The 72,089-nt window shown below is 47.6% G+C and overlaps 2 protein-coding genes, 2 long non-coding RNA genes and 1 pseudogene across 5 annotated transcripts in view; 4 read left to right on the plus strand and 1 right to left on the minus strand.

Moving 5' to 3' along the window:
* Window positions 1–828, minus strand: part of LOC120666545 (acyl transferase 5-like) — a 3,578-nt gene extending 2,750 nt beyond the window's left edge. The window contains exon 1 of the mRNA XM_039946417.1: window positions 143–828. Within this exon, the coding sequence (XP_039802351.1) occupies window positions 143–616 (474 nt within the window). The 5' untranslated portion in view covers window positions 617–828. The remainder of the gene's footprint in view (window positions 1–142) is intronic.
* Window positions 829–16,661: 15,833 nt separating this feature from the next.
* LOC120666546 (scarecrow-like protein 34) lies at window positions 16,662–19,232 on the plus strand. Its single transcript, XM_039946418.1, has one exon. The coding sequence runs from the start codon at window positions 16,720–16,722 to the stop codon at window positions 18,835–18,837; it is 2,118 nt and encodes a 705-aa protein (XP_039802352.1). The 5' UTR covers window positions 16,662–16,719; the 3' UTR covers window positions 18,838–19,232.
* Window positions 19,233–20,872: 1,640 nt separating this feature from the next.
* On the plus strand, window positions 20,873–23,722 carry LOC120666549. Of its 2 annotated transcripts, XR_005671784.1 has the most exons (4): window positions 20,873–21,217; window positions 21,532–21,642; window positions 21,799–21,897; window positions 23,526–23,722. It is a non-coding gene; the product is annotated as an uncharacterized LOC120666549 (long non-coding RNA). The 2 variants fall into 2 exon arrangements; XR_005671783.1 differs by lacking the exon at window positions 21,532–21,642 and having other exon boundaries at window positions 20,878–21,217; window positions 23,526–23,716.
* Window positions 23,723–29,600: 5,878 nt separating this feature from the next.
* On the plus strand, window positions 29,601–32,184 carry LOC120666547 (annotated as a pseudogene).
* Window positions 32,185–37,867: 5,683 nt separating this feature from the next.
* LOC120666548 lies at window positions 37,868–40,746 on the plus strand. The gene is made up of 2 exons (XR_005671782.1): window positions 37,868–38,789; window positions 40,418–40,746. It is a non-coding gene; the product is annotated as an uncharacterized LOC120666548 (long non-coding RNA).
* The last annotated feature ends 31,343 nt before the right edge of the window (window positions 40,747–72,089 follow it).

A 72,089-nucleotide genomic window follows, 5' to 3' on the forward strand; every position in this document is an offset into this window, starting at 1 on the left:
CTTGTAGTGTTTAAAACATTGTCCACTTATTAGGAAAATGGTACAATATGTAGCCACTAAAAAGATTATTTTTAAAAAATAAAAAACGGTGGTCAACAAGTAGCTAGCCTGGAATGCATGCGAAGATTGGAAGACGAAGTACCTGCATCATGACCGGAATACTTGTAGGGTCAACGCCTTCCTCTGGAGCGGGCAGCAGCTCTTCCTCGGAGACCATGAGCGGGTAGTCGAGGCCATTCACGTCCTCGAGGCTGCAGTCGGCGACGGCCTCCACGAACCACGCGCCGTCGTCGGTGCACTCGACGCAGGCCTCCCCGGCGGCGACCGAGCCGACGAAGCGGCCGGCGAACGGGCGGTAATCCACCAGCGCGCGGGACAGCGCCGCGCGGATCACCTCCCCCGGCCTGGCAGCATCGTCGTCGTCGTCGCCGCAGCCGGTGGTGGAGGACTGCTTCTTGTTGTGGAACACGTGCAGGGACCGCACCGTGTGGCGAAGGCCCGGCACGCGGTCGATCGCCGACAGCTCGAGCGTCGTCGTCTCGGCCGACGGCGGCGCCGGCTCGGATGCCGGCACGACGAAGGACTGGGATTTCCTTGTTACGGTGATTTTCACCATGGTGGCTTTGGCGCAGCTACACGCAGCTCTTGCTAGCTTGTGCTTGTGCTTGTGCTTAATGTGTGCTGTGGAGGGTGGTGCGGCACATTGAGGTTGTACAAGATGAGTACTTATAGACAGGGGAGGACGTTCAAAATTCTTTTCTGTGAGGTGTTTATTTATCCATGATGTGGCTTTGTGACGGTGATTAGTACGTATTCATTCTAATGTTCACCATGGTGAGGGTACTTGTCTCTATGACTTTAGAATGAACAATGGAGACTAAAATAATGGACAGACAATGGGTAGGTGATTCGTACCCAGGAATTCTCTAGCGAAATGGAAGATGCATGTATTGATAGAGAAAGCTATGACCTGATACGGAAACGATAAAGAGGATTTTTACGGTGCTGAGAGAAAATAACAGCCATTCATAAGTCCCTATCCAATGGTTAAAAGTCAAAAGGAACCAGTTGCGAAATCAAGGATTTATAATTAAAGCATCTTCCAGGATTGCCCTATATCATGCATGTTGGATCTCTATATTATATCATCTCACAAATGGTCCGTTTATGTACGTTTTGTATAAAGAGAACGTATTTAGTGCAAACCACATCCTATATGCTTAACATGCTTAACAGCTTAAGGATGGGCTTGTGTCTCTCTTCATTCTCCTACGTTTTCCGTTTTAGAGGAGTCAATTGTAGGGAGCCGTCGCGTCCTATAAATGCTTGTGGTGGATCCTCCACGGAACCTGCTTGATTAGGTTGTTCATGGTGGAATCTATCTACTCGAATTAGCATGTTTGCTCGTGTTTTTCAACATTTATTCTTAGAAGGAGAATCAACTTTTTTTCGTGCCAACTTTTTAGAGCTGCTCATAGAGGTAAACTAATGAGATGATGTGTAGGCTAGAGTGTTTGTTTACACGTCGTAGTTCTAGAGTTCTGATTAGTAACAAGTGCTCATATATCATATTAGTAGAGATCGACAAGCTACCAAACGAAGCATCTTATATCGCTTTCCGTTGTTCATTAGGAGAACTACATGCAGGGCCGGCCTTGACTTTTTGGTGGTCCGGTGCGGAACAAAAAAGTGAAGGCCCCCGTTCACCATATACAAATATAAGAAATTAAATTGGCAATCGTGCATGACAAGCAGGCGGCAAATCGGTGATCTGCAGACTGTGGCGGCATCTCATGAGGAAGTCTAGGCATTGAGGCGTGCAGCTGGGCAGACGATGCAAGAGTTATCGATTGGTCTCTTCCTCTCTATTAGGTCTACTCTCTCTATGTAAACCTGCAACTGGGCTTTGTTGGCACTTGCGACTTTTTCTTATCCTAGCGCAGCTCGTTGCTTTATTCATCCAACTGGGCGGAGATGTCACACCCAACAATATTATGGGTTACAAAGTCTGGGAGGGATCATGCCGAATACTTGGATGATTCGGTCCATTTCAACACCTGAATAAGCTAACTTATAAACATAAGTGTTACTTGTGACTTGACAGGTCTCTTAGCATAGTAATTTTTGGAGGCCCCGCAAATTTTTGGAGGCCTTTGAACTTGGTTCTTCTCCTTCTACTTAAATGACAAAGCGGAGCTTCCGCAAATTTATTCAAAAAAAATTTGGAGGCCTGGTGCAGTCGCACCGCTCGCACTCCAGAGCTGGCCCTGGCTACATGCCACTTGTAGGCTTTGCACACGTAGTCTTTCTAGTTTTACGCTTACGCCTCTCTGACGTGAAGAAAGGTCCCGCTACAAATCAGAACCGGTGAAACTAACCTGCATATTACAACAAAATTTGGTTTGGTAGTTCATTTGCTCGCTGGTCGTATGTGCATTTGTATATATATCCACCAAAGAGAAGTCAGATATAGGTCGACGACGTTTAGCTGTGTGAAGGATAAGATCGATTTGGCACTAATAAAGCTACCATCATTGGTGCAACCACCGTGCGTTTAAAGTACATCCAATCCAAAATATATGTAAGCAGCTATGGTTTACCTGTCGAACCTAGCTATTCAACCAGTTTTTATCAACTCTGATTGGCAACATGATGGTTTGACGCCAGCAGCTAGCTATAGTCTGAGATTTCCAACTCTACTATTCGTGGTTCCATATGCATAAGTTCTCCCTCCGTTCTAAATTATAATTTATTTGATTTTTTTATGCCAGATTTAACCACTCGTCTTATTCAAAAATTTTATGCAAAATATCACTTCTTTTGTCGTTGCTTGCTTTATTAATAAAAATTCTTCAAGAATAATTTAAATTTGACTATGGTTGTACAAATTTTTTAAATAACATGAATGATCAAACTTGGAATAAAAAAAGTTAAATGGATTATAATTTAGAACAGAGGGATCGGAGTACTTATTATATACAAAAAATTTAGGCGTACGTGAAATGTTTTGGCAACTGTGGGGTGTGTGTTCATAGTCAGAAAACTACTACTTTGTGGCTATGCGAGTGATCCCGACACACAGATGAGCTATTTTTGTTTGGAGGAGGCACAGACAACATTTCAGCATCTTGGGACCCAGCAGGATGCTTATGGCTTACCGAACCTTGCCTCGAAAAGTCATGTGATTTATAAGAGTTCAAGCCTTTATTTGCCAGGCAAACTTGCGCACACAAGAAAGAAATAGCTTTCCATTAGTTCTCTCGATTGGGTAAGGCTTCGCAGCTCAACTTTTATGATACCATGATCCATCAAATTGAACTAGGCATAGTTAGTCTTCCTGAATGACCGGAATAGGCAACCTGGGAATGAATGAGAGCCTTCAAAAATTCCCTCTGACCCGAGAATAAGACCTATATGTTTCAAATTTAAATTGACACGCATCTTTTCTAACGCTCTAGGTGACACAAGCCAACTAGTAATGAGCTCACCCAAGGAACGGTTAGGAAAAACTCGACGCAAAGTGGAAACAAATGTAAAAGGATTCAATCAAACAAAGCTATCGTCAAAATTTCACTTAACCAAGCATTTGGTGATCCAACAGATTAGCAAAGCTCGAAGCCAAGCGGAAGCAAAACTTAACCAAAAAGCCGATCGAGAGTCTAAATTAAAAAAGTATGACTAACACTCCTGGAAACAAAACTTAACTAAGCGTGCAAGAACAAATAAGAATTAGCGACACAAATAAGCATGCAAATAATCACGATGCACTAGTGGCAACGCAACAAGCACTAATTAACTAGCTAAAAATAGGTTAGCACACAGTAAGCAACTTTTTTTAAAATGTAATATTTGAAACAAAGCTCACCGGACCGTGCTGTGCTGGCTTTTGTGCAGCTGCCAGGCCTGCTCCAACTGCCGCTCGGGCTGCGCGCGCGGGGCAGGCCACTGGCCAGGCCGCTGCCTTCCTCGAGTTTTTTTTATATTATTTTTTTTCGATTTATCAAAAATAAATGTCATTACATTTTTTTTTGCAAATATGTCACCCTGCCGCCGATTCGTTTGGCGGTAATTAGATACCGCCGGATGAATCGGCGGTAGGTCGCGCCTGACAGCATTTCGCCGGATCAACCGGCGGTAGGAGGCTGGCCGGTGGGCCTTGGTGGGCCGGGCGCTTACTGCCGGATGAAACGGCGGTATCTCGCACTTAACGCCGGCTCATCCGGCGGTAAGTACCTACCGCCGTTTGGTCCAGCGGTAAGACCCCCCGTTAAATGCCCCTGGGTTCCCCCCGTGCCGCCGCCCGCCCGCCCTCCCCGCGCCGCCGCCGCCTGCTCGAGCTGTCCCACGCCGCCGCTCGCGCCGCTCGCACCCCCGCGCCGCTGCCCTTCCGCCGCGGCCCGTCCGCGCCGCCCCCCCCGGCCGCAGCGCGGCGCCTGCGCCTGGCCCCCGCGCACCGGGCTTTGGCCGGCCGGCGCTGCCCCGGCCGTGCGCTCGCCACCTCGCGTCGCGCGACTACTCGTGTCTGGTATATTTTAAAATTTAGTTTTATTAATAATAATTGGTAGGTTAGTATTAGAAATATTAGTGATGTAGATATAGTTTTAGGTGTAGAAATAGTTTTAATAAATATTAGTGATTTACATATAATTGTTTTTAATATAAAATCATAGTACATGAAATTGAAAATATTAGTTTACATACGAATATAATTGAAAATATTAATGAGTTCAAACAGACATATTAGTCTCATAAAAATATTATTAATTGATATTATATTTCATAGAAAACGTACGAATATATGTCAGTAATAGAAATTGTAGAGAAATAATTAAGATAGATGTAAAAATAGCAGAAATATTTTTTAGCGTTGATTAAATTCTAAGGACGAGTAATTATTGTCGTAAATATTGGCAGGCATGTCAGATGATTTGTATTTTCAAGTGTTTTATGGGTCAGGAGAAGTTAGATATGGTCCTGAAGGGGTAGATTTGTCAGAGTTTAGCTCGATAAAAAAATACCCCGAGCTAGAGAGAGGACTTGGATTTCAATATCCAATTGGCTATTTAAAGCTTTCGGTCTTAGTCGAGATGAACATGAGATCTCTGTCATGGCAGTGGTTAGTCGAAGGGAACCAATATTTTGGGAGTTATTGCCGCTTGAAGGGACGCAAAATTGGAGGAACTATGTCAATATAAGTAGTAGCCGAGGCTTACCGCTTGTGTTGTTTGTGCAAGTATTCGAGAAGATTAGTTCGGGAACTGAAGAGGGTGGAGATCATGAAGGGCAGGGAGATATAGTATCGGAAGAAACCGAAACGATGCATGAACCTCATGAAGAAGGTGGTGAACTCGAGATTTTAGAAGATGATAGACATGCTACACACGAATCTCGTCAAGCAACTGGTCAGGCTGATGAAGGGGAAAACATTCCTGAGATAGTTGAAGAGTTTCAGAGGGAGGGTGAACAACAGCACAATGCAATGAATGATGACTCCTCGGATGATGACGATGATTATCATGTCCCACACAACTGGTCCGGGTATAATTTTTCAAAATTAAGTGTAAATGAATGTGAAGCGGTCCCTTGGGAGTACAGGCAAAATGAGGTATGCATCGGTTCGGTGTATGCCAACAGTGACAATATGAAGGAAGCTATAAAACGTTGGTCGACTCTCTCTTTGCAAAGACAGTTCAAAGTTGTCAAGAGCAGTCCGAGAACATATGATGTGCATTGTGTGAGAAGCGAATGTCCTTTCAGGGTGTATGCTTCTATGGGCAAGTGGCAGGATTTCTGGGAGGTCAAAAAAATTGTGGAGCACACATGCCTGCTTGAGCAATTAGAACCACAGCACCGCAACCTCAGTGTAGGTTTTATAGCTAACTACATGTACCCTTTGATCGTGGACAATCCTAGTTATGAACCTAAGTCAATCATTTGTGCTATTGAGGAGGAGTTTAAATATAAAATTAGCTACAACAAAGCTTACAGAGCGAAACAGAAAGCGCTGCAGATGAGGTGGGGGACGTATGAAGCTTCGTATCACAATATGCCGGCATTGCTGCACATTATATGTCTTAGAAATCCTGGTAGCTACTACGACTTGAAAACATATCCATGTGCCCAGAAGCCTGGAAAGCAGGTACTCCAACAGTCGTTCTTGGCCTTGGGCGCTTGCATTGAGGCGTTTCCGCACTGCCGGCTAGTCATTTGTATAGATGGGACATTTTTGACAGGAAGGTATAAAGGCACAATCCTCACAGCTATTGCAGCTGATGGTAACAGACAATTGTTGCCTTTGGCAATTGCCTTTGTGGAGAAAGAATCAGGGGATACTTGGTATTGGTTTTTGTAGAGGGTGAAGCCGATGATTGTCAAAGATGTAGAGAACGTGTGTTTGATTCATGATCGGCACAAGGGTATATTACAAGCAATCGATGACATACAGAATGGTTCTACTGAGCGTAGTAGGACTGCACTTTGGCCGGACCTAAAGAGTAGGTGGTGCATGAGGCATCTGGGTGAAAACTTTCATAGCCAGTTCAAGAACAAAACCCTTATGAAGCTGTTCAAGCGGTTATGCAGCCAGAATCAGGAAAGGAAATTCAACTTCCTATGGAAAAAATTGGATGAGCTAACAAAAAAGCAAACGGCGGAGCTAGCGAAGAGATCTGTCAATACAGAGGAGGACGACCAGGTCTCACTTGAAGACGTGGGCTTGGACGGTCCGAATGTCAGGCGCAAAAGGAGAAGGGCAATTAAGACATTCTCGGAGTGGATTGAGCACGAACCAAAAGAGAAATGAGCTTTACTGTTTGATGAAGGAGTTGCTAGGTACGGTTTAATGACTACGAACCTAGCCGAGGTATACAATTGGGTGCTGCGTGGTGTAAGATCATTGCCACTTCTTGGGATCGTGGAGTTCTTCTTGTATCGCACTTGCGAGTACTTTAGGAACCGTTACGCTGTGGCACAGAAAGATATGGTCGATAATCGCAAAGTTTACGGATACAAGGTTACGGAGTATATGGAGGCAGCTTTCAAAAAGGCCCGTTTACATCAGGTGACTCTAGTTGGCTCTATGGAACGTCGGTACGAGGTGATGTGTAGGGACAAAGGCCGAATGGGGGGCTGGCGTGAGAAGCATGTGTAGGAGTGTGTTCTCCGTGCTGATGCTTGTATTTGCTCATGTCATAAGCCAAAACTGCTGCACATGCCGTGCACACATGTCATTGCTGCCTATTTTGAAGCTGGTGGACTACAGCCTCGTATGTATGTCTCAAATTACTTCATGAAGGAAACTATTTGGATGACTTGGAGGCACGAGATTTATGGGTTCCGCATCCTGGGAGATTTCATAACTGATCCTGAACACAATGCAACTTACATTCCGGATCCAGATCCAGAAATGTTTCAAGGGGTGGGCCGACGCAAGAAGAAACGCATTAGAAATAACATGGATCGATCGGAAGCTGGTCGAGACGTCCGCCTCTGCTCGAAGTGCCATGAGACGGGTCATACGTACAAGGATTGTACGGCATTGAGTTATGGTGGCCACACAGATGGAGCGGGCCCATCAGAAGCAGCTCCAAATCCGGCAACGCAGGCAACGGGTCGTCGTGGCTGCCGTCCGAACAACGAAGGCCTTATGTGATCGATGACAATTGTAAACTGTGTCATTCGATATCGAATCATGTTCGATGTTAAATTATGTAATATTAAGAAATAATATGTCGTAAACTGTTTTCGTCTTGCCGTACGAATATTTGTTGTAATGTGTGGAGCAAACGTATGTTCAACTTTGTTGCTGTAATTGGAAATTGAAGTTATATGATATGTAATTTGTTGTGCATCATTTATTAGTTTATTACGTTATGTTTTATTTAGTATTTTATTACGTATTTGTTGTATTACTTAATGTTATTATGCTTAATATTGTTATTTATGTTCTGAAATTTTTTCTAATAAATCTTATTATACATGTATGGCGCACGAGGAAGGAGCCACCCCTGAGTTGCTCGATGCTCTCGTCGACAAGCGCCACCGGTCGTACATGTCTGCGGTCCGTGGCATAAGCTTAGGGACATTTCGGGCACGTGTGCCCATGTCGACGATGTCGATACACCGTCGTTGTGTTCCTAGGTACGGGTTACATTTGTCACATATTTTAATTGTTTCCGTAACCGTTTGTTCTAACTTGATGTTTCATTTTCGTGATGCAGGCTACGCGCTTCAAGTCTTCTCCCGATTGCGCGACTTGTGGAGGGAGATATGGCCGACCCTGCACGTCGACCGAGACGTACCCCGTAGTTCGAGACCAGAACTTCGCCATAGCAGTACGTTTCTCTGATTGATTTTGCAGTATACAAAACTGGTTGCATATGATGTTACTACTTTCTCGGTACAGTACGATGCCATACGAGCGATTGAGTCCGAGGCTTCGTCGAGTATGGGCCAGTACCATGACATGACGCCCGCCCAGCACCAGAGCACGCTGCAGAAGATCGTCGATATGTGCAAGCGATTCCGACGAGCCGTGACCTGTCGTGAGGACGACACCTTCCTCTCACCTCGCAGTTCGGGGCCGGTGCCTGTACCCGGTCCATCGTCACGATGGTCTGCACCCGCGGCATAGTCAGGTCCACCGCCACCGCCACCTGACACGATGGCGACACCTTCGGGTTCTGCAGTTCGGCCCACGTACGTGTCGCGACCGGCACATTTATACTCGGCAGGTAAATCGTACTCTAACCTCGTGTCACTTACAATACCGTATCATGTAAAACTTTATTCATTAACTTGTACTTCTTATTCGTGTAGCGCCCGGCTCATCGTTGTTTCCGTCGATAGATCCCTACGGCGCCGGATCTTCGTCTCTTCGTCGTTCAATACACGATTTAGGTACGTCTAAGACGAGTTGTTAATTTGCGATAACAAGTACATTTTTAATTGAATATTGATGGATGGAAGTTTGTGAATCAGAGTACCGGCAGGTGGGAGGGACAGACGACGATGAGGAGATTCAGGAGGTGGACGACCTCCCGCAGATGGAGTGGGTGAACACGTTCTTCTCTTCTGCACCGATACAGGAGGTCGTCGGCACTTCACAGCTGGGGGGTGCCCCACTCGCGACGCAGGACTACAGTCAGGTGGAGCAGACGCCTGTTCCTGAGCAGGGTCGTCGGTCCACTCGCCAGACCATCCCGTCGGAGCCACTGATACCAGCAATGCTGCCGCTTCACAAGATGAACCATGCACTATTCCTTACTGCAACTGCCCTTGTCACAAGAAGAAGGACCCTGCCCCTCCGGCACCACCGCCTGCACCACCTGCAATGGGTGGATACTGCGGAGAAGGCTCAACGCAGTTTGCTACGTGGGGGTACGGCTATTAAGACTACCCAGTGCTAGTGACGCATTGTTGTATTTGTTGGGTTTTTTTAAATTACCTAAGGCATGTTAGTTTAGATCAGAATCTGTTTACCGTAGTTGCAACGGGTTCTGCCATGCCACTGTATTTCTGCTGTGTGTTTCATTAACGTTGTATTATGATGTAATTTCTATGGTTTACATTGTGACGATTACGCCGGTACCGTGTAGTGTTCCGGGCGATGGGATGTGTCAGGGCAGTGCAATAATCACGAGTAGGTCGATGCAGTGACAGTACGATGAGTTTAAAGTGGTCGATGCGATGAGTAGGTCGATGCAATAATCCGTGTTTAAAGTGGTAGCAGTGAGCGCTGTGGAGCGTGCGAGTACTGATGGTACGTGCAGAACCGTGGACGACTGTGGAGCAGTGAGAGGTAATATCTGTGTTCAAAGTGCTTGGACGATGCAGGCAGCCCTGCGTGTATAAAAGAGCACATTGTGGTTGCCGAGAGCACAGACTTGCAATTCGGGTTCCACTTTTTTTAATTAGCCCAAACAAACAGCTATGAGCTCCTCATTCTCCCGGGCAGCTTTTCGTCGGGAAATGGAGGCTAATTTAGAACCCTCTCCTAACGATCCCAATAGATGAATTACATATTGCAAGGTATGGCCGAAAGGTGTAGAGCCACCCGATTGCTATTGCCAAATGCGTTGTGTTCCGAACATATCTCGTGATTACGAGACTTTTGGCCAGAGGTATTGGTGTTGCAAAAATATCGAGAAAGTTCAAAAAAGAGGTGCAACATCACAGGTATAGTTTAATTTGTAAATATGCTTTTGTTATTTTTATTAATTTTGAATCGTTTCTTGTTTGCAAAAGTACGCTGGTGATGACACGCATACTCATTGGTGTCATTTCCATGAGTGGATTGACACGTGGATCACTCATCGTGATCAGCAATATATGGAGTGGTTGAAGAAGGTGAATGAAGATTTACGCAAAGGCGAGCGTATAAAAGCAGACATCGCGGGACGTGATAAGGGTACTGCCCGTGAATGATTGATGTTGTACTGCTACGTCTGAATAAATAATGTAACATTTGTTCGAATTACCTAAGGCATGTTAGGTTTAGTCTTGGACCTCGTTACCGTAGCTTGCAACAGGTCCTGACATGCCATGTCATGTGTTCTGTGCGTTGAATTGTGTGGACCACTATTTAATTTGTGTTCAATGTATGAACGGTGATTGTTTTGATTGTTTTTATTGTGTGTACTGGCCGATATATGCCCATGGAGTTGTCATCGCGTCGGTCTGAAAAGTTTATTTGTAGGGTAATGCTTCTGAAAAATCTATTTGTAGCTAGTACAAATTACACAATGCATATTAATTTGACATTGAAATTACAATAACAATTGCACTGGCATGTACATGGAACACGCTAACGTCGTGTTCTATCTAGACCTAACATGCCTTAGGGAATATGAAATTTGAACATTACATGACAGTCATCTACTGAGTGCACCGAGAATACTTCCCCTTCCTAATAGCCTCGGGTCCCGCCTCCTTCGCACGGCGGGCCCTCTCTCGCTTCCTCTCCCTATCAGCTTCACGCTCCTCCGTCTGCCGACGTTCCATATCTGCGAACCTCTTCTGGATCTCTTCTTTATCTTTCTTGCGCTTCTCCTCCATTTTTTCGTCTTGCAGCATTCGCTGCCACCTTTCCGCAGCCCAACTTGCTTCGCGCTCAACGTGTTCCTTAGCTTCGGTCGATTGCTCCATGTCCAGCCACTGTATGAAATCACAAAGAGGTGGTGGACTCTATTTCCAAGCCGAGTTAGAATTAACTTACTGAACTCCGAAGGCGCAAACTAGATAGTGTGAGGTGATACCTTCGCTTTGTCCTTGCCGTAGCGCTTTGGCGGATCGTACTCGTAGTTCTCACACATGAAGAACCTCCTGCCGAAGTCATCGCCCAAAACTTTGGACTCTATCAGCTTGCACAACGAACCGCAGAAGCACATTGGAACCTGCACTCCTTGAGGCACAGGTTTTCTAATCTTGTTCCACGGAATATAGGTAGAACCAGAGAAAGACATGGTGGTCGTGCGGGAATGGCTAGTGACTTCGTATGAGATGGCTATTGACTTCATATGAGATGAGACGATGTTCTATTTATAGATGGAGCTATTTGGTCTATAGGCGACGTTTCAAACGGCGGTAGGTCCTTCCACATTTTTAATTATAGTGGGGGTGCAGAAGAATCTGATGTAATGTGACAGGACATCGAAAATCGTAATTGAAACTCATGAATATCTCATTAAAATATATTTTCACAGACTATTAGAGTTAAATCTAATTTGTATAAATTTTTGAAAAAATATTTCCCTAACCTCCGCTATCTCTATTATTTTCTGAAATATATCTAAATGTAAAGAAAATAATTACAGTTCAGACAGCCTATAAAATAATTATACAATTAATTACAGCAGTGAGAGCATATAAAATAATTAAAAAAAATTGTGGGAATACATACCGCCGTTTCAAACGACGGTAGGACACTGGCCGTCTACAAGACGGCTACAGCCGGCTATAGTCGCGCTGCAGCCCGGCGGTAGCACTTACCGCCGGTTCGTTTGGCGGTAAGGAGCTACCGCCGGATGAAACGGCGGTAAGTTCCATGGGCCGTGGGCCAAGAATCTTACCGCCGGTTTATCCGGCGGTAACTCCTTACCGTCAAACGAACCGGCGGCAGGGTGATATTTTTGCAAAAAAAAATATAACTCCATATATTTTTGATAAATCGAATAAAAAATAATATAAAAATAAAAAAATCGCCTTCCTCGTTCCCCTCGTGGGCTTCCTGCCCCTGCTGCCGGCCTGCCGGCCTGCTTGCCTTGGTCCACGCGGGCTTGCTCCCCGGCGTGGCCTGCTTCCCCCGCTGGCGGCAGGCCTGCCTTGCTTCTTGGGCCGCAAGTCCCGCGGGCCGGCCCCACCGAGCGCGGCCGCGCGGACCGCGAGAGCATCCCGCCCGCTGTCCCCGCACGCGCTGGTTGCGCTCGGCCCGCCGCCGCCGGCTGGCAGCGTGGGCCTTCGCGCCGGCCTGCCGTCAGCGGCGAGCACGTGCTCGCCGCACGAGCCGAGGCCGCCTACAGAAAGAAGAACAAGAGCAAACCCCTAGACTTTGACTCTAAATTACTCCTTCAAAACGCAACAAAATTCGAATAAGAATTTAACCACACAAGCACGGCCACAAGATCTAATAAGGATATGATAGCTATGCATATGACCTTGATTGGCGTATGGCATATCAAAGGATTCCAAAAAGGTGTTCAAGTAAGGAAGGAGGTCTAAGGCTAATTCAGCTCGAGTCGCCAAACTGGAGGCCCAAACAAATTCAAGTTCCAGCCCACATCGGCACCAAAAACGACGCCCGAGTCGCATACGATCGAAGTTCAAATTTGAACTTCTGCATATGTATGGAAAGCTAAGGAGATAAGATTTCCAATGTCACCGGTCCCACCTTTTTATCATATTCGAGTCAACGGAAATTGTCAAAACAAGGGACCTTCCAGAATCTATCAGAGTGTTGTGTCACCGTCTTTTGGGCCGTTGGCCCTTGGAACAATCAAAATATTTTTTGAGTAGTATGAGATACTAGTATGTGGAGTCGATGAGTTTACGGAGAGTATACATCGAACCCTATGTATAATATTTTGAATCTTCTATAATGACAAAAAATTATTTAAAATATGATGTCATGCTAATTTACAGAAAATTTGAACCTTTTTTTAGATATTAGCATCTCCAAGAGTTTCTTATATTTTCTTCCCTAAAATTGTTGTTTTTCAACTCCCTAAATAAGTATGAGGAGGTAAAAAAAAGTTCATCTCCAATAATTCCCTGTTTTTACTCCAATTTTCATGAGCCCACATTAATTCACCGTGATTGATCGAATTTGTGTGCCCTTTAATCCGATCAAACTTCGTAAGACCACTAATGCAGGCAAGCAGGACTAAGTCAAACCAAAGCAGTAAACATCTTGATTCCCAGAACCGAACAGCTTGATTCCCAGACTGCATGGCGGCAGGATCAGCGCGGGCAGAGTAGGCCGACCGAACAACTTGAGGGCTTGTCTAGATCATTTTGCATTTTTATATTTTTGAAAGAGAATCTTTAACATTTAAAGTATTAAATGTAGACTAATTATAAAAATAATTACAGATCTCGTCTGTAAACTACGAGACGAATTTAATGAGCCTAATACCGATGGGGAGGCACGGAACCGCGTATATTTACGCACAACCATCAGCAATATACCAATTGTTAGGAGATGGAAAAGTAGGATAGGAGATTATTGGAGAAGATTTTTTATTTTCTCCAAAAAATTAAGATGGGGAAGAAGAATAGAGAACTCTTGGAGATGTACTATTGATGATTTCTTTCTTTTTCTTTTTCCTAAAAACTCGTTTAAATCGCAGAATATAGCAAAACGCGTAAAGAATACGAAACTTCCACACTATGATTATGGCAAACTATAAGTTAAAAAAATATATAAGCATATTTCAGTGATCACCGGCCAACAGGCTAATGCAATTTTGCTTGCCACAGCAAGCACTCCCGAATGCTGAGAAAGCTTTGCATGCATGCATGCAGCATGCCTGGACAGCACAGCTAGGCTGCAGCTTGCCAGCACATAGCGACATGCACATGCATCCAAACTGACATGCAAGATGGGCTGCACATAGTGGTACGGTTCAGGTGACGGGCTGCTATTTTGTAATGCTGCGCGCGACGTATATAGTCGCAGCTCGCAGCGTCCCCGCGCCCGCAGGTGATCGGCGAATGATTTGTTCGTAATTGTGATTGAATTTGTGAATAATTAATTTCTCACTGTAATAAATTTTGTAATTGCAATTCTGAAGAAATCTTTAGAATCAGAGAAGCTGGCATTTGGAAACGGAGAAGCTGGCGCCACACGTGCTCACGAAAGCCGGCGAGCTGATTTTTTTTTGTTTATGAAAAATAACATTAGTCCCGTACTCCCGTTTGGATAGATACCAGGGCAACATCAGTCCTGGATGGGTGGTCCTGTTTGGGAAACCAGTACTAAAGTTGGTTTCCAACCGAAATTATTGTAGGATTCCGTACTAGTAGAGACTAGAGAGAGGTCGCGTGCAGTATTGACAAAAGATATTAGAAAGAAACTCATGAGATGACCAGGAAAAAAAAAGCCATGAAAGCTAGTGGTATTGAAAAAGGATCATGGAGCCGGCGAGATGACGAGGGAAAAATGGTAGACATCCGAATGATGTGACTGTACATATGTAGAGATATAAGTAGATATCCAAAGCCTGATTTTGAGAGGAGCTAATGACCTAAAGGAATCAAAGCTTACATAACACGAGGCGTGAAAAACAATCGAATTACTAACAACAACCTGTGTGTACACACAAAAAAACTCGATCGGGGTATGACGGTCCCGATGTATTTCATTAAAAAGGAAGCGACTCGGCTTCTCGGCCAAGAAACCTCTTGAACCCTGGCTTCTCTAATTAATGAGGGGAATTTTTTAATTTTAGTATAAATTCGCTCCCACCAGAAGCTGAATCCAGGACTTGAGGAGTGCTACCAATAACAACCAAATCAGTTAGAGACCCTTTCGCACAAACACAGGTACACACTCGATTAAACAGTTGTGGATGGTCGTTGCGTACGTACACTGCGCCAGCATTCAAATCTCAGCGTACACTCAGGTTGTCTGCTTTCGACTTATTTCGACTTATTTCTACTTATTTCGGTTTATTCTTTCTCATAAAATACTATTGAATCAACTGAAATCATCTAACTTTTTATCAGAGAATGACCGAGACTAATTAAAAATAAATAAATTTATCAGTGCTAATATGTACCAACAAAAAATATCCATAAACTTATAAAGAAAGGATAAGGAAAGGAATAGATATAAGAAAAAGAATAGTGAGAAAAATAAATCTAAGAGGTGAAGACAAATGAAAGATAGATACGTTATGCAAGAGGATTATCCACGATTACATTAGAAATAAAGTAAAGAAGGAAGAAAGAAATGGAAAAGAAGAATAAAAATAGAGAAGAAAACAAAAAGGAAAGAAAGAGAAAAAAACTACTACTAAATCTTTGCATGCATGCAGCATGCGTGGACGGCGCAGCTAGGCTGCAGCTTTGCCAGCACATAGCTAGTGCATGCACATGCATCCAAGCTGACCTACGAACTGGGTTGTCTGCACGCTACAGGTGACGCATATAGGTGGCCAACTGGGCCGAGCCCGTTGGGCCGGCACGGGCACGGCCCGAGAAAAGCACGGCCCAAACACGGCCCGGCTCGTGGCCTCGCGGGCTCGTGCCGTGCCCGTGCCAGGCGCCGGGCCGTGCTTGGGCCGCAATCCCGGCCCGTGGCACTAGCACGGGCCCGGCCCGGCTAAGGCATCAGCACGGGGCGGCCCGTCGCTCCCCCCTCCCATCCTTCTCGCGACAACCGACAGGCGACTCGCCGCTCATGTCGCTCCTCTCCCCTCCCCCACCCCGCCGCCGCCGCGCCGCTCCCCCTCCGGCCGCGGCCGCAGCGCCGCTCCCCCTCGGCCGCCGCAGCGCCGCTCCCCCCTCCGGCCGGATCCGCAGCGCCGCTCCCTTCCTCCCGTCCGCGAGCTCGGACCTCGCCTCCGGTGTGCTCGGATCTCGCCTCCGTCCGCGACCTCGGACCTCGCCCCCGGACGCCGCCGTCGCCCCCTCCGCAGCCTCGCCTTCGCGCTGCTGCTCTGCTCGGCTCCTCGCCTTGGCTGCGGCGGCCGCCACGAGGGCCGAGGCGCAGCCGGCGTGCGACCTCGGTGGCGGCGTCCCCTGCCTCTGCCGCGTCGCGTCGCCGGCCAGCCGCAGCTCGTCCTCGCCCACCTCGCCGCCGCCGCCAAGGGCCGCCGCCGCCCCCACCCGTCGCCTGTGCGGCTGCGCCGGTCTTCCCCGCCATGGTCCGCCCCGGCCGCCGCCGCTCGGGCCTGCCGTGCTGCCGTGCCTAGGAGCACGGCCCGGCACGCCGGCGCCCTCGTAGGGCTGTGCCCGGGCCGGGATGTCGGCACGGCGGCACTACGCGGCACGGCACGGCGGCGCCGCCGTGCTCCGGCGTGCCGTGCCTCCCCGTGCCCGTGCCGGCCGTGCTCGGGTCGTGCTCGTGCCGTGCGGCCCGGTTGGCCACCTATAGTGACGCACTGCGATTTTGTGACGTCGTATTGTCGCAGCGCCCCGTCCCTCCCCTCCCATACAAAGCCAGCCGCTAAACCCCCACGCCTCCTCATCCAGCCACCCACTCCGTCCTCCTCCGCCGCCATGTGCTCCTCCTACGACCGCTCCCCGTCCCGCGGCGCCGTCGCCGACGACCTCTCGTTCTACCTCGACCTGCCTCCCACCCCGCTGCAGTGCCACCAGCCCAACTGCCGGGCCGCGGAGTCGCCGGAGGACATGGTGCTCCCCTTCATCTCCCGCATGCTCATGGAGGAGGACATCGACGACAAGTTCTTCTACGAGTACCCCGACCACCCGGCGCTGCTGCAGGCGCAGCAGCCCTTCCTCGACATCCTCTCCGACGACGCCTCCTCGTCCCCGTCCGCGGCCGGCAGCGGCGCCAGCGTCACCCACCCCTCCACCTCCTCCCCCAACGCCGCCGACGCGCCCCTCCACCCCGCCGCCGCCGTCGACTGCGACGCCCAGTTCAACGGCTTCGACCTCGACCCGGCCGCCTTCTTCAGCGGCGGGGCCAACTCCGACCTCATGAGCTCCGCCTTCCTCAAGGGGATGGAGGAGGCCAACAGGTTCCTCCCCAGCCAGGACAAGCTCGTCATCGACCCCGACCCGCCCGACGACGCCAAGAGGTTCAGGTTCCTCCGCCCCGCGGAGAACAAGCAGCTCGCGGCATCCGGGTTCGACGCCGCCGCTCCCGCTGCCGCGGTGGCCGTGGAGGTGGAGGAGGCTGTCGTGGCGGCGCCTGGAGGCGGCGTCGGGGGCCGCGGTCGGAAGAACAGGTTCGACGACGACGAGGACGACCTGGAGATGCACCGCCGGAGCAGCAAGCAGAGCGCGCTGCAGGGGGACGGCGACGTCTTCGACAAGCAGCACATGATCACCTCCCAGCAGATGTGCGTCCTCGTCGAGCAGATGGAGAAGCTGCGGATCCCCACGCAGGAGGAGGCCGCCGCCAAGAAGGCGGCGGCCGCGGGCGGCAAGGCCAAGGCCAAGGGAGGAGGAGGCCGCCGCGTCGGGAGGGAGGTGGTGGACCTGCGCACGCTGCTCCTCCACTGCGCCCAGGCAGTCGCCACCGACGACCGCCGCGGCGCCACCGAGCTGCTCAAGCAGATCGAGCGGCACGCCAGCGCTCACGGGGACGCCATGCAGCGACTCGCCCGCTGCTTCGCCGAGGGCCTGCAGGCGCGGCTCGCCGGCACGGGCAGCAGCACCAGCACGCCGCCGCTGATGCCCAAGCAGCGCACGCCCGTGGTCGACATGCTCCAGGCGTACCAGCTGTACATGGCCGCCATCTGCTTCAAGAAGGCCTTCTACCTCTTCTCCAACCAGACCATCCACGCCGCGTCCCTGGGCAAGAAGAAGATCCACATCGTCGACTACGGGATCCACTACGGCCTCCAGTGGCCGTGCTTCCTGCGGCGGATGGCGTGCCGGGAGGGCGGGCCGCCGGAGGTGAGGATCACCGGCATCGACCTTCCCCAGCCAGGGTTCCGCCCCGCCCAGCGCGTCGAGGAGACAGGGCGCCGGCTCAGCAGCTACGCCCAGGAGTTCGGCGTGCCGTTCAGGTACCAGGTGCTCGCGGCGTCGAGGATGGAGACCATCCGCGCCGAGGATCTCAACCTGGACCCGGAGGAGGTGCTCATCGTGAACTGCATCTTCCAGTTCGAGAACCTGATGGACGAGAGCGTCTCCATGGAAAGCCCGAGCCCGAGGGATGTTGCGCTCAAGAGCATCGGGAGGATGCGGCCTCACGCGTTCATCCATGGCGTCGTGAACGGCTCCTTCAGCGCGCCGTTCTTCGCGACGAGGTTCCGGGAGGCTCTGTTCCATTACTCGGCCCTGTTCGACGTGCTGGACGAGACCACCCCGAGAGATAGCACACATCGGATGCTGATCGAGGAGAACATCTTCGGGAGGGCTGCCCTGAATGTCATCGCGTGCGAGGGGACGGATCGTGTGGAGCGCCCCGAGACGTACAGGCAGTGGCAGGTGCGGAACCAGCGAGCGGGGCTGAAGCAGCTGCCGTTGAACCCTACTACTGTGCAGGTTGTCCGGGACAAGGTCAAGGGGTGCTACCACAAGGACTTTGTGATTGATGTGGATCACCATTGGCTCTTGCAGGGGTGGAAGGGCCGCATCCTCTATGCCATCTCGACATGGGTGGCAAATGATGCTGCTGCTGCTGCTGGTTCTTGTTGTTTTTAGCTGTTTTGTTTTTGACTCGAGGTATGCCTAATCAGAATTCAACATGGTTAACAGAAGATGGGAGGGATGAGAAGGCAGCAGAAGGCATGCAGAAATCCGTGCTTTGATGTAATGTGAAATAGATGTTTATTACGCAGTCGTGTTTCTGCTTAGTGCTATTTAGTAGTCGAATTTAGACTTAGAGGTCCTGGTCTGGATCATGTTGGCTGCAGCATGACTTGCGAGTTGTGATCAATCCAGTCAGTTGATCAGGTTGTAATGGCAGTCCGGTGCTTACTGCACCGGCATTGTATGATAAAGCGCTGAAACCTGTGTTTGTCTAGATGTTCTGTTCATTGGATCTCTTTCCTGATGGGCATGTGCTACATATTCATACATGATTCATGTTCAGTGAAGCAAATGCTTTTGGGGTACGTACATGTTGGGTTGATGTGGTAAAGGAATAAGGATAATTCTGAATCGTGTCGCAATATTGGATTCTTGGAATTGTTCATTGGTCAAATTATGTGCTTATTATCTGTTGTACAAACAAGAGTTAATAATGCTTTTCAGGCTCTGTTGTGAGTTCAGCAAAACAGGGCTACCATTTTTGTCCGTTCTCATTCTGTGAGGGAGTGACAATGACTGCAACGAAATCTGTCGTTGGATGATACTAATCCACTGACAGATATCCCAGTGTTGAGAGGAAGAGAAGCCTGCTGCCAGCCTTAATCAGGAGATTTGTGATGATTCCATGTATCCTGATATAATTGCACTGCAAATCCCAGCACTAGGGTAAACGCCTGCACAGATCACAGGTTGGAATCATTCAAGCGTCAGGTTTTGTTATACTAGTATACCATAACAATTTTAGATGTTTCTTGAGAACAAAATAATTGACTAGGTATGGACAGAGCGAGAGTGTACCTGAACTGCTGAGTGGAATCCTTGAAAAATGCAGGACGGGATTGCGAGAATAACCGTGAAAATCGTTGCACATGGCATTGAGCTTTTTGTGAGACCTGAACCTGACCAAAGAAGACCAAGGGATAGGAATACAAAACATGAGCAGTCGTATTTCTTCTAAATAATGTGTACAATCCGGACTTGGGTCCTGGTCTGGAATCTAGATTATGCTCGCTGCAGCATCAGTTGTTCTTGTGATCGATCCAGTCAGTTGATCTGGTTTTAATAGACACTTGTTTCTCTGTGTCAGGTTTTAGCATTGTATGATAAAAGTGATGAAGCCTGCGTGTCTGTCTATGTTGTTTCGTACATGAATCCAGATGGCACGTGTTATCATTCAAATACGAATATACGATTCGTGTTCAACGAATCATGAATTTTGATAGCCGACATATTTCTTTTTGAAAAATTGCCGGAGCACTCCTTGTTTACTTCTGTGTATAGCCCTGTTAGCTTCTAGCTGCTACAACACCATGCCCGTCAGCTTAGCCTGGTCGGGGCGTCTTTTTAATTTTTATATTTTTCAAAAAAATTTTTACAGAAATATATTTTTGGTTTTAGATTTTACAGTTCTAAACCCCTACCGCCCGGCAGGAGGGCGGCAGGCTCCCGCCCCCAAATATAAAACTCCGCCCTTTCCCTCTGTGCCCTTATTTTCTGCCCACGAGATCCAAAGAGGGGAGAAGGAGAGAGGAGGGGTGAGGGAGGTAATTCCAACGGCGAAGCCCTGCCGGATTTTGGATCCGAACCGCAGGTAATCAATATTTCTCAACTTTTTTATTCCAGAATTTTTATTTACATATAGGTCCCTACCGCCCCCCTGCCCGGCGAAGCCCTGCCGAGTTTTGGATCCAAACCGTAGGCACCCGCCAAGGACCTCTGCACAAAAAGTTTATTTTTATTTATATATAGGTCCCTATCGCCCCCTGCCGCCCCTCTGCCGAGCGGTAGGAGTATAGAACTGTAAAATCTAAAACCAAAAATATATTTCTGTAAATTTTTTTTGAAAAATATAAAAATAAAAAAGACGCCACGTTTGGGCCGGTGGGGAAATCTGGAGGGTGGTGAACGACGTGTGGGCCTACGGCTGCGGCCCAAGCAGCCCAGGTGCGCGCCAGTGGGCCTGCCCAGGTTGGCCCGGAACCTTCCCTTTGCTGCGCCTGCCGCCGCTGCCGTTGCCGCCGCCGCCGGTGCGCCGAGGGTCCCCGCCGGCGCGGGAGTTGGGGCCGCCGCCGGATCCAGATCCGCCCCCTGGTTCCCGTCGGTGGAGGAGCGACACCCGCCCTGAACGGCGCAGGACGAGTTGCCGGAGTAGACGAGGAGCGCCGTGGCCCGTGGCCGTCGCCACCTTGTCCTCGCTGGCCAGCCGCGATTCCTTGAGGACAAGGAGGTCGCCGGCCTGGGCGAACGTGCGGAACACGGAGGCCTTGGCGAGGTACACATTGGTATTCTCAGGAGCCTCCTCTCGGGGATCTGATACTAAAGAAGCTTGATGAGGTTGAAATCTCGGTGACATCGGCGGAAACACTTTGCATTTGATTTAAGCGATTCTTTCAACACGCTATTCTAACTAATTGATATCATTGCATGACTAACAAATGTAGTGGCTAATGTAGAATTGTAGATAGGTTCTGCAAGTAGCTGTAAAAGGACGTACAAAAAGCTTCAAAAGGATCAGGAACTTCAGATTTACTCCTATAAGTTAATGGTTATTAAGACTTTGAAGCATTTGCTGCCATCAAATTGTAGCTGAGGCACCGGATATATGTGAGAGTTTGGAGATGTGGGGCCTTTAATGAACTTCAGTTTTCAGAGCTGCAGTCCTTTAGCTCAGAGTTCAAGCTATACACCAAAATTTCGGTATTATTAGTGTTCTGCGGTGATGTATATCTATCATCCTTTTCCTTTTCTCTCCCTTTTTTTTTGTGCAGGGAGATGTCTTTATTGGTTATTTAGAAGTTCAATTTACTTGTGTTGGTTCTCCTCGCTTGTAACATGAACGTTCTTTTGACTCAGAAAATGCAAGCAATGGTACAAGTACAAGGGGTTGAAACTTCCAAAACCAAGACCTCATCCAGTTGATTCAATATATGCTGACACGTGACACTGTGACAGGTATGCTAACTTTAGTCAAGCTGGCTTTTATTTCCTACTTTCACTATCCTATTTCTAGTGCCATGTATTTGTCTTCAGTAGTTCTGGTCATCAATGTCTGTTTCACTTGTGTTCCATCATAGCTTCTGCAGCTGACTGCTTGACTCAGCCTAGTTGCATGAAAATTTTCTGATTGTTTTGGTATTGGACCATTAACCAAAACAATCCAATTGGGATCTCTAGCACATACTAGATAAATCCTGGTTTCTTTTTCTGATGATAATTGACTTCCACAACATACCTGCATAGCAATGATAAGGTCACAATACTGTAGCTGTGTCAAGCAAGACTTTTACTGAAAAAGGCCCATTTGTGCAGAAATCAAATATTTATAGCTTGATGTCTTCCCCCATTTTTTTTGTAATGTAAGTGATAAAACAATCTGTTTACACAAGAATATGTCAGAGCATGTAGTAATCAGCCCAACCCTTCCACCTTTTCAGTAAGTATCGACCAAACCTCCACATCAGTTAACAAAATCGCTGTGGCGACCTGAAAATCTGCAGCATCCCGAAATTGGTGATTGTTCTGCTGGTTGGTGGCGCTTTTATGGACCAGATGCTGGCTTGACAGACAATATTGCCTTATACAGAGTTGAAATCATGCCATTACTATTATTAAATTAAAATATGACCTCATGGTATTTTCAGTAAAAAGAAAAGAGTATCGTAGTAAAGATGCCATGGCTGTTTGGTGGCGCTTAGAATTGATTTTGATTGGCATCACAATACGGTAGGTCCTTTTTCAACGATGCCATGGCTCACAGACCTGTAATTTCACTGCTTCGTCAAAAGTTTTTGGAATGTTTCGGTGGGTATTGGTAACAGGTGTTTTGGTTCGGTTATCCGAATCTGATGAACTATAGTTCCAACATGTGGTTCATTGAACCTCATCATCTAGTCGTTTCTTCTAACGACAGGAAGGTGGAAAATCATTTTCTTTATACGAACAAAGGATAGCTGTTACCGGTTGCCTCGCGTCTGGCGATAAAGGTGGTATCTGCTTAGTCAATGCTGACTGCTTGACTTTTGTCACTTTTTCTCCATCCTGTGTTCATACTTCACGGTATTTTCCTGCTGTTTTTTCTTTGAAGGACCACCCCTCGATATTAATCTCCTGGGTTCATGATATCATGTCATGCTATGCTTTTGGAGTCCTTGTCCTGATGTATGGATTAAAAATGGACCCAATGCATCATATCATAATTTATTGATTTAGTGGTTATGGCTGCATTGCTTTATGTCCTATCTAGCATAGTTTAAGTACATAGTGGTTCATGAATTATGGTACCTTTTGGTCTGTTCCCCATCATATGGCACCACAATTGGAGTATAAAATCAATAAATTCTAGCAGCCACCCAGAGCAGTCACTAGTGCCACCACAAGGCATCTGGCCTCATTTTAACTGGGCAGATCTTACTTGTACTGTACGTGTCTTTATCGTAGTGCACATGATCTAGGCTAAGCTTGGCCATGCGAAATCAGACGGTTTTCCAGGCGCCTGCGATCACTGTCACAAGCTACCTGTAGCTTGGGACACTTGAAGCAGATGATGATAAAGTTTATTTCCTATTATCTGTTGATTTTAGGATTGGACATGATATGGCTGATGCCGATGGATCCTTTTGGTGGCTATCAACATCGTCGCCGCCGTGGTTGCGCGCTGTTGATAGTGGTGGGCTGTGTGCGAACATTGTCACGGTGCGCTGTGGAGCGTGCGAGTACTGATGGTACGTGCAGAACCGTGGACGACTGTGGAGCAGTGAGAGGTAATATCTGTGTTCAAAGTGCTTGGACGATGCAGGCAGCCCTGCGTGTATAAAAGAGCACATTGTGGTTGCCGAGAGCACAGACTTGCAATTCGGGTTCCACTTTTTTTAATTAGCCCAAACAAACAGCTATGAGCTCCTCATTCTCCCGGGCAGCTTTTCGTCGGGAAATGGAGGCTAATTTAGAACCCTCTCCTAACGATCCCAATAGATGAATTACATATTGCAAGGTATGGCCGAAAGGTGTAGAGCCACCCGATTGCTATTGCCAAATGCGTTGTGTTCCGAACATATCTCGTGATTACGAGACTTTTGGCCAGAGGTATTGGTGTTGCAAAAATATCGAGAAAGTTCAAAAAAGAGGTGCAACATCACAGGTATAGTTTAATTTGTAAATATGCTTTTGTTATTTTTATTAATTTTGAATCGTTTCTTGTTTGCAAAAGTACGCTGGTGATGACACGCATACTCATTGGTGTCATTTCCATGAGTGGATTGACACGTGGATCACTCATCGTGATCAGCAATATATGGAGTGGTTGAAGAAGGTGAATGAAGATTTACGCAAAGGCGAGCGTATAAAAGCAGACATCGCGGGACGTGATAAGGGTACTGCCCGTGAATGATTGATGTTGTACTGCTACGTCTGAATAAATAATGTAACATTTGTTCGAATTACCTAAGGCATGTTAGGTTTAGTCTTGGACCTCGTTACCGTAGCTTGCAACAGGTCCTGACATGCCATGTCATGTGTTCTGTGCGTTGAATTGTGTGGACCACTATTTAATTTGTGTTCAATGTATGAACGGTGATTGTTTTGATTGTTTTTATTGTGTGTACTGGCCGATATATGCCCATGGAGTTGTCATCGCGTCGGTCTGAAAAGTTTATTTGTAGGGCAATGCTTCTGAAAAATCTATTTGTAGCTAGTACAAATTACACAATGCATATTAATTTGACATTGAAATTACAATAACAATTGCACTGGCATGTACATGGAACACGCTAACGTCGTGTTCTATCTAGACCTAACATGCCTTAGGGAATATGAAATTTGAACATTACATGACAGTCATCTACTGAGTGCACCGAGAATACTTCCCCTTCCTAATAGCCTCGGGTCCCGCCTCCTTCGCACGGCGGGCCCTCTCTCGCTTCCTCTCCCTATCAGCTTCACGCTCCTCCGTCTGCCGACGTTCCATATCTGCGAACCTCTTCTGGATCTCTTCTTTATCTTTCTTGCGCTTCTCCTCCATTTTTTCGTCTTGCAGCATTCGCTGCCACCTTTCCGCAGCCCAACTTGCTTCGCGCTCAACGTGTTCCTTAGCTTCGGTCGATTGCTCCATGTCCAGCCACTGTATGAAATCACAAAGAGGTGGTGGACTCTATTTCCAAGCCGAGTTAGAATTAACTTACTGAACTCCGAAGGCGCAAACTAGATAGTGTGAGGTGATACCTTCGCTTTGTCCTTGCCGTAGCGCTTTGGCGGATCGTACTCGTAGTTCTCACACATGAAGAACCTCCTGCCGAAGTCATCGCCCAAAACTTTGGACTCTATCAGCTTGCACAACGAACCGCAGAAGCACATTGGAACCTGCACTCCTTGAGGCACAGGTTTTCTAATCTTGTTCCACGGAATATAGGTAGAACCAGAGAAAGACATGGTGGTCGTGCGGGGATGGCTAGTGACTTCGTATGAGATGGCTATTGACTTCATATGAGATGAGGCGATGTTCTATTTATAGATGGAGCTATTTGGTCTATAGGCGACGTTTCAAACGGCGGTAGGTCCTTCCACATTTTTAATTATAGTGGGGGTGCAGAAGAATCTGATGCAATGTGACAGGACATCGAAAATCGTAATTGAAACTCATGAATATCTCATTAAAATATATTTTCACAGACTATTAGAGTTAAATCTAATTTGTATAAATTTTTGAAAAAATATTTCCATAACCTCCGCTATCTCTATTATTTTCTGAAATATATCTAAATGTAAAGAAAATAATTACAGTTCAGACAGCCTATAAAATAATTATACAATTAATTACAGCAGTGAGAGCATATAAAATAATTAAAAAAAATTGTGGGAATACATACCGCCGTTTCAAACGGCGGTAGGACACTGGCCGTCTACAGGACGGCTACAGCCGGCTATAGTCGCGCTGTAGCCCGGCGGTAGCACTTACCGCCGGTTCGTTTGGCGGTAAGGAGCTACCGCCGGATGAAACGGCGGTAAGTTCCATGGGCCGTGGGCCAAGAATCTTACCGCCGGTTCATCCGGCGGTAACTCCTTACCGTCAAACGAACCGGCGGCAGGGTGATATTTTTGCAAAAAAAAATATAACGCCATATATTTTTGATAAATCGAATAAAAAATAATATAAAAATAAAAAAATCGCCTTCCTCGTTCCCCTCGTGGGCTTCCTGCCCCTGCTGCCGGCCTGCCGGCCTGCTTGCCTTGGTCCACGCGGGCTTGCTCCCCGGCGTGGCCTGCTTCCCCCGCTGGCGGCAGGCCTGCCTTGCTTCTTGGGCCGCAAGTCCCGCGGGCCGGCCCCACCGAGCGCGGCCGCGCGGACCGCGAGAGCATCCCGCCCGCTGTCCCCGCACGCGCTGGTTGCGCTCGGCCCGCCGCCGCTGGCTGGCAGCGTGGGCCTTCGCGCCGGCCTGCCGTCAGCGGCGAGCACGTGCTCGCCGCACGAGCCGAGGCCGCCTACAGAAAGAAGAACAAGAGCAAACCCCTAGACTTTGACTCTAAATTACTCCTTCAAAACGCAACAAAATTCGAATAAGAATTTAACCACACAAGCACGGCCACAAGATCTAATAAGGATATGATAGCTATGCATATGACCTTGATTGGCGTATGGCATATCAAAGGATTCCAAAAAGGTGTTCAAGTAAGGAAGGAGGTCTAAGGCTAATTCAGCTCGAGTCGCCAAACTGGAGGCCCAAACAAATTCAAGTTCCAGCCCACATCGGCACCAAAAACGACGCCCAAGTCGCATACGATCGAAGTTCAAATTTGAACTTCTGCATATGTATGGAAAGCTAAGGAGATAAGATTTCCAATGTCACCGGTCCCACCTTTTTATCATATTCGAGTCAACGGAAATTGTCGAAACAAGGGACCTTCCAGAATCTATCAGAGTGTTGTGTCACCGTCTTTTGGGCCGTTGGCCCTTGGAACAATCAAAATATTGTTTGAGTAGTATGAGATACTAGTATGTGGAGTCGATGAGTTTACGGAGAGTATACATCGAACCCTATGTATAATATTTTGAATCTTCTATAATGACAAAAATTTATTTAAAATATGATGTCATGCTAATTTACAGAAAATTTGAACCTTTTTTTAGATATTAGCATCTCCAAGAGTTTCTTATATTTTCTTCCCTAAAATTGTTGTTTTTCAACTCCCTAAATAAGTATGAGGAGGTAAAAAAAAGTTCATCTCCAATAATTCCCTGTTTTTACTCCAATTTTCATGAGCCCACATTAATTCACCGTGATTGATCGAATTTGTGTGCCCTTTAATCCGATCAAACTTCGTAAGACCACTAATGCAGGCAAGCAGGACTAAGTCAAACCAAAGCAGTAAACATCTTGATTCCCAGAACCGAACAGCTTGATTCCCAGACTGCATGGCGGGAGGATCAGCGCGGGCAGAGCAGGCCGACCGAACAACTTGAGGGCTTGTCTAGATCATTTTGCATTTTTATATTTTTGAAAGAGAATCTTTAACATTTAAAGTATTAAATGTAGACTAATTATAAAAATAATTACAGATCTCGTCTGTAAACTACGAGACGAATTTAATGAGCCTAATACCGATGGGGAGGCACGGAACCGTGTATATTTACACACAACCATCAGCAATATACCAATTGTTAGGAGATGGAAAAGTAGGATAGGAGATTATTGGAGAAGATTTTTTTATTTTCTCCAAAAAATTAAGATGGGGAAGAAGAATAGAGAACTCTTGGAGATGTACTATTGATGATTTCTTTCTTTTTCTTTTTCCTAAAAACTCGTTTAAATCGCAGAATATAGCAAAACGCGTAAAGAATACGAAACTTCCACACTATGATTATGGCAAACTATAAGTTAAAAAAATATATAAGCATATTTCAGTGATCACCGGCCAACAGGCTAATGCAATTTTGCTTGCCACAGCAAGCACTCCCGAATGCTGAGAAAGCTTTGCATGCATGCATGCAGCATGCCTGGACAGCACAGCTAGGCTGCAGCTTGCCAGCACATAGCGACATGCACATGCATCCAAACTGACATGCAAGATGGGCTGTACATACTACATAGTGGTACGGTTCAGGTGACGGGCTGCTATTTTGTAATGCTGCGCGCGACGTATATAGTCGCAGCTCGCAGCGTCCCCGCGCCCGCAGGTGATCGGCGAATGATTTGTTCGTAATTGTGATTGAATTTGTGAATAATTAATTTCTCACTGTAATAAATTTTGTAATTGCAATTCTGAAGAAATCTTTAGAATCAGAGAAGCTGGCATTTGGGAACGGAGAAGCTGGCACACGTGCTCACGAAAGCCGGTGAGCTGATTTTTTTTTATTTATGAAAAATAACATTAGTCCCGTACTCCCGTTTGGATAGATACCAGGACAACATCAGTCCTGGATGGGTGGTCCTGTTTGGGAAACCGGTACTAAAGTTGGTTTCCAACCGAAATTATTGTAGGATTCCGTACTAGAGAGAGGTCGCGTGCTGTATTGACAAAAGATATTAGAAAGTAACTCATGAGATGACCAGGAAAAAAAAGCCATGAAAGCTAGTGGTATTGAAAAAGGATCATGGAGCCGGCGAGATGACGAGGGAAAAATGGTAGACATCCGAATGATGTGACTGTACATATGTAGAGATATAAGTAGATATCCAAAGGCTGATTTTGAGAGGAGCTAATGACCTAAAGGAATCAAAGCTTACATAACACGAGGCGTGTAAAACAATCGAATTACTAACAACAACCTATGTGTACACACAAAAAAACTCGATTGGGGTATGACGGTCCCGATGTATTTCATTAAAAAGGAAGCGACTCGGCTTCTCGGCCAAGAAACCTCTTCCCTGGCTTCTCTAATTAATGAGGGGAATTTTTTAACCTCAGTACAAATTCGCTCCCACCAGAAGCTGAATCCAAGACTTGAGGAGTGCTATCAATAACAACCAAATCAGTTAGAGACCCTTTGGCACAAACACAGGTACACACTCGATTAAACAGTTGTGGATGGTCGTTGCGTACGAACACAGCGCCGGCATTCAAATCTCAGCGTACACTCGGTTGTCTGCTTTCGACTTATTTCTACTTATTTCGGTTTATTCTTTCTCATAAAATACTATTGAATCAGCTGAAATCATCTATCTTTTTATCAGAGGATGACCAAGACTAATTAAAAATAAATAAATTTATCAGTGCTAATATGTACCAACAAAAAATATCCATAAACTTATAAAGAAAGGATAAGGAAAGGAATAGATATAAGAAAAAGAATAGTGAGAAAAATAAATCTAAGAGGTGAAGACAAATGAAAGATAGATACGTTATGCAAGAGGATTATCCACGATTACATTAGAAATAAAGTAAAGAAGGAAGAAAGAAATGGAAAAGAAGAATAAAAATAGAGAAGAAAACAAAAAGGAAAGAAAGAGAAAAAACTACTACTAAATCTTTGCATGCATGCAGCATGCGTGGACGGCACAGCTAGGCTGCAGCTTTGCCAGCACATAGCTAGTGGCATGCACATGCATCCAAGCTGACCTACGAACTGGGTTGTCTGCACGCTACAGGTGATTTTGTAACGTCGTATTGTCGCAGCGTCGGAGCGTCCCCGTCCCTCCCCTCCCATACAAAACCAGCCGCTAAACCCCCACGCCTCCTCATCCACCCACCCACTCCGTCCTCCTCCGCCGCCATGTGCTCCTCCTACGACCGCTCCCCGTCCCGCGGCGCCGTCGCCGACGACCTCTCGTTCTACCTCGACCTGCCTCCCATCCCGCAGCAGTGCCACCAGCCCAACTGCCGGGCCGCGGAGTCGCCGGAGGACATGGTGCTTCCCTTCATCTCCCGCATGCTCATGGAGGAGGACATCGACGACAAGTTCTTCTACGAGTACCCCGACCACCCGGCGCTGCTGCAGGCGCAGCAGCCCTTCCTCGACATCCTCTCCGACGACGCCTCCTCGTCCCCGTCCGCGGCCCGCAGCGGCGCCAGCGTCACCCACCCCTCCACCTCCTCCCCCAACGCCGCCGACGCGCCCCTCCACCCCGCCGCCGCCGTCGACTGCGACGCCCAGTTCAACGGCTTCGACCTCGACCCGGCCTTCTTCTTCAGCGGCGGGGCCAACTCCGACCTCATGAGCTCCGCCTTCCTCAAGGGGATGGAGGAGGCCAACAGGTTCCTCCCCAGCCAGGACAAGCTCGTCATCGACCCCGACCCGCCCGACGACGCCAAGAGGTTCAGGTTCCTCCGCCCCGCGGAGAACAAGCAGCTCGCGGCATCCGGGTTCAACGCCGCCGCTCCCGCTGCCGCGGTGGCCGTGGAGGTGGAGGAGGCTGTCGTGGCGGCGCCTGGAGGCGGCGTCGGGGGCCGCGGTCGGAAGAACAGGTTCGACGACGACGAGGACGACCTGGAGATGCACCGCCGGAGCAGCAAGCAGAGCGCGCTGCAGGGGGACGGCGACGTCTTCGACAAGCAGCACATGATCACCTCCCAGCAGATGTGCGTCCTCGTCGAGCAGATGGAGAAGCTGCGGATCCCCACGCAGGAGGAGGCCGCCGCCAAGAAGGCGGCGGCCGCGGGCGGCAAGGCCAAGGCCAAGGGAGGAGGAGGCCGCCGCGTCGGGAGGGAGGTGGTGGACCTGCGCACGCTGCTCCTCGCCTCCTCCACTGCGCCCAGGCCGTCGCCACCGACGACCGCCGCGGCGCCACCGAGCTGCTCAAGCAGATCGAGCGGCACGCCAGCGCTCACGGGGACGCCATGCAGCGACTCGCCCGCTGCTTCGCCGAGGGCCTGCAGGCGCGGCTCGCCGGCACGGGCAGCAGCACCAGCACGCCGCCGCTGATGCCCAAGCAGCGCACGCCCGTGGTCGACATGCTCCAGGGCCCAGGCGTACCAGCTGTACATGGCCGCCATCTGCTTCAAGAAGGCCTTCTACCTCTTCTCCAACCAGACCATCCACGCCGCGTCCCTGGGCAAGAAGAAGATCCACATCGTCGACTACGGGATCCACTACGGCCTCCAGTGGCCGTGCTTCCTGCGGCGGATGGCGTGCCGGGACTCGGGAGGGCGGGCCGCCGGAGGTGAGGATCACCGGCATCAACCTTCCCCAGCCAGGGTTCCGCCCGGCCCAGCGCGTCGAGGAGACAGGGCGCCGGCTCAGCAGCTACGCCCAGGAGTTCGGCGTGCCGTTCAGGTACCAGGTGCTCGCGGCGTCGAGGATGGAGACCATCCGCGCCGAGGATCTCAACCTGGACCCGGAGGAGGTGCTCATCGTGAACTGCATCTTCCAGTTCGAGAACCTGATGGACGAGAGCGTCTCCATGGAAAGCCCGAGCCCGAGGGATGTTGCGCTCAAGAACATCGGGAGGATGCGGCCTCACGCGTTCATCCATGGCGTCGTGAACGGCTCCTTCAGCGCGCCGTTCTTCGCGACGAGGTTCCGGGAGGCTCTGTTCCATTACTCGGCCCTGTTCGACGTGCTGACGAGACCACCCCGAGAGATAGCACACGGCGGATGCTGATCGAGGAGAACATCTTCGGGAGGGCTGCCCTGAATGTCATCGCGTGCGAGGGGACGGATCGTGTGGAGCGCCCCGAGACGTACAGGCAGTGGCAGGTGCGGAACCAGCGAGCGGGGCTGAAGCAGCTGCCGTTGAACCCTACTACTGTGCAGGTTGTCCGGGACAAGGTCAAGGGGTGCTACCACAAGGACTTTGTGATTGATGTGGATCGCCATTGGCTCTTGCAGGGGTGGAAGGGCCGCATCCTCTATGCCATCTCGACATGGGTGGCAAATGATGCTGCTGCTGCTGCTGCTGGTTCTTGTTGTTTTTAGCTGTTTTGTTTTTGACTCGAGGTATGCCTAATCAGAATTCAACATGGTTAACAGAAGATGGGAGGGATGAGAAGGCAGCAGAAGGCATGCAGAAATCCGTGCTTTGATGTAATGTGAAATAGATGTTTATTACGCAGTCGTGTTTCTGCTTAGTGCTATTTAGTAGTCGAATTTAGACTTAGAGGTCCTGGTCTGGATCATGTTGGCTGCAGCATGACTTGCGAGTTGTGATCAATCCAGTCAGTTGATCAGGTTGTAATGGCAGTCCGGTGCTTACTGCACCGGCATTGTATGATAAAGCGCTGAAACCTGTGTTTGTCTAGATGTTCTGTTCATTGGATCTCTTTCCTGATGGGCATGTGCTACATATTCATACATGATTCATGTTCAGTGAAGCAAATGCTTTTGGGGTACGTACATGTTGTCACAGCCCAGAAAAAAAGAAAGAAATAAAAATTCCCTGCCGGGCCCCACCCGTCAGCCTCTTCTCTCCCTCCTCCCTGCTCTGTTCGGCGCCGCGCCGCCCGCGTCGCCACGCGCCGGCCATCCCCGGCTTCCGTGCCGCGCGCGCTCTCCGCTCGTCCTTATCCGTGCTCGGCCGACCTCGCTTCCCCTCCCCTCTAGCTCCCGTGCACGACCGGCCCCTGCCCAAACCCTAGCCCCGTTCCCCACCTCCGTTACCGCCGCCCCAAGCCGTTCCGCCGCCGCTCGCCGCCGCGATTCACCCACTCCGGTGAGCCTCCCTTCGATTTCTCTCGCGGGGAGCATCTCCTACCTCCCTGCGACCGATTCCAGCCCTCAAATCCCCTTCTCCCTTGTCGTGCAGGCACCCCGGCGGAGCCCCGTCGCTACCACCACTGGACGACGTCGCGCCGCCCGTCCACCGCCGTTCTCCGCCATCCAACCTGTCGGTGAGGCTCGCCGTCACCTCCTTTTCCCCGTGCACGCCTCCCAATGGCTGCTCCGGCCCCGCCTCGCGCCGCCGCCGTCCGCCGGCTCCTGGGCGGGTCAAGGCGAGCGCTGAGCCTTGACCCGGCCTGGGTGGGCCGCTGGCCCATGGGCCCCGCCTGTCAGCCTCAGGGCTGGCTGGCTGTGGGTGCACCTAGCAATTTTGCTAGGGTATCTTTCAGCCTCAGGGCTGGCTGGCTGTGGGTGCACCTAGCAATTTTGCTAGGGTATCTTTAGGATTTATTTTTCTGCAATCTTATAAATTGTGTAGAAATTCGTGTATAGCTCCAAAAATTGTGAAACTTGTTTTGTTAGATTCCTCTAGCTGAGATCTACTCAAAAAAAATATTGTTTTGCATGTTAATTTTCTGTAGATTTATCTATAGTTTTATCTTGCAAAAGTGAGTTTAATGCTTATTTATTTGTGTATTGCTCTAAAAATGCCAAACCAAATTTTTTAGACTCCTTGTGAAGTGTAGTTTTCAGTGGTGCAGCTTGTTCACATGGTTCCTTGCTGTTTATAAAAGTTTTAGCTTGTTTTCTTATGCTTTATCTGAAAATAGTTTAATATAGAACTTTTTGCTGGAAAGTGAGAAAATAGTAAAACCAATTTTTTTAGCTTGGTTTTCATGCCTAGTATCTAAAATAATTTTCTTGGATTTGTTTATTTCAGTTTGCATTCCTTTTCCTGATTTATCTTGCTTAGAGTAGCTGAAAATTGATCTATTTATGATTTCTTATAGGAAAATGCTTTTACTGCAAATCCAATTTTCATGAGTTCCTTGTATTGTTCTCTGCATGCTCATTTATTTCCATGATTTATGCTTGTTGTTAAGTTCATTTCTTAATTCTTGCATCGCATTCATGGATTATAGTGACCGAGCCATCGGAGAACGAACCTGTGGAACCCGCCGAGTCCGTGGAGCCTGAACCCGGAATCCCGTTCATGGTCGAGTCCGAAGCTAACCAAGGCAAGCAGCTAAGCATGATTCCTTGCTCCTATTTAATCTGAGTTAGTTAGTTATCTCACCGGGTAATGTTGGGTTATATATAGTATGTATGTATCGCATTTTTATACCTATCTTTATGCATGATCCTTCCTTGATTTGTTATCCTTTTCTTGGCACTAGTTAGTTAGTTAACTACTTAACTTGACTAGATGCTTAGCCCTGCTTAGAATATTACTTTTGCTCGCTAGACAGGTTTGGTTTGGAGGATCACACTTACCGATAATCCTTGATCGCACTGGTTTGGTTTGGTGGCTAGTAAAGTAATAGTACCGAGATTCGAGCGGAATGGTAGGGCCTAGAGAATGAAGTCATATGGGCATAGTCCGCTTGGATCGATTAAGGACCGAGTGGATGCCATCGGCCTTGAGCACCTTTCCGTGCTACCACATATCCAATATAATAGAATGGATGAGCCAATTACCTTCTTTGACTTGATCATTGATGTGCAGTCCTAGATACGTGGCTACGGGCTATGCAGAGAGGCTTAGTGTGTCCCTCAGGTGGACCTATGTGTAGAAAAGTTTAGAGATGTCCCTGGTGGAACTAAGTCTCTACTCGTAATCTAGGTGTGAGGTTCAATGATTGAGCCTTGTTGGGAACGGTTGACGTGAGTACCCCCTTACCTGGCGTGATCGGTTGGGTGAGTCGCATGGTCCTCGCGTCGTGTGGGTAAAGTAGTACGCCCTTACAAGATTATAATCAATTCGAATTGCCGCGCTCTCGGATATGAGCAAGCTCTTGGTTCGCCGAATTCCTCTTAGAGAGTTCCGGTTTTGTTGGTGTTGGTTTCATGTCTTGTCAATGAACTATTGGTTATTATGTTACTCTCTTGATCAACTAAAAGTGTTTGGGGTTGGGCAAGATTAATTAATTCTGATAGGTGATAGTGTAGAGAGCTAATGCTTATGCAATAATTACTTAATCTTAAAGCTTTTACTTGAGCCGATGCATGATCCTTGCTTATTTAATCGCGTAAGTCTTGCGGAGTACTTTTGTACTCAGGGTGTTTTCTAAACCTAGTTGCAGGTGAGTCGGAAGTAGTGTTCGGCCACTTCTACCCCGCTGATCCAAACGCGGGGGAAGAGTAGGTCGTGGTAGCTGTAATGATGTCCTTGAGCAAGGCGTCATTACTTTAGTAAGTTTTTATCGTAATCGAGCTTCGTGAGAGCTTGTAAATGCAATAAACTTTATGTTTCTGTTTAATATGACTTTCGAAAGCCCAAGGCTTGTAAGAGAAGTTTGAAACCCACCTATATTGAACTTGTAATATTAAGTCGTGAACTCTGATAATATAAAACTGCTCTTTGTGGATTTTTGGCGATGTATTCGATTGTAAACGGTATGTGCATATGCTGATTCTGGGCGTATGTTGGAGCGCATACCGGGACTACAGGATTTGATATTATTTTGGATGAATGACGTGCCGGTTATTCGTGTCTCTAGATGTGGGATAACACGTGGCATGCTCTCCGGCAAGAACGTGTTAACTCTCATCTGGATGATAATGACCGGCGGTTCGTTTAAAATATTATCAAATTGGGCAGTTCTCACACATGTTGGGTTGATGTGGTAAAGGAATAAGGATAATTCTGAATCGTGTCGCAATATTGGATTCTTGGAATTGTTCATTGGTCAAATTATGTGCTTATTATCTGTTGTACAAACAAGAGTTAATAATGCTTTTCAGGCTCTGTTGTGAGTTCAGCAAAACAGGGCTACCATTTTTGTCCGTTCTCATTCTGTGAGGGAGTGACAATGACTGCAACGAAATCTGTCGTTGGATGATACTAATCCACTGACAGATATCCCAGTGTTGAGAGGAAGAGAAGCCTGCTGCCAGCCTTGATCAGGAGATTTGTGATGATTCCATGTATCCTGATATAATTGCACTGCAAATCCCAGCACTAGGGTAAACGCCTGCACAGATCACAGGTTGGAATCATTCAAGCGTCAGGTTTTGTTATACTAGTATACCATAACAATTTTAGATGTTTCTTGAGAACAAAATAATTGACTAGGTATGGACAGAGCGAGAGTGTGCCTGAACTGCTGAGTGGAATCCTTGAAAAATGCAGGACGGGATTGCGAGAATAACCGTGAAAATCGTTGCACATGGCATTGAGCTTTTTGTGAGACCTGAACCTGACCAAAGAAGACCAAGGGATAGGAATACAAAACATGAGCAGTCGTATTTCTTCTAAATAATGTGTACAATCCGGACTTGGGTCCTGGTCTGGAATCTAGATTATGCTCGCTGCAGCATCAGTTGTTCTTGTGATCGATCCAGTCAGTTGATCAGGTTTTAATAGACACTTGTTTCTCTGTGTCAGGTTTTAGCATTGTATGATAAAAGTGATGAAGCCTGCGTGTGTCTGTCTATGTTGTTTCGTACATGAATCCAGATGGCACGTGTTATCATTCAAATACGAATATACGATTCGTGTTCAACGAATCATGAATTTTGATAGCCGACATATTTCTTTTTGAAAAATTGCAGGAGCACTTCTTGTTTACTTCTGTGTATAGCCCTGTTAGCTTCTAGCTGCTACAACACCATGCCCGTCAGCTTAGCCTGGTCCCACGTTTGGGCCGGTGGGGAAATCTGGGCCTTTTTTCTATTTTTATATTTTTTAAAAATGTTTTTTACAGAAGTATATTTTGGGTTTCACAATTTACAGTTTTATATCCCTACCGCCCGGCAGGGGGGCGACAGGGGGCCTACCGCCCGTCTGCGGGGCAGGCGGCCCCCTGCCGGGCGGTATGTACCTATATGTAATTAAAATTTAAGTGCTATCGCATGGAGACCCCTACCGCCCGGTGGAGGGGCGGCAGGCAGGCCGACCGCCCGGTAGGGGGGCGGCAGGCTCCCCCAATATAAAAGCTGAGGTCTCCTCCCACACTTCCTTCGTCTAGTTTGCGGCATAAGTCCACCGAAGATACATACCAATTTATGGAAATTTGGTATCGATTTGTTAATCAACTCTGTGTCCTCGGGGTAATCCTAGCATATAATTACACAATAATTTTACTATTTCGTAAATATGGATTACAAATGACGGACGAGATTATAACTGAATAAGAGTTACCTTAATGTGCATCTCATACACTTCTGACCGCATCCATATCTTACAAGTACTTTGTAAGAATCCAATAATATTAGGATGATTCGCTAGTTCACATACCCTCATGTATATCTTCCAACGTTCTAGCAGGTGTTCCTTTACATCTTGCGTTGTAATACCTCGAAACAATGTGAAATTTTTAAACTCAACTAATTTTGACAACACCATCTCTATCGTACCATCCGTTAATAGATCCAACTTCTTACTGATTACAAGATGTGTCATGATCTCAAGTATTATACTAGATTTTTCTTCGGTCCATGAAAATCCTCCAAAATTGGAGGCAGCCATTGCCTTATGCTGCAATATTTAGAAACAAGTTTAATACTATATTTCACTATCCAAAACTTAATTCTATTTTAATTTATAATTAATTTAGAAATAAGTCTGTAATAAACTGAAATTTTAATACTCAACTGAAATTTTAATACTATAGCATTAATTAAATTAAATTGCTTTACAATATTAATGGATTCATATGTAACTTAACTGCAGATCACAAGTGCGGAATCCGGTAGGGCTTCGCTGTTGTAACTCCCTCCCTCACCCCACGTCTCTTCTTTTCTCCTCTATAGATGTTGTTTGCTGCAAATGCGGGTGTGTGAGGACCTCAGTTTTTATATTTGGGGGGAGCCTGCCGTCCCCATGCGGGGCGGTCGGACTGTCTGCCGCCCCTCCACCGGGCGGTAGGGGCCTCCATGCGACAGAACTCAAATTTTAATTACATATAGGTCCCTACCGCCCGGCAGGGGGCCGGCCGCCCCGCAGACGGACGGTAGGCCCCCTGCCGCCCCTCTGCTGAGCGGTAGGGTTATAAATCTGTAAATTGTGAAACCAAAAAAATATATTTATGTAAAAAACATTTTTAAAAAATATAAAAAACGCGAAATCGGGGGGGGGGGGGGGGGGGGGGGGGGACGACGACGTGTGGGCCTACGGCTGCGGCCCAAGCAGCCCAGGTGCGCACCAGTGGGCCTGCCCAGGTTGGCCCGGAACCTTCCCTTTGCTGCGCCTACCGCCGCCGCCATTGCTGCCGCCGCCGGATCCAGATCCGCCCCCTGGTTCCCGCCGGTGGAGGAGCGACACCCGCCCTGAACGGCGCAGGACGAGTTGCCGGAGTAGACGAGGAGCGCCGTGGCCCGTGGCCGTCGCCACCTTGTCCTCGCTGGCCAGCCGCGATTTCTCGAGGACAAGGAGGTCGCCGGCCTGGGCGAACGTGCGGAACACGGAGGCCTTGGCGAGGTACACATTGGTATTCTCAGGAGCCTCCTCTCGGGGATCTGATACTAAAGAAGCTTGATGAGGTTGAAATCTCGGTGACATCGGCGGAAACACTTTGCATTTGATTTAAGCGATTCTTTCAACACGCTATTCTAACTAATTGATATCATTGCATGACTAACAAATGTAGTGACTAATGTAGAATTGTAGATAGGTTCTGCAAGTAGCTGTAAAAGGACGTACAAAAAGCTTCAAAAGGATCAGGAACTTCAGATTTACTCCTATAAGTTAATGGTTATAAGACTTTGAAGCATTTGCTGCCATCAAATTGTAGCTGAGGCACCGGATATATGTGAGAGTTTGGAGATGTGGGGCCTTTAATGAACTTCAGTTTTCAGAGCTGCAGTCCTTTAGCTCAGAGTTCAAGCTATACACCAAAATTTCGGTATTATTAGTGTTCTGCGGTGATGTATATCTATCATCCTTTTCCTTTTCTCTCCCTTTTTTGTGTGCAGGGAGATGTCTTTATTGGTTATTTAGAAGTTCAATTTACTTGTGTTGGTTCTCCTCGCTTGTAACATGAACGTTCTTTTGACTCAGAAAATGCAAGCAATGGTACAAGTACAAGGGGTTGAAACTTCCAAAACCAAGACCTCATCCAGTTGATTCAATATATGCTGACACGTGACACTGTGACAGGTATGCTAACTTTAGTCAAGCTGGCTTTTATTTCCTACTTTCACTATCCTATTTCTAGTGCCATGTATTTGTCTTCAGTAGTTCTGGTCATCAATGTCTGTTTCACTTGTGTTCCATCATAGCTTCTGCAGCTGACTGCTTGACTCAGCCTAGTTGCATGAAAATTTTCTGATTGTTTTGGTATTGGACCATTAACCAAAACAATCCAATTGGGATCTCTAGCACATACTAGATAAATCCTGGTTTCTTTTTCTGATGATAATTGACTTCCACAACATACCTGCATAGCAATGATAAGGTCACAATACTGTAGCTGTGTCAAGCAAGACTTTTACTGAAAAAGGCCCATTTGTGCAGAAATCAAATATTTATAGCTTGATGTCTTCCCCCATTTTTTTTGTAATGTAAGTGATAAAACAATCTGTTTACACAAGAATATGTCAGAGCATGTAGTAATCAGCCCAACCCTTCCACCTTTTCAGTAAGTATCGACCAAACCTCCACATCAGTTAACAAAATCGCTGTGGCGACCTGAAAATCTGCAGCATCCCGAAATTGGTGATTGTTCTGCTGGTTGGTGGCGCTTTTATGGACCAGATGCTGGCTTGACAGACAATATTGCCTTATACAGAGTTGAAATCATGCCATTACTATTATTAAATTAAAATATGACCTCATGGTATTTTCAGTAAAAAGAAAAGAGTATCGTAGTAAAGATGCCATGGCTGTTTGGTGGCGCTTAGAATTGATTTTGATTGGCATCACAATACGGTAGGTCCTTTTTCAACGATGCCATGGCTCACAGACCTGTAATTTCACTGCTTCGTCAAAAGTTTTTGGAATGTTTCGGTGGGTATTGGTAACAGGTGTTTTGGTTCGGTTATCCGAATCTGATGAACTATAGTTCCAACATGTGGTTCATTGAACCTCATCATCTAGTCGTTTCTTCTAACGACAGGAAGGTGGAAAATCATTTTCTTTATACGAACAAAGGATAGCTGTTACCGGTTGCCTCGCGTCTGGCGATAAAGGTGGTATCTGCTTAGTCAATGCTGACTGCTTGACTTTTGTCACTTTTTCTCCATCCTGTGTTCATACTTCACGGTATTTTCCTGCTGTTTTTTCTTTGAAGGACCACCCCTCGATATTAATCTCCTGGGTTCATGATATCATGTCATGCTATGCTTTTGGAGTCCTTGTCCTGATGTATGGATTAAAAATGGACCCAATGCATCATATCATAATTTATTGATTTAGTGGTTATGGCTGCATTGCTTTATGTCCTATCTAGCATAGTTTAAGTACATAGTGGTTCATGAATTATGGTACCTTTTGGTCTGTTCCCCATCATATGGCACCACAATTGGAGTATAAAATCAATAAATTCTAACAGCCACCCAGAGCAGTCACTAGTGCCACCACAAGGCATCTGGCCTCATTTTAACTGGGCAGATCTTACTTGTACTGTACGTGTCTTTATCGTAGTGCACATGATCTAGGCTAAGCTTGGCCATGCGAAATCAGACGGTTTTCCAGGCGCCTGCGATCACTGTCACAAGCTACCTGTAGCTTGGGACACTTGAAGCAGATGATGATAAATTTTATTTCCTATTATCTGTTGATTTTAGGATTGGACATGATATGGCTGATGCCGATGGATCCTTTTGGTGGCTATCAACATCGTCGCCGCCGTGGTTGCGCGCTGTTGATAGTGGTGGGCTGTGTGCGAACATTGTCACGGTGGCTATATTATAGCCCAGGATACTTGTAACTTTTGTCTTATATTTCGCGCTGTCTAATATTGTCCAATAATAGATGGTGATGTCTTGCTTTTTTTTGCCGCTTTCTCTACTCAAGCCTGGAATTTCACTTTCTGCGCATAAAGTTATATGTATAGTTGAAAGGGAACAATCATTCAGAATTGCAACTAGCTAGAAAAGGATATGCTTGGTGATCAGATATAATAATTGAAATCAAGTCACTTACTGTTAACCATGGGGGGTGGGTATTCTGTAGCTTGATTGCCAATACAGCAATCAGATAAAATAAGTGAAACCAGGCCTCTACGTTGCAACTGGTGATTCATGTCGATATCAGATATTGCCATATTGGTAAATGTACTAATGTTGATATCAGATACTGGTAAATGATACTAAGAATTCTACTGTTTAGTGTTGGAGATGGCTATTCTGTAGCTTGATACCAATGCGGCAACCATTTTTTGTTTGCTTCTGAAGTATTTTTTGGCATTCAACAGCACATTTTACGATAATATTTTCTTCAGCGCATCATGTAGCCTGAACAAGTGGCACCCAAGTCTTGAGGCCTAGTTCTTCTTCCCGATACTGATGCCTAGTTTTCCTTGCACCAAATTCACCTTTGATTCCTTCGACCAAATTTATAGACTGGCCAGCAGAAAACAAACATGTAGCCTTGTCGTTGCTGTTGACCCCTGCAGCCATGGACCATGACGAGGGTCACCAGACCTCCAAACGTCTTTCCATTTTTCTAGGCTATCCTGTGGGCAGATGCACACAGTCTGCAACAGTTAAGAGAGTACAATCCTTTGTCTGGATGCACTGACATTATTGGATCCCTGTTGACTGAATCTTTGGGACTAATGTAGCTAATGCCCCAATGTTTCATGTTTGTATACTTTTATGCCTTGACTAGCAACAGAAACTAAGATGCTACTTTCCCGGCATGGCCTCTATTTCATTTTAATGTTGACATTCTGTTCTTGGTAGACTCCGGATTGTTCTCCAAGAATTAGAGAAAGGTATGAGTAGAGGACGACCATTATCCTTGCTTGTGGTACTAGGGTGTCTCCCAGGATGACGATTGGGCAGGAGAAGAGCATACACTTTCTTTAAGTAACAGTTACTCCTACGTTCCAAATTGTATGTGATTCCAATTTTCTTAGATCTTGGGGCTGTCTGCGGCGGCGGGGCGAGTCTGCTGCAGCGCACGGCGACGGGCTCTTGTCCGCGGTGGCGTGAGGATCTTGGGGCTGCGGCGGGCTCGGGTCAGCAGCGGCGGGCGCAGGTCAACAGTGGCGCGAGGATCCAGAGGCCGCAACAGCGGCGTGCCAAGGGCGGCGTGCCGCGGCGCCGGCCCTGCTCGCCACCGGTCCTCCCCCGCCGCCCAGATCTGCCCGGAGCCGCGCCGTGGGCGCCGCGAACGGGAGCGAGGCCGAGGCGGCGGCGAGGCGGGCCCAAGCCCCCGCGGGGCTCGCGTCCGCGCCCTCGTGCGGGGTGTGGAGTAGCGCGCGCGAGGAGGGAGATGGTAGGACGAGCTCAGTGCGGCAGAGGGAGGAGGAGGTGGAGGAGGAGGAAGGAAGGAGGGGGTGCACACCACCGCCACGAGCTCCGCCATGGCCGCACACGAGCTCCGCCATGCCATGGCCTCCACCGCGAGGAGGGGTGCGCCGGCACAGAGGAGGGAGCAGGGAGGAGCGCAGTGCCGCCGCGGCGCTCCTGGTGGCCTCCGGTGGTAGCGGTGGCGCTTGTGGGGGAGGAGAGAGGTGAAAGTGACGAGGAGGACATAGATATAGAAGATGAAAAAACTCAAGAGTTTTTTTGCATATATTCATGCCCCTTGAAGGGGTATGGACCAAAGTGGCACAACTTAACAAATTCAGGGTACTAGATTTCGATTTTGCGAGTTCGTGGATCTAAGTGGCACATCAGGACAAAGTCGAGGGCCGCTGGTGTATTTAACTCATCGTGAAAGGTGCAGAGAGGTCGAGCCCGGCAACATCTAGCTGCGGGTACAAATCGGAAAGAGATAACGCCAAGAGGCGTGGTGTGAGGAGCCCAGCAGAGAAGCATAGAAATCCCTGAGAATGTCACTCTTAGCATCGTGCGCAAAAAACAGTTTGCTATTGTGCTCGAGACAGGGAATAGAGTTTTTCCTGCGTCTCCCCGACGCAGCAGCATGGAAGAATCTTGAGTTTTCATCCCAGTCAGTAGCAATTCGGAGGTTAAAGCGCTGACGCCAGAAGGAGAGTTTTTCAGAATTGATCAGCTGAAGATTATGCATAGCACATCTCCGTAGAGAGTCCTCTTCCTCAGACAAAGAGCGACATTCTTCCAGGAGGTCCAGAGCATCAATGAGTAGTTTTGTGTCTGTTTCGTGTTGGGCGATAGGAAGGATGCGACGTGATCACGAACGGCAAGCCCGGCGGCAACGCTTGAGCCGATGAATTAGTTGTTTTTCAGAAGAACCAGCAGCGGGTTCAGCGAGAGCAGCGGTGAGCATAGCCCTAAAGGAAGGGTGATGCGTCCAGGCATTTTCAAAGCGGAAGCACTTGCTTCTGGAGACCATGGACGAGGCAGTGGCGAGCAAGGGAACGTGATCAGAGGAAAAACGGGTCAAAGAGGCAAGAGAGGTGTTCGGGAAGGAGTTCTCCCAGTGAACGTTAACAAAGCACCAGTCCAAATGAACAAGAGTAGGAGTGTCACATTTATTACTCCAAGTATAGGATCGGTCAAGGAGAGGAATTTCGATTAGGCCCGTCGAGTTGATGGCGTCATTGAACAAAGTGGCTTCAGTAGCGTTAAAGGAGGAAGTGTTTTTTATCAGTGGGAGATCTTGTGAGGTTGAAGTCCCCAATGATGATCCATGGGTGGTCGATGGAGGCCGCGATGCCGGCCAATTCAGCTAAGAAAGTTGCCTTCTCAGCATGATCGGTAGGAGCATAAACGTTGGTAAGGGAGAGGGGAGTTCCATCCGCAGAAAGTTGCCTTCTCAGCATGATCGGAAGAGCTGACTAGGGAATAGACTGACGAGTCCCACGCGGTGAGAATGCCACCGGCCGTGCCGGTGGCGCAGCGGGTCGCGAAGGAAGTCAGCTGGGCGGGAAGAAAGCATTTGGCTTTGTGAATTGAGAGGGAGTGAAGCTTTGTCTCCTGTAAAGCAACAAAGGAGGGACGAACAGAGATCAATTCGGCGACCACGTCATCGCAGCGACCGAGACCCCGAACATTCCAAGAGAAGAATGAAAGGGTTTTAGTTAACATGGATCACAGAGGGGCAACAGGAAACAAGACGGAACAAACATTGTGCATAACAGTGATGAAAGCGATCGGTTGCTCTGCCTGGGAAGGGGTGAATTAGGCACACTAAAAACCTTAACCTTTGGCTCCAACTAGTTTGCACAAAACTTAAACTAAATCAAACTATCTAGATGTGCAACTACGATTCACCTTAGTGTCAAACCCTCATCCCAAAAGAGTTTTGCAACCTATAACCAATCCTAGCAAGATACTACACTAAGAAAGTAAAGACACACAAGTTACAATATGAAATGCGGAAGCTTAAACGGAGGGATGAGAGGAAGCAAACTCTCGACACGAGAATTTATCTCGTGGTTCGGATTGCCACAAAGGTGCCCCTACGTCCACGCTGTTGAAGCACTCACGAAGAGTATCACTTCTTGCAATCAAGTCTCTTCCGTGAACACAATCACGGTCACCTTGATCCCGATCTTCACTAAGGGAGATTGCACACGAAGGAGGGGTCTCCGTCCCCCGCACAATGTTGTCGACGCCGCTCCACACCAAGCCGGAGGGTCGTTGACGTGTCGACGAGCCACCAATGCTCCAAGGAGACCGGCGCACTGAGATACAGGTTTGGTTCTGTTGTCGGTCGAAACCCACCGGCGAGCAGCGACAGGCAACACGAAGAGCCGGGAGGTCGCCGGGGCGCTGTCAGGCACTGCTCCCTCGTCGACGGCCCGCAATTCCAGCAACGCGCCGCGGCTTGTGAAGACGCAGGGCGTGCCACCTGACCTATACCCGATCAGGAAGGTGCGGACGTGCTTGCGATGATTGACCTGCACACACAAACACGTGGAAACGTAAGTCCGAGCCATGGTCGGCTCCCCGGGACGACTCTTGCATCGGCTTTAAAGAGCCGATCGAGTCCCGGTGTCAGATGGGATCTGTTTGCATCCGGATATTGATGATTAAAGCAAATAACTAAAAGACTGCTTCAATTAAATCTAATTAATCTAATCCACGACGGTAAAGGCTTCACTGCTAGATCGGAATATCCTACACGTGACTAGGCCTAATAAACATAACATATAACTAAACCATAACCAAAACAGAGGCATAAGAACTAGCAAGAGCCGATTCCCGGATCAATTCCCTGTTAAGACTAAAGCAAAGCATCTAATACGCCACCGGATCGTCCAACCCGTTTGCAAGGCCTAACCTAGCAGATATTACGCCAACTCTTAAGAACAAGAGCAAACCGTAACAGATCAGATCTACTAAACTTAAAAGAAGCAGGGTGTTGCCTCTGTGCAACTAATTCTATGCGACAAGAAATAGCATAAGATTGAAACGTGATAGCACAGAGACAACATGATATTCGTAGATGATAAGCAACGAAGTACAACGGATCTACTAAAAGCCATGCTACGAACATCAAGATAACTAGCATTATTCGCCATCAAAAACGCTTCAGTACGAGTAATACCAAGATAAAAGCAAGAACAACGCTGCCCTGATCGCAAGAAGCGATCAGGGCAGCATGGCGCTTACTTGGATGAAACCCTAGGTTTAGGGGTGGCGATGCGCCGAGATTGTTGTTTGCGAGACGTGATGACGCTCTCCTTCATGAATAACAAAGGGTACATATTTATAGTCCGGAGACTTGGGAAACAATCTAAACTAATCTTGTCCCGATCGGACTCTATCTCTAATCTTAAACTAAATCTAAGATACATGGCCCATGTGGCCCAGATGCTCACGCAGGAGCCGATTTACAAGTCTTCTTCAATCTTCTGCTTTAAGCCCATCTTGCCTTCGGCCCATAAATTAATCCTGTTAATTTATGGCGATAACACATGCCCCCTGGTTTTGTCAATGATAGTTCCAAAACCAATCCGTCGCTTCATCTTCCCATTAATGCTCATTAAACACACTGCAACCACCAAGGAAGATGCAATGTCTCTGCAACCGGCTACTCGTAGAACGTGAAAACTGCCGATCCAACTCCCATCTTTTCACTATTTAATCTCACCCGAATCGGCTCTTCTTCACAGCGAACTCCTTCTTCCTCCCAAAGCCAGTAGCGCAGAAAAACCCCAATCTTCCAGCACCAGTAATGGCGATCTCTTCCTCCTCCGACTCCAACTCCTTCGGAGACTCTTCCTCCTCCTCTTCCCCTTCTTCTTCCCCACTCCCTGCTTCTTCCATCGACTCCATTCCGGAGAGTCGGGAGCCGACTGCAGCGTACGAAGCGCTAGCTCCTCTGCATTGGGATGCAGAGGAGTTCGATTTCGGGGTCGTCTCTGAGGAGGACGAGCCCAAAACTGAAGGAAAAGACCTCCGGCTCCTGTTCCAGGAGGAGTCGGAGAGCGGCGAGGAGGAAGACCCCTCTTCGGACGAAGTCGACGCCTCCTCGGAAGAGGAGATCGGCTCCCCGTCCGACGACGACAAGCCGATGGGTGGAAAGCCCTTTCGGTTCCTCGGGTCCTCCGAGGAGGACAATGAAGAAGAGGACAGCGGCGGCGGCGACGGCTGGAGCGACTCCGGGTCTGAAGGCGGCAGCAGCGCCTTCAGCAGCGACGACGACGACGACGACGACGATGACAGCAGCGGGGATGCGCCGGCCCGTAGCCCCAAGCGCCGTAGGTACTAGGTACCTACGAATAGTAGAAGTAGTGCTGTAGCATCGTAGGAGTAGGATCACAAAGCCGAAGGATCGATTCCTTTGTAAAATCGGCTTTCCTTGTAATGAACTTTCCTTTAATGAAATCGAATTTCCCTTCAATTCCATGTGTCTTCGTTTACTTTCCAAAAAGCCGATGGCAACGCATCAGGCTTCTATAAATATCCAAGAGCCGACAAGATTCAAACTAGAAGTAACCCGCACAAGAGTAGAGTAACACTTCCACCTTGAACCGAATTCTTGAATCCGAACATAATTCAAAAACCAAGCTCTACAAATCCGAGCAAGAACTCTCCAAGCAGTCAGAAATCGAATCAGAACCCACAGCAAACAAACCCTAAGTCAACGGATCTGGACTATGGCAGATTCTGCAGCTCAAACAACAAGCTCTGCAAACGATGATGCGGCAATCTACGGCCTGAAGGTAATATTCGGCCTAACCCTTTAATTTTCTTCAGCTTACTAAGCCTCCGAATACTGAACTCTTAAATATGACACCATATGCATACTTTTGAATTTCTGAACTTCAGGTATCAGACATCCTTCTGCTGCATCCCTTCAACCCAAAATCTTTCTGTCTTGGCCCACAAACCCATGAAAATCCCACAGATTTGATCTCTTGTGAAGCAAATAGTATCCCTTTTGTGAGTCAAAACATCGATCTGAACCTCTGGGCCGACTGCTTAAGAGCCTGGCCTAATCCCTCTGAGAGTTGGATTACATGGTACAACAGAGTAGCAAAAGCTCACATGCACATATGGCAGGATTTGAACATAGCCGATGCACTTATTTTATCACTGTCTCCACTTGACAAAGACGAAAATCTTCTGAAAACCATCGGCTATTTCTGGTCTGATACTCTGAATTGTTTCCTCTTTGGTCATGGACCCATGACTCCCACTCTGCTAGATGTTGTCATGATCACTGGCCTAGACATTAGTTCTCCTAATCCTGCTGCTCACAAAATGACAGAAGTCCCCTTTAAACTTTCCTCCAAAGTTAACTGCATAAACTGGGGTACTTACATGAGCCAGCACATGAAAACAAAAGGTCTAGTGACTGAGAAGGAACACACATCTTTCTTAAATATTTGGTTAGAGCACTTCATCTTCTATGGTCCTTCTTTAGCTCCAACTAAGAATTATCTTCCCTTGGCCTTTCACCTGGCCCATGGCAACCGCACCGGCCTAGGTAAACTTTTCCTTGGAGAAACCTACAGATATCTCCATTTGATGACATCTAACTTGCTTAACCAAAAGAAACTGAGAACTGGAGGCCCTTGGTGGTTTATTCAGTTGTGGGCACAACTGTACTTTCAGCACCATATCCCCAACTTCCAAGGCCTAACCAAGAACTCTTTCCCTGATGAGAGTGGCAAACCAATTAGATGTACTAGCTATGGCCAAGCTTTATTCAGTCTCCCTGGCAGTAAATTGAACTCAACAGATGCAGCAAACTGGTTCAGAGTCTTCTACAAAGGACTAAATAATCCCCTTTATTTCCCATTCACTGAATATGAATCCTTTGAGAACCCACCTGCCTTCAGATTAGATAATTTTGCCGATGACGACAGCACTCGGCATCTATATTCTTTGATGATTCGACCTGGCTTCCTCCCCGTTGGCATCAGCACCTCTAATAGAATTATCAAGCCAGGTTATGAATCTTACCAGCCATTCATAGCAGCTCGGCAATTTGGCCTAGGACAGGTCCCTCCCCACTTCCATATTCACCACATGGTGGAGAGCAGAGCCGATCTGCCTGACGGTCTCACCAGTTCAAGATGCTACAGCATGTTTGATGACCTCCACATCCCAATACCAGCCGATCTGTCCTTCACCTCTTCGTCAATCGGCTTTGATACTTGGTGGAACATGTGGAAAACTCATGTCTTCAGAAAAGCTCTAGGTCCTCGACTGCAGCAAATCGATCTTGAATATGTAATCCCCGAGGAAGAGGTACTGAATTTATGCACTTTATTCCTTCTAAGTCCTCTATCCCTTTCTCTTGGCTAATCATGCTCACCCTGTTAACAGCAACAAGATGGTCTAGAACCTACGACCAACACTGGGGAACCATTCCACTTTCTTCCAACTGCTTTTGATGTACTCTTCTGCAAAGGATCACCACCAATGAAGAAAGTGATAATGTCTGTTCAGCCAGACTTACTTCAGTCGGCTTCCAAGCGAAGACAAATTTCTGCAAGCGTTGCCCCCCGAGTCTTGACCAAGAAAAGGAAGATGATCACGAGGCGAGTGATCAAGAAACCAGCACCAGCTTCCCCAAATCCATCAGAGTCTAACACCAACCAGGTAACTCATTTTTCTGAAACTTCTTCTTTATCTCATACATGTGTACTTTGGTTGACTGTAATTCTATTTTCAGGACGCAGCTGAAGAAATCCCCAATGCAGAAAACCTGGATCAACATGAGATGGCTGCAACTCCTGATGCACTGATGGATGCAAACAAAGAACAAACCAATACGGTCGATGTTCTCGATGTGAACACAAGCTCTAACAGGACGATTGCTCCTGAATCGCCCAACACCTCTTCAGAACAGGTAACATTACAAAACCAATTCTAAATCAGCTGATAGCTTTATAAATGCATCTTGCTCTAACTCCAGATATGTCCATAGGGCTTTGACATTTCAGGTTTGCTTTCCTTTGACCCGGCATCAATGGGCCTGACTGTCTCTGGAGCAGAGATATCATCTTTGCAGCAATCGGCTAACTTGGCACATCAGCTTCAACTCATCAAGGATCTACTATCTGCTCCGATCACTGCTCTGGTTGATGATTCCAGCAAGATAAAGAACATCTTCGAGCAAATAGAAACCCAACTTCCGGAGCCGTTGCAAATCAAGCTCTGGCCAACCAGCAACCTTCCATTTTTCGGATAGAAGTGAATAAAGCACAACAACGGATGGAAGCACGTCTCTCTCAAACTTCTCTGAAAGCTGACATTACCCAAAAGTGCAAGGCCCTCAACCAGAAGAAGGCAACTCTAGATACCAAAGCTGACGTGTCTGCCAACAAGAAGCGACTCGACCTCCTGAAGAAAGAACTGGCAGAACTCGAAGAAAAGGTCCGTACCACCAAGAAGCTCATCCAGGCCGAAGAAACTTCCATTGCAAACTCCGAACAAGAGACCCAGGAAATAACCGAGCAAATACAAGCAGAGTTTGCAGAGATAAGCACCTTGAGTCGGCAAATAGTAACAGGTGACGACAAGGATGACGAAGCAATCATAGCACGAGCAGACACCGTCCGTACAGAAGCCATCCACGCCATAGAAGAATTCCTGAACCAGTAGATAGGCTCAAGAAACAATTAGTACTGCCTGTTAACCTGAAACTTGTACTTGTTTAAAAACATCTTAAGTCGATGGTCACACATCGGCTGTTTCGTTCCTCATATGTATTTTACTATATTTTTTTACCGGCCAACTCAACGTGTTGGCCTATCTCTTTTCTTTTCTCTTTTTTTTTTACTGGCTAACTCAACGTGTTGGCTTGTCATGATTTTTTTTTGCTGGCCAACTCAACGTGTTGGCCTGTCATGATTTTTTTTTTGCGGCCAACTCAACGTGTTGGCCTATTACACTGCAGCCAGATGGATCTCATCGGTTTTTCATTACTCGCCTTCCCACGTGCTCAGGAAATACTTCTTGAGATGTTGGCCATTGACAGCAACAGGAAACTTGACACCGTCCAATTCCTCGAGCATGTATGCATTCCTAGGCAAGACCTGATCAATCTTATACTGCTCATGCCAAGTTGGAGACCATTTACCAAACTTTTTATCTTTAGTTCCCAATGGCAATACTGCCTCCCAAACCAAGTCTCCAACCTGGAAATCCTTAGGCCTGACCTTCTTGTTGTACGCACGAGCAACTTTAGCCTTATTTTCTTTGATCTTCTCCTGCGACCAAAGCCTTAGTTCTGTCAGGTCCTCCACATTATCGTTCATCAAGGCTGCATACTGTTCAGCGGATAGATCATTCTGAAACTCGACACGCCTTGATCCGGCCGTGACCTCCCATGGTAACACAGCGTCTTGGCCGTAGACTAGATGGTACGGCGACGTTTTGGTGGACCCATGACATGAAATACGATATGCCCACAAAGCTTCTGATAACACCTCATGCCAGTGCCTAGGATATTCATCGATCTTTCTCTTTATGAGCTTGATGAGGCTCTGGTTGGATGCTTCAGCCTGTCCATTAGTTTGGGCATAATATGGAGATGATCTGACCAGCTTAATTTCCATGTCATCGGCAAACTTTCTTAACTCCTTTGATATGAAGACTGATCCTCCATCGGTCGTAATAGTTTGAGGAATTCCAAATCTGTGGATGATGTGCTCTTTGACAAAGCTGATCACATCTCTTGACGCTACTGACCTCATGGGTACTGCCTCCACCCACTTTGTGAAATAATCTGTAGCAGCTAAGACCCATTGGTGACCCTTGCTAGACGACGGGTTGATCTGACCAATCATGTCCATGGCCCAACCTCTCAATGGCCATGGCTTGATGATAGGATTCATTACTGATGCTGGCACTATCTGAATTTTACCAAACCTCTGACATGCCTGACATCCTTTATAATATTTGAAACAATCTTCAAGCATGGTAGGCCAATAATATCCCGATCGCCTAATCAGCCACTTCATCTTATGAGCCGATTGGTGAGTACAGCAAGCTCCTTCATGAACCTCATGCAAGAGCCGATTTGACTCTGAAGGTCCCAGACATTTAAGTAGTAGTCCTTCCAAGGTCCTGTAGAACATGTCATCCCCTATCAGAACATACTTCATGGCCTTGAGTCTTATCCTTCTGGGTGCCCCCGAGCCGAATCCTTCAAGTAATTGAAGATATCGGCTCTCCAATCTCCGGGTTCTAGAAATTGAACCTCCACGTCAACTCCATCAGCTGTTTCCCTGTACCCGGAAGCCATCTGTGCCAAATCATTGGCTTCATTGTTCAGAGTCCTGCGTATCCAGTGGAAATTGATGTACCTGAATTGTGACATCAACTCACGGCACTGCATCCATATCGGAAATAGAGCCTCGCTCTCACATCTATATTCTTCCGTGAGCTGAGAAATCAGCAGCTTTGAATCTCCAAAAATTTCCACCGCTTCTGCACCAGCTTCAAGGAGCAGTTACATCCCCTTGCGAACGGCTTCATATTCCACCAAATTATTAGTGCACGGGGCAGTCATCCTGATGGAAAAGGAGTAAGTCGCCCCTCGAGGCGACACCAACAGAATTCCCACACCGCATCCATCATCACAAGCCGATCCGTCGAAGAACATAGCCTAATCACGAACAAATAGTGCAATAATATCCGTGCTGATCATGTCTGCAACAAGATCCGCCAGTGCCTGTCCTTTGACTGCTTTTGCAGGCTGATACAGAATATCGAACTCTGACAATACAAACATCCATTTTCCTAGTCGGCCTTTCAGGACAGGAGCCGACAGCATGTGCTTTATGACATCCGATTTGCATATGATAATTGTTTCCGCCGGGAGCAAAATATGGCGAAGCTTTGTACATGTAAAGAATAAGCAAAGGCAAAGCTTCTCAATTTCAGGGTACCTGGTCTCGGCGTCTAACATGCGCCTGCTGAGGTAGAAAACCACCCTCTCCTGGCCGTCGTGCTTCTGGACTAACACCGAAGCAATGGAAGTGTCACCCACGGATAGGTACACGTAGAACGGCCTATCTTGCTGAGGAGGAACCAACACTGGAGGCTTGGACAAATATTCTTTAATTTCATCGAAAGCTTGTTGCTGTTCTGCCCCCCAGCGAAACTCATCATCAGATTTGATCTTTACTAAACCCATGAACGGTTCAATGCGCCCAGACAGATTAGAAATAAATCGTCTGACAAAGTTAATTTTACCGATAAGCCTCTGTAACTCTTTCTTTGTAGTAGGTGGCTTCATTGTCTTCACAGCTTCTTGATTCTTCAGGCCGATCTCAATTCCCCGTTCATGCACCAGGAATCCCAAAAATTGGCCGGCCGACACACCGAAAGCGCACTTCTTTGGGTTCATTTTGAGCCCAAATCTTCGAGTTCGCTCCAGAAATTGACGTAGATCTTCTAGATGCTCCCCCAGCTGATTTGGACTTGACAACAACATCATCAATATAAATTTCTACTAGTTTGCCGATGAGATCATGAAAAATATAATTCATGGCACGTTGGTATGTTGCACCGGCATTTTTCAGTCCAAAGGTCATAACCAAATATTCGAACAAGCCGACTGCGCCTGGTACTCTGAACGCAGTCTTGTTCACGTCTTCTGGGACCATGAAAATCTGGTTGTAGCCGGCATTACCGTCCATAAAACTCATCATCTTGTGGCCGGCAGCTGCGTTGATCAATGTCTCTGCAACAGGCATCGGGTATTCGTCTTTTGGCGTCGCTCTGTTGAGATCTCTAAAATCGACGCAGACACGCCATCGGCCATCCTTCTTTTGTACCGGTACCACGCTAGAGATCCATTCTGCATACCGGGACGGCCTGATGAACCCAGCATCCAACATCTTCTCCACCTCTTTCTTGACTTCTTCTAGGACTTCGGCCTTCATCTGACGTGCTCGTTGCTGAAACGGCCGAAACCCTTTCTTAAGCGGGAGCCGATGCTCGACGATGCTTCTATCCAGACCGGGCATCTCAGTGTAGTCCCATGCAAAACAGTCCCGGTACTCTTTCAGTAGTGCAATCATCTCCTCTCGCAAGGCCGGATCCAACTTCTTGCTGATAAATGTCGGCCGTGGCTTATCCCCAGGACCGATGTCAACCTCTTCCAAGTCATCAGCTGATGTGAACCCGTACCCGAGTTTGCCGTCGTCTGAAAAGTCAGCTGCGAACGCAAGCGAGTCTTCGTTACCCACAAGATCAGCGGCAAACACAGGGAGATGACAGGAAAAAATATTTGGCCAACCGCACGGGCTGGCCGCCTCTATAATTCCATCATCATTCGAAACCAAATAGTCCATGAGTGGCCAATTGCCAGAGCAGGCCATCGTGTGTACATGATGTAACAATTCCGAACCCACACAGGATTTTTCTATTTTTTGGGGCCAATCGCTGGAACCGGCCTCTTTATTTCTATTATATCCCGTAGCATGCCAGGATGCGTCTACTCTGTGAGGCCAGTGGATAAGACCAACCTTAGTCTATTTTTTGTCGCCTCGATCCGATCACAGTCTTCCAGGGCGATCCCTGAGATCGGCTCTTGTCCATCTGCGTCCTAGGCATTCATATCTGCAAGCGAGACTTCGCTGGAATCGTCTGCATGGACCACTTCTACTTCATCGCCATCCCATTGGACCAGATATTGATGCATTGTGGAAGGGATACAGCAGTTGGCATGAATCCAGTCCCTCCCAAGCAGTACTGTGTATGTACTCTTGTTGTTGACGATGAAGAAGGATGTTGGCACAGTCTTGCGACCCACTTTCAGCTCCACATTTAGGACCCCCATCGCCTCTGATGGCTGTCCATTGAAGTCATTAAGCATCACATTGGTCTTGATCAGATCGGCAGAAGAACGACCCAATCGGCGCAGCACAGAGTATGGCATCAGGTTGACTGCGGCACCTGTGTCGACCAACATCATGTTCACAGGCTTGCCATTGATGAAGCCCTTGAAATACAATCCCTTCAGGTGCTTGTAGCTTTTCTCCTTGGGCTTCTCGAAGATGATCGGCTGTGGACCCAGATCCAGCTGTGCGACAGCCGATTCTTCCAGTTGGGGTGCCCGAAACTCCGATGGGAGCACGAATACCATGTTCACATCAGCCGATGGCTTCTCATCGGCTTTTGTCTGCTTGGGGCGCCACTCTTTTCTCGGAGGGCATCCCTTCTCCCTTCGCGGTCGCTTGATTTGCTCCGCGAGATCCGAATGCGCTTTACTCAGTACATCGAGGTACTTTGCTTCCGCCTCTTCCATTGCGCAAGCGCTGTACTCTGCGCTTCTGCGACCGATTAAGCCCGTCAGGACACCACCGTGGACGATGGTATCTGTCTTCTCCTTCTTCTTGCTCGGAATTACCCCTGGTCGGCCTCCTCACATGGTCATCATGACGTGTTCCGGGCCCTAAGCGCCCGAACACTGATGTCTCGTCCTGCTGGTGTCCTCGAGGCCTGCACTCCAAGCAATCACCTATGGTAGGCAATCGGCTCATGCCGGAGTTCCAACAGTACCTGAAGAACGGGCAATGCCAGTGGTCGCGTACAGCCTGGCGTCTCCCCAGTGTCCTTCCTGAGCGGTGCTCGTACTCGTCTTCTTCCGATTCGTATTGGCGGCGCAACTTGTACTAGTACTGGTATTTTTCCAGAAGCCGATTAGAAGCTGGAAGCTGATTACGGATGTGACGCACCTGCTCTTCGGTCACATGCTGCTATTCCAGTTCGCGTCTATCCTGCGGCCGTTTGCCAGAAGTGGCCTCTCTCCTCTGCTTGTCATGGAAGCGCACGGGCCCCACCATGTTGATCTGGAATGCCAAATCCTGGCCCTTGGATCCGAGATCTGACAGCTCCACCATGTTAGCTTGCGGGAAAGGCTTTGTGTCAACCTTCATCGTGTGTTGAGCCAGGATTAATCGGCCTTGCTCGATAGCCGATTGTATCTGACGACGTAGCTCCTTGCATTCACCAGTGGCATGAGTGAACGAGTGGTGCCATTTGCAGTACAGTCTTCCCTGCAGCTCTTGTGCCGTCGGTAGCTTGTGATTCTCTGGGAGCTTCAGCTATTTTTCCTTGAGGAGCAGATCAAATATCTGCTCTGCTTTGGTCACGTTGAAGTCGAAGCCCTTCACAAGCCCCTGCTGTTTGACCCACTTGCACGGGACAGGGTTTGCCCCCTGAGTCCACTCTCCCACGGCTACTTCTTGCTCCTCGCCAGAATCATCAGATTCTTCCGCCTGGGCCATGTTTACATGGCGCTTGAACTTGTCCTGGTACAGCTCAGGATGGTAATGTTCGTATGCTGTAAGCTTCTGCACCAGGTGCGCCAGAGATGTGAACTCCAACTGAAAAGCTGCATCCTTGATCGGCTTAGCGAGTCCCAGGACAGCCAGATCGACTGCCTCCTTCTCTGTGATGCGCGACGAGTAGCATCGGTTCTTGACCTCCTTGAAGCGCTGTATGTATTCTGACACAGTCTCTCCTCGCTTCTGCCTGACTTGGGCGAGGTCGGCAATTCCAGCTTCAGCAGCCTCCGAGTGGTACTGGGTATGGAACTGATCTTCAAGCTGCCTCCAAGTCCGAATCGAATCCGGAGCCAGTGATGCATACCATCCAAAAGCTGGGCCTGTAAGGGATTGGCCGAAGAACCAGACCCTCAACGGATCCGACACTGAGATCATCCCAAGATGCGTTAAGTATCGGCTCACATCCTCGATGGAGCTGGCTCCTTCTGACCCGTTGAACTTGGTGAACTCAGGAAGCCGATACTTGGGTGGCAGTGGGATCAAGTCATAGTCACTTGGATACGGCTTGGAATAGCCAATCGCTTTTCTCTTGGGCAGGATGCCGAACTGGTCTCTCAGTATTGCACTGACCTGCTCCACACTGAGAACTCCTGGGGCCGATGGCTCAGCACTCGGCCCAGTAGCATACTTTGCCAGCCACGCTTGTTTCTCCGCGTCTGCTCTAGAAGCTCCTAGGTTTACCATCTGCACCGAGCGCGCTGGATTGACGCTGTCAGGGATGTAGGCGCACGTGTAGCCGTGCGGGATCTCCTTGGGTGGCTCAGTGAGGAACTGGACTTCTCCAGGATCACCGCCGATCTTGTGGACGACGTAGATCGGCGAGCTCTGTGGTCTTGGAGCCGCAAATGAGAATGGCAATTGCGGCCTAGAATGCAGTGCAGCTTCCTCTGTGTGACTCCCCAGAGTTGGTCCCGATGGAGAGTACTGGTTCTTGATTATCTCCTGGATGACGCGGTGCGCCATGTGCTCGAGCTCGTTCATCAGGCTTTGAGAGTGCCGATGGAGCGAATGGGCCACCATGTAGTTCATCTCCTGACGCAGGGCTCTAGTGCGCTCTTCTGATGGCACAGACAGATCTACATTGTCGAGAGCGCCTTCTGGTGAGAACCCCTTCCACCTGATGCCATGGTTGCGGGTCCTCTCAAAAGAGCCGATGAGATCGGCTTCCAGCAGAGCTATGATCTCATCATACTTCTTGTGTTCAGGAGAGAGCTCTTCATACGTGAATGTCAGAATGTGTTGTCGGTCGAAACCCACCGGCGAGCAGCGACAGGCAACACGAAGAGCTGGGAGGTCGCCGGGGCGCTGGCAGGCACTGCTCCCTCGTCGACGGCCCGCAATTCCAGCAACGCGCCGCGGCTTGTGAAGACGCAGGGCGTGCCACCTGACCTATACCCGATCAGGAAGGTGCGGACGTGCTTGCGATGATTGACCTGCACACACAAACACGCGGAAACATAAGTCCGAGCCGTGGTCGGCTCTCCGGGACGACTCTTGCATCGGCTTTAAAGAGCCGATCGAGTCCCGGTGTCAGATGGGATCTGTTTGCATCCGGATATTGATGATTAAAGCAAATAACTAAAAGACTGCTTCAATTAAATCTAATTAATCTAATCCATGACGGTAAAGGCTTCACTGCTAGATCGGAACATCCTACACGTGACTAGGCCTAATAAACGTAACATATAACTAAACCATAACCAAAACAGAGGCCTAAGAACTAGCAAGAGCCGATTCCCGGATCAATTCCCTGTTAAGACTAAAGCAAAGCATCTAATACGCCACCGGATCGTCCAACCCGTTTGCAAGGCCTAACCTAGCAGATATTACGCCAACTCTTAAGAACAAGAGCAAACCGTAACAGATCAGATCTACTAAACTTAAAAGAAGCAGGGTGTTGCCTCTGTGCAACTAATTCTATGCGACAAGAACTAGCATAAGATTGAAACATGATAGCACAGAGACAACATGATATTCGTAGATGATAAGCAACGAAGCACAATAGATCTACTAAAAGCCATGCTAGGAACATCAAGATAACTAGCATTACTCGCCATCAAAAATGCTTCAGTACGAGTAATACCAAGATAAAAGCAAGAACAACGCTGCCCTGATCGCAAGAAGCGATCAGGGCAGCATGGCGCTTACTTGGATGAAACCCTAGGTTTAGGGGTGGCGATGCGCCGAGATTGTTGTTTGCGAGACGTGATGACGCTCTCCTTCATGAATAACAAAGGGTACATATTTATAGTCCGGAGACTTGGGAAACAATCTAAACTAATCTTGTCCCGATCGGACTCTATCTCTAATCTTAAACTAAATCTAAGATACATGGCCCATGTGGCCCAGATGCTCACGCATGAGCCGATTTACAAGTCTTCTTCAATCTACTGCTTTAAGCCCATCTTGCCTTCGGCCCATAAATTAATCCTGTTAATTTATGGCGATAACAGGTTCACTCTAGAACCACAGCACAAGGATCTAAACCTTGCTTGATCACTCACTCAAGAGCTAACCTAGCACTAACACTCACAAAGCTTGTGCTAAGGACTAAGGATTTGATCTTTATGCTCTTGGATGGCTTGGAGGTGTTTTTGGGTGTGAGTGGGATGTCCAGCAACTCCAGCAAACTCAAAATGGCCGGGGGAGCTCATATATATAGGCCTCCAAGTCGAACTAGCCGTTTGTAGCAGTTAGCAGCTTTTCTGCATGGGCATTGGAACTTTCGGTGCTTCTGCATCGGTTCTTCCGGTCACTCACAAGCTGAAACTAGCCGTTGGCTTCTCTGACGCTTCTGCAGCTGAGTTGGTATCCATCGGTTGAACCGATGCTATGGTGTCGGTTCAACCGGTGACTCTTGATCATCTTGTAGCCATTGCCTTTGCTGACGTCATTGCTTCGATGCCTTGCTCCGACGCCCCACCGGTTCAACCGGTGCTGAAGACTTCGCTCCTGCTTGCTTGACATCGTCTCTGGAACATTGTACGTTGAATGCACCGATGCCTATTTTGAAGCCGCCGGTTCAACCGGTGCTTCACTTCTTTCTTCACTTGATCTCCAGAGGCGCTTAGTCCTGCACCAATACCAGAGCGTCGGATCTTCTGACAACCATTGGATGCACCGATGCTATGGGCATCGGTTCTTCCGGTGCTACTGATTTCAGTAGAACTCGTCTAATTCAGCGTTTCTTTGAGTTATTTCTTCGTGTTTTGCTTTGTATGGCCTTTTTACTTCATCTGTGGGATCTAGAAATATTCACTTAACAAAACTATTAGTCCCATTGATTGTGTTGTCATACGATCACAAAATCACTCGAAATGGCATAAATGGTGCCATGTTCGTTATAATCTCCCCCTTTTTGGTAATTGATGACAACACAATCAAAGCAAGCAAAAATTTGCAAGAATTAATAAATTTAACCACTTACACTCTCTTGGATGATTACCACCATCTAATGACGGTTTGGCCTCCCCCTCAAACCATGATTCCCCCTTTGATCCTCCCCCTACCTTGCTACTCCTTCCTCATAAGTTGACTTGATTCACTTAGGCATTTCTCCCCCTTTGGGATATACTTCTCCTCCTTGAGAAAATACCTTGCTTTGATCCACATTTCTCTCCCTTTGGAATCAAATCACCTAAAAAGTCTTGCACCTAAAACGGTTTTTGCAAAACAATATAGCTCAAGAGAAGGTTAGTAGCATAGGGAGTTAGTTCCATGACTTATGATCCAAAAGTATGATATCAATGAAGATATCAATTGAAAAATTTACTACGGTGGATCACAAAATCACGAACCTAGCACGACATGAGCTAAGCTTTCCATAAATATGTGCACAAAATGATAATGTGAAAATCAAGTACACAACTAGAAGTTTTAACTAGAAAGCTTATGCCATATCATGCACGGAGGTAGCTCTAAAATAATAAGGAATTGTCAATGATATCAATTGAATGAGTTTAGAAACTTGCATACCTCCGGGGGGTCCTTTGTTTACCTTGCATGTACCAATTAAAAGTGACTTGCCACAATTGAAGTCTTTAGAAGATGAGCACTTGGTACCCCAAGATTTAGCAAATGTATGAGCACATAGCCTATGAACTTAGATATGAGCATTTAAGTTCAATAGAGTATGACTCAATAGCATGAAAGCACAATTTATCTAATCACTCTTATAGAGTTGTTTGTTCACATTGATCGTGAATAACATTCTCTTAGAGTGTTAACTCAATTATGAGACTATAAAAGATAAACTAGCAAATATGTTAGTCTCAAAATCACAAACCATAGGATGAACTCCCCCTAAATGTGTGCATTTAGTGTTTGAATCACCAAACAAATATATGCACATTGATTTTGACACAATTGAGAAGTTTACCCTATAGTTTGTGTTCATGGTACACATATGAAATACATATCTTATGAGATCTATTTACCATGAAGGGTAACTTTGTGTAGCTTTCTACACACTTATCAAAGCATGTAGGTTGCTTATGGGTTAGAATTATGACACAAGCAACCCACCATATATAACACTAGGAGATGCAATATATGCAAACAATCTAGCAAAAGCAATGGAGCTACATGATGCTTGAATTGAAATTTAGCTACCATTACCTTATGGAGGACTTGGGCAACAAATATCCAAGTTGTGAGCTTAGCTTGTTTTGACTTGAATCTTCACTTCAATTTGTAAGCTAAGCCTTCAAATCCCCCGAAGCCGTTCTTGGCTTTAAGTTTCCTTTGGAACCCACACCATTTTAGGCCCCTTCATGATGGTGATGATGTCCTTGGGCACCCAAATAGAGTGGTTCCAACTCCTTTCCTTCTTCCCAACCTTGTGAGCAACCACCTTGTCATTGGTCTTCTTTTTAATCACATAGGAGGTGCTATTGCTTTTCTTCCTCCGGTTGGGCTTGGTGTAGATGAGAGAACTATTGATTGTGAGCTTCTTCTTGTTCTTCTCATCCGGAAGCTTCTTCCTTGGTTGAGGACACTTGTTGGACTTGTGGCCTTCTTTGTGGCACTTTGAGCAAGTCATGGTGGACCCCTTCTCAAGCTTCTTCACCATGTATTTACGGTTATCTTGAGAAGGTTGGACATTGCTCTCTATGCCTTTGCCCTTCAATCTATACATGTCCTTCATGAGCCTTTCCACTTCTTGCTTGAGCTCATCATTCTCCTTGACAATGAGATCATCACATGATTCTACAACAACATTCTCATTGCATTTCTCATTGCAAGGGTTAGAGCAAGATTCATCAATTAAATCAATGCAAGAAGTTGAAGCATCTATCCTAGAGATTGGAATTGCACAAGGGATAGATTGCTTCAATTCCAAAGAGTCATTAGTATCATTAATGCTCTCAAATTTTAATCTGAGCTCTTCGTGCTCCTTGCTAAGCAATTTGAATTTGCACATCAAATCTTCAAAATTTGTAGCAAGAGAAGCATTTAGATCATTGAGAGCATTAAGGTTTTTAATTTCTTTTGATTGCATCTCATGAACAAGGTCAAGAAGTTCATCAATTGAAAGAGAGTCGGAGTCATCATCACTTACATCGCTATCCATATCTTTGGCCATAAAGTAAGTGTTGGATGATGATCCCATGCGGGTGGTGAATTTCTTGTTTGATTCATCACTTGAACTTGCACTTGATTCTTAACCACCGCTAACCAATTCACCAAATATGGCAAATGATTCATGCCTGGGCTTCTTTTCCTTCTTTTGCTTGTTCTTCTTGAACTTCTTCTCAACCTTCATGAGTTGATGGTGAGGCCCATCCTTGAGGAAGACCATATACCCCATTGAGTTGATTTCCTTCAAGCATTTGTTCATCTTTTTTACTTTCTTGTAGAGGTTGGGGTGCATTGGTCCTTTTTCATCATTTGAGGTGCTTCTTGCATCCTCTTCTTCCTCATCACTTGAGCTACCTTTGATGGCCATCTTCTTCAACTTTTTGAGTTGCTTGCATGCAAGTGCACTATGTGTTGGTGAGGAAGATGACGCTTTTGCCTTGATGTCATTGCGTAGCTCATGGGCGATCACCTTATTGAGGACTTGATTTGGTGTCATTGTGTTGAGATCTTTTTCATATAGAATTGTTATCACCAAATCATAGTCCGGCCTTTGGAGTGAGTGAAGAATCTTGCAAATGAGTTCCAAATCTTCAATTTGCTTCACACCTAAGGAATTAACCTCATTCGCAATAGTATTCAATCGTGAGTACATAGATTCGGCATTCTCATCATCAAATTGCTTAAAACTATTAAGCTTATCAATGAGAACATAATATCTTTCGTTGGTAACATCCTTCGTGCCCTCATGGTTCTCAATGATAGTCTTCCATAGCTTTTTAGCATTTTCACAAGAATAAACACGATTGAACACATTGTCACTAAGAGAAGACAAGATTATGCATTTGTCGGTGACATCATTTTGCTTCTCTTGTTGACTATTATTTTTTACCCCTTCACTCACTACTCTCCAAACGTTTAGCCCCGTCGCTTGTAGATGGGCTTGCATCAAAACCTTCCATCGTTGGAAGCCCGTGCCGTCGAACCGTGGAGCGGGTCTAAAAGGATCCATCCTTTCCCCCTAAGAGCTAACTCACTAGGCCGTGAAGCCTACCGATCTAATGAGCCGGTAAACACAAATTTGCCAATGGAATTGACTTTCTTTGTGAGAGAAGTGAGTCCTGGCTCTGACACCAATTGAAAGCGATCGGGTGCTCTAGCCTAAGAGGGGGAGGGGGTGAATTAGGCGCACTAAAAAAGTTTAACCTTTCGCTCCAACTAGTTTGCACAAAACTTAAACTAAATCAAGCTATCTAGATGTGCAACTACGGTTCACCTTAGTGTGAAACCCTCATCCCAAAAGAGTTTTGCAACCTATAGCCAATTCTAGCAAGATACTATACTAAGAAAGTAAAGGCACACAAGTTGCAATATGAAATGCGAAAGCTTAAACGGAGGGATGAGAGGAAGCAAACTCTCGACACGAAGATTTATCCCGTGGTTCGGATTGCCACAAAGGTGCCCCTACGTCCACGTTGTTGAAGCACTCACGAAGAGTATCGCTTCCGGCAATCAAGTCTCTTCCGTGAACACAATCACGGTCACCTTGATCCCGATCTTCACTAAGGGAGATTGCCCACGAAGAAGGGGTCTCCATCCCCTGCACAATGTTGTCGACGCCGTTCCACACCAAGCCGGAGGGTCGTTGATGTGCCAGCAAGTCACCAATGCTCCAAGGAGGCCGGCGCACCGAGATACAGGTTTGGTTCACTCTAGAACCACAGCACAAGGATCTAAACTTTGATTGATCACTCACTCAAGAGCTAACCTAGCACTAACACTCACAAAGCTTGTGCTAAGGACTAAGGATTTGATCTTTATGCTCTTGGATGGCTTGGAGGTGTTCTTGGGTGTGAGTGGGATGTCCAGCAACTCCAGCAAACTCAAAATGGCCGGGGGAGCTCATATATATAGGCCTCCAAGTCGAACTAGCAGTTTGTAGCCGTTAGCAGCTTTTCTGCGTGGGCATCGGAACTTCCGGTGCTTCTGCATCGGTTCTTCCGGTCACTCACAAGCTGAAACTAGCCATTGGCTTCTCTGATGCTTCTGCAGCTGAGTTGGCACCCATCGGTTGAACCGATGCTATGGTGTCAGTTCAACCGGTGACTCTTGATCATCTTGTAGCCGTTGCCTTTGCTGACGTCATTGCTCCGACGCCTTGCTCCGACGCCCCACCAGTTCAACCGGTGCTGAAGACTTCGCTCCTGCTCGCTTGACATCATCTCTGGAACATGGTACGTTGAATGCACCGATGCCTATCTTGAAGCCGTCGGTTTAAACCGGTGCTTCACTTCTTTCTTCACTTGATCTCCAGAGGCGCTCAGTCCTGCACCAATGCCAGGGCATCGGATCTTCCGACAACCATCGGATGCACCGATGCTATGGGCATCGGTTCTTCTGGTGCTACTAATTTCAGTAGAACTCGTTTAATTCAATATTTTTTTGAGTTCTTTCTTCGTGTTTTGCTTTGTATGGCATTTTTACTTCATCCCTGGGATCTAGAAATATTCACTTAATAAAATCATTAGTCCCATTGATTGCGTTGTCATACGATCACCAAAATCACTCGAAATGGCATAAATGGTGCCATATTCGTTACAAGCGAGCTCGACACAAACATGAGTGTGAACAAGTTACACCGGCCACCTCTAAACCGGGACCCCAACAACAACGATGCACAGACACTGGACGAACATAATAGATGACAAGCACAATACATAGAAGCCATCAAGCCAAAAAAACACAGGAGTTCGCTTGGGCATGGACCCTAAGGAGCCACACAACATCAAACGGGAGAGATCACTGCCTCATCCACCTCAGAGAGAGTGGAGAGGCCACAAACACGGCCAAGCATGCGGAGCTTGTGGGTAGAGATCTTGGCAGGAGGAGGGCGCGCCAGAACACCGGAAGACTCCAAAGCCGCCTTCATGCGTGCGGAGGTCCGAGCCAGGTCTAGCTTGGCCGCCTGCACATGGGACGCCTTGGAGGTGATGTCCTCATAAAATGGCAGCTCCTTGGCCGCGGGCCGATGGCTCCGACGAAGCTTGGAGGCACTGTCAGCAGCCCTCTTGCGGTGGGCGCGACAGCAACGGACCTCGAGTTCGTGCTCTGGATCAGCCAACAGGTCACTGAGAGAAGGCACAACAGACTGTGGGCAGGAGCGAGTGGCCGCCAGTTCCGCATCTGCCTCCATAATTTCTGCTGCGCTAGTGGCCGCAATGGAGAGTGAGGGAGGTGGCGGCGTCATGGGGCGCACAGGAGTGGGGAGGTCCCGGATGGTGATCGCGGGGACCCCAGTGATGTTAGCGACGCTGACGAGCCGGGAGACCGCAGTGAGGGCCCCCGTGGCGAAGGACCAAAGGGGGATGGAGGGGTACAGCAGGGTGCCGAGCGCACGGGACGTGGAAACAGCATTTGAGCACCCCTCCGGGAGGAGTCGCCTCGCGCCGGGCCACCACGTGACCGGGAAGAGTCCCGGAAGAGACCACGGCCCCGACCACTGGCCGGGGGGGAACGCGTGGCGTCTGGAGAGGAGTCGTCGTTGTCTGGGTTGGAGTCGCGGGGTGGTGGAGGCGCAGAATTGGGGAACTCATGTTCCACCGGAGGAGGAGTCCCCGGAGTGTGCTCCCAGGCTCCAGTGACCCGGAGCTCCGCGATGCCAGCAAGACCATCACCGGCCTTGTTGCGAACGAGTAGGCGAGCAGGGATCTCAGTACCGGAATCCACCATCAGGAGGAGGCAGACCGAGGAGAAGTCCCCGCAGAGGCAGGCGCGGTCGACGCAGCAGACGTTCCCGATCACGTCGAAGGCGATGCGGATGCCCTCTGCGTTCTGGTGTTCGTGGGGGAAGTTGATGGCAGCAATTTCCACCAGGAACTTGTAATAGCAGATGAAGCGGAAGGAGGCTTCCTCATGGCTCTCTAGCGTGAGGGTGCGGCCACCCATACGGATGAGACCCCTCCGAATGGCCATCTCACAGTAGTACGGATGATCAAAGATGATCATCATGGTACCGTAAGAGGAGGAGGCCAGATGGAACGGCGGTCGCCCCCGTGGTGTTCCAGGGCAAGACTGATGTAGAGCCTCGGGTCGGCGCACTCGGGGGAGACAAAGGCGAAGGCAAACCGGCGACTGGGCTCCATGTTGACGTATGGCATGTGCACCTCAGCGCAGGAGCCTGATTTGGGCTGGAAGCGACAGAGGAGATCTTCAGGGGAGTAGTCGCCGAACATGCCGAAGGCGAAGGGCGTCGGGGCGCGAGGACATGGCGGGCCGGAAGGCTCCGTGACGCCACTCGCAGGGGAGGCATTCACAAAGCACACCACAGGCGACCTTGACCGCCCACGACGAACAGACGGAGAGCGCGAGCGGGTGCCACTTGCAGGTGGGGGAGAGGGAGCCCGAGCGTGCTCCGAACGCCTGTCCACAATGGGGGACCGCCAGTCAGAGGTGGAGCGTGCCTAAGGGGCCGGCGTGGCCAGCAGAGCGTGGAGGTGCACGCCGTCATCCGACCGAGGGGAGCGCCCCGCAAAGCGCTCCCAAAAGTGGCGGGGGCAAGGTGCCGGACATGGCGCAGGAGGAGCTCCGGTGGCCGAAATGAAGGCAGGCCCGGCACCGAATGGGGTCACAGTAATCAGCAACCAAGTGGTCGGTGGAGAGGCAGCGGAACCACTGAGTTCTAGGTGGAGGTAGGGGCATGGCGGCTTTTAAAGGCGGCGTCACAGGTGAAAGGAGGCCATCAGGTATGGCCGCGCCGTTTGCAGATTGGACAGAGCAGGAGTGAGTTCCGACGACAGAGACGCTGCCCCGGATGGCGCGGGGGGATGGTGACCACCGGACGGCGCGGCGAGGGCGGCAGGGAGCACTGGACAGGACATGTCGACGGGGGAGAGAGAGATGGAGTCAGAAGGAGTAACGAGCGGCAGCCGAAGATCTGGAGAATAGGATACGGTGACGCTGTGAGCGATCCTCTCGCCATGAATGAACCCTGTGCCATGAATGAACTCTGAAACACCTGAGAAGGAGGAGGAATTGGTGGCGGGGAGCTGGAGTTCTGTAAATGCGCTAGGGGTGACGCCAGCGACATGTGGAGGGGGTCGGGGAGTGGGAGAGTGGCCTATCGGCCCAGTAGTAGGGAGTGGCGAAAGCGGCCTAGAGGTATCCTGGCGCGCCGCAAGAGAATTCGAATTCCCCGCAAACCCGCAGGAGGTGGGTTCCACCACGCTGGTGGAAGAGTGGCCGGAGCGAGAGAAGGCCGTCGCCGCGGATTCAAAAGAAGGGAAGAGCAGCACCGCAAAATTGCCAATGCTACAGCGAGATCTGACAAGAAGAAACTTGTCCATAGAAGGATTGATCGCACGAGTGACGAATATACCATGGCCGCGGGGTTGAACAGAAAAACGAGAAGGCGGAACACAGAAGGTGAAATTCAGAGTGTTGGCAATGGTGAAGACTGACGCCCGAGAGAGGCAGCCCGCCGCGGCGGTAAGCCAAATGCTACAGCCAGGCAGCAGAGTAGCACCAGGCCAGGCAACAGGGGTTTCGACGTAGAAACTAGCAAGGAGGAAGTTGCAGAACGACACATCTGGGCGGGCGGGGGTGAGGTGCTGGCGTCGAACCGGACGCCGCGCGGTTAGCGTGCGGGAGGGAGGTGCCTTCGCCCGGAGGGATGGCGCGCCACCAACTAACTCTGGGAGGAGGCACCCCAAGGTGACAGAGTAGTCCAAGGACGCCGGTGGAACCCGCAGGCGGCGCTTGCGGGGGGCGCCGAGCTCGGCCAGCCGAAGGGGGAAAGGGGACCGTGGCACCCAGGGGGGGTGAAGCATGGCACCAGGCTTGTCGGGGTAGGGAGGAGGGGGGTGCGGGGAGGAGAGAGCGGGGTATGACGGCACGGAGGGGGCTGGCGATGGGGAGTCGCCAGCGAGGGGAGCGGGGAGGGGAGGGGGAGGAGAGGGCGCCATCTCCGGGACAAAAGCATGGCACGGGCGGGGGAGGAACCTAATCTTTTCTATACTTTTAGTCAAATATAAAAATATTTCGAGTCGTCTTAAACAAAATCGAAATCAGAATGACTTACAATTTGAAACGGTTGGAGTATATAATATCGGCATAGCAGAATGGGAATAAGCGTTTGAAATATGTGCTTGATGATCAGATAAGTTAGCGGAATCAAGTCGCTGTACGGCATGCAATCTCTGCCGTCGATCTTTCACTGCACGAAAAACATGCATTTGTACCGGGCCATGGGAGCCGTTAGTACCGGCTGCTCCCGCCGGTACTGACTGGCCTGTACTAAATGAACGTCCATTTAGTACCGGTCGCAGCGCCCGGTACTAAATGTGCTATTCCTTAGAAAAAATTACATCTGGATAAATAAGTGTGTGCCAGGGTTCGAACTAACGTCCATTTAGTACCGGTCGCAGCGCCCGGTACTAAATGTGATATTCCTTAGAAAAAATACATCTGGATAAATGCGTGTGTGCCAAGATTCGAACTCGTGACATGTGGCCTCGCACATAGTCTTTTCTACCATCCCACCTACACTGCACATATGAGTGCATTGAAGATGTCATCCTTTTGAAGTAACCGAAACAGACCATTTAGTAGCCCGGTACTAAATGGTTGGGGGCCCGGGAGCTATTTAGTACCGGATCGTAACACCAATCGGTACTAAATGATGGCATTTAGTATATCGAGTAGTGTTACAAACCGGTACTAAATAGTTCTAGGAGGTACTGTGCTATATGACCGGTACTAAATTGACATAAGTACCAGCTCAAAAACAACCGATATTAATTGAACGTGGATGAATGTCCTTTTTTCTTGTGTTTGTATATATGCTGATAATCGTTTATGATTGTTCGTTCTACTGTCTTTCTGCAAAAGTAAATACTGCACTAAAAAAATCCCTGTTTATTCCATTCGAGAATTTTGTGCGCCTTTGACTTTGAGCCGAACGCCCCATGCCGCTGATTATTATTTTTTTTGGCTTTGCTCGTCGAAGTGATTCTGTTTAACTGACGTGAGAACAACATTTAAATTTGATATCTTGACGCGGACGCCGGTACAAACCACTGGTGGTGGGCCGCCGCAGGTCAAAGCTGTAGCCTTCTTGCTCTCGTCGGCGTTTGCCATGGACCATGCGTGACGAGGGTCACCGAGCTTTTTTCTAAGCTATCCCTCTTGACCCGAGTGTTTATGCACATCAACAAAACATTTGCCTCTGAACCTTGCGTTCCCATGTTGACATTGTGTGGGTGCCTTTTACTAGTCGTAGCCAGGGTTTTTTATCCCGACCTGTTAACCCAAACCGTCGGTTAACCCAAACCGCCGGCCACCGGTTCCGGTTTACCGGACCGGTTGGACCGGTAACTGGTGGAAACCGGTTGAATTCAAATCCAAATTCAAATAAATTCAAAAACTCCCGTGCAACCGGTTCCGACCGGTTTACCGGCCGGTTTTACCAGTTTACCGGTCGGTTTGACCGGTTTGAATTCAAATCCAAATTCAAAAGCTCCCGTGCAACCGGTTTACCGGCTGGTTTGACCGGTTTACCGACCGGTTTTACCGGTTTACCGGCCGGTTTGACCGGTTTGCCTGGTGGGCCTTAATGGGCCGGCCCATTTTTTTTCTTTTTTGATTTAACTTCAAATCCCCGCAAACTATACTAAATGAACGAATTTTTGAGAAAATTTGACACCATTAGATTCGTTGCACCTTGAAGTATTTTTATGATTTTTTTTGAGATTTTTCTATTTTTTGGAATTCAAATTTAAAATTTGAATTTGGGCCGGTTTCTAACCACCCGATACCGGAACTGGTCCGGGCCGGTAAGACCGGTAACCGCGGTAACCGGACCGGTTCCGGCCCGTTTTTTTAACCCTGGTCGTAGCCCAGCTCTGGATTGTTCTCCAAGAATTATTACAGCGTGAGTGAGATCAGCACGTGTGTCTAATATTAGCTAGGGCAACGATTGGGCAGGAGAAGAATTTTATAGTTACACTGGATTAGTTTATTACAAGTTAGTGGTGATTTCAGTATTGTGCTCTGACCGACCAATAAAGCTCCAAACCTTGCACTCCAAACTTTGATTTTCTCCATTGATCATTCATCACCAAATCACCTCATTTCATACAAAAGAGGCGAGCACATTTTTTTTTTTTTGCATATTTTGGATGCTCACTGCCTGCATGAATTGAGCACATGCTCTTTCTTTACACTCTGCCGCGGTTGCGGATCGTGATCAGGGTTTTTTATCCCGACCGATTAACCCAAACCGCCGGCCACCGGTTCCGGTTTACCAGACCGGTTGGACCGGTAACCGGTGGAAACCGTTGAATACAAATTCAAATTCAAATAAATTCAAAAACTCCCGTGCAACCGGTTCCGACCGGTTTACCGGCAGGTTTTACAGGTTTACCGGCCGGTTTACCGGTCGGTTTGACCGGTTTGAATTCAAATCCAAATTCAAAAGCTCTCGTGCAACCGGTTTAACCGGTTTACCGACCGGTTTTACCGGTTTACTGGCCGGTTTGACCGGTTTGCCTGGTGGGCCTTAATGGGCCAGCCCATTTTTTCTTTTTCTTTTTTAATTTAACTTCAAATCCCCGCAAACTATACTAAATGAACGAATTTTTGAGAAAATTTGACACCATTAGATTCGTTGCACCTTGAAGTATTTTTAGGAATTTTTAGAGATTTTTCCATTTTTTGGAATTCAAATTTAAAATTTGAATTTGGGCCGGTCTCTAACCGCCCGATACCGGAACCGGTCCGGGCCGGTAAGACCGGTAACCGCAGTAACCAGACCGGTTCCGATCGGTTTTTTTAACCCTGATCGTGACAGGCCGCGAAGTAACACTCTGCTACAGCCCGTAGGCCCCGCAGGCGCCTTCTGGTTCTGGGTGCTGCTGCATGCGGGAGACTTTTTGTTGGGGTCCATGTCTCGTGGTGGGCCATCAGCAGCAGCGTAGGGCGTGTTTAGTTTGCGAGATTTTTTGGGTTTGACTAGTGTAGCATTTTTATTTTTATTTGATAATTAGTATCTAATTATTAACTAATTAGGTTTAAAAGATTCATCTCATCGTTTTCAGCTAAATTGTGTAATTAATTATTTTTTAAAACTATATTTAATATTTCATGTATGTGTCCAAAAATTCGATGTGACGAAAAATTTTGAAAATTTTTAAGAACTAAACAGGGCCGTAATCGTCCTATCCGTTCCGTTCCATCATCTTGCCATGCCACCAGACATTTCCAGTCCTCCGGGCATGCCTGTCGCAGGCCCCACGTCTGGTCCTCCGTCTTCTCCGGCCGGCGCGCGAGCGAGTGTCGCCGAGACTCCGGTCGGCGCGCGACGAATCGACGTATTTCACCGTATGATTAGAAGATGTTTATTGTAGTATTATTATACCCAATCATCAATTAATTAATTATTTATTACGAAAAATTAACCCATCCGTGAAGAGGTTTTACAAATAAACTTTATTTAGTACCCCATGCATGCAAGATTTTCTTTTGAAATTGGGGTTTCTAGAAGTAACCAAACAGGGAAGTGGAGGTTTCGCGTTACAGCAAAATTGATAATATAATTGGATGTTGGCTGCAAAGATCTTTTCAACTTATTCTTAGCTTATTCGTCTAGTAGTTAAATTTTCATCATTAATATATAGCCCATCTATCTCTCTTACAAAGTCTTTTGGTTCTTGTATCCAAATCGGCTGTAAGTTTACAACCCGCTACTCCTCTCTCTCTCCTCCACATGTTTGTAACCCGTTATAATACTTGCTCTTAGAGCCTGTATTATTGTATTATAACAGATTGAATACTGAGGTGGAGGAGATAGAGTAGATGAGAGAGATAAGAAGCGGAATGTAACCTTACAGCCGGTTTCGACACAAGAAATAAGAAACTTTGTTAGAGAGATAAGTAGGGCCATGTATTAATGATGATAAACTAACTACTGTATGAGTAGGCTGAGAGATGGGCTACAAAGATTCTTACAACTATTAACCAGCAAATGGCTGCATTATTAACCTTAATGTTAGATTGAGTATTATATAAGGCTATCTAGGCAGGCTGTATGAAGTGCCACATCATATTAATACTGAGATGGAGAAGAGTGAAGTGAGCTGCAAGCTTTGTTCCAAAGTACCTTGTGAGGGGATGAGGTGGGCTATATATTAATGATGGAGTCTATATCAACAACGACTATTATACGAGCTAGCTGTTAGTACAGGCTAAATTATGAATCTTATGAATCTTGCTCTTAATATAGTAATCGGTAGGAGGACGCAGTGTCGATTAGAATAGTATAATAATCAGGCCTAATTGCATATTTCACCGATTTTGCCTTGCTTCATACGGAGCATCTCCCTAGAATATAATGACCAGATATCAAATTGCATGCCGATACCTTGATATCACATTACTTTCACAAGTGGCAGGAATAAGATATGCCGAAGAGAACCGTGCGTATAATCGCTCCAACATAGATTAAATTTTTTTTTGCGAGGGAACATAGATTTAAATTATTGCATGCAAGTCTAATTAGAATTAACTAGTCTATCAACCCGTACTCCCGCACGGGCTAATTAGAATAATACAAAAATAAGATCAATAATTATAATTATCCATCTCACGCCTTTTTCATCTATTAAATATTCTAACACATACTCTAAAATATATATTTTCATTATTTAGTTACAATAGATTTCATTTTGTGCACTCCATATGTATTCAATATATGTTTAGTTGAACTATTTGTTTGTGAATTGGTGTTCTTATCTCTTCCATCATACATGAATATATGGTGACATATATCGTGGGTAGTATTTTTATATAATTAATAATATAAATAATATATAATGATAGAAATAGTAGTTTTAAAATTTTATATTGATGCACTTTAATATATTATTGTAATTATATAATTTAGATTTATATTTATGAGTAATTTAACTTGTAATAATAATGACATAATTGGATAATTTATATGCAAATTTAGGGGGTATTTGTATTATTTT

Source organism: Panicum virgatum, chromosome 3N (assembly GCF_016808335.1).
Source record: "Panicum virgatum strain AP13 chromosome 3N, P.virgatum_v5, whole genome shotgun sequence".
NCBI lineage: Eukaryota > Viridiplantae > Streptophyta > Magnoliopsida > Poales > Poaceae > Panicum > Panicum virgatum.

Bases quoted from the DNA above. Each gene is read 5' to 3' on its own strand.
- LOC120666546 (XM_039946418.1), top strand. From the start codon at position 16,720: ATGTGCTCCTCCTACGACCGCTCCCCGTCCCGCGGCGCCGTCGCCGAC.